Here is a 70531-nt window from a genome sequence, read left to right on the forward strand (position 1 = left end):
GCTCACCTGATGTTCACCAGTAGCACTGATGCATATTTGTCTTATGAGCTGGTATAAAGTACAAGTGGGCAAAAATAGATATTTGAACAATGTAGAGGAGAACACACACACACACACACACACACACACACACACACTCACTCACTCACTCTTTCCCATTCCACTACTCTGTGAGGTGATGAGCCCCCATAACTTCCATTTAAGTCCTCACACCGGATCGGGCTGCTAAGAAGCACAAAATTATCTGTCACCAGGTATTTTCCATACATTTGATTTTAGCATGTGTCGACTTACAATCACAGTCTCATCCCCAATGCTTTTTGTTACATAGCAATCTGGATAAGTGTTATGCAAAAAATATGTAGCACTTTGACCTTATACACATTAGACAGATGATAACATTGTTAACTTGCTCAATTTAATGTCTGGGTTTTGAGCATGATTAAAATGGCACAAAAGTTACTGGTGTGCTACAACAAGCACACTGCATTTGCGACAAAGCTCTAGAAAATATGACTTTGATTTATTTAGCTGCCTGGTTTAGTTTTCAAAATGGCACGAAAGAGTAAAATACCTCTTTTCCAACAATATCATTGTTTTAGGCCAAGAGGAGGACTGAATTAAGCAACACTGCTCTGATTTTTATTATATTGTTTGAGTTGTTACAGATCTAATAAAAACAAAGTGAAGAAAACACTTCAGATTTTCAATATTAGGTTACATGCTAACTTATTTACATCTTATGTAAAACACCGCTTTACAATCTACAGGCTACAGTGCCATAGTAACTGTATATCAGTCAAATAAATGGGGTCTGCCTATAGGGAGAAGTGGGCTGAAGGAGGAAAAAAGAAACTGTCTTAGGGTATGTCTATGCTGCAATGTAAGCCCAGGGTTAGTGGAACTTGAGTCAACCAACCCTGGGTTTGAGAGTTTACATTGATTGCTGAGCCCTGGTTGAGAATTTTTGACGCTGATCCCCAATCCGGGGTGCCAGTGTCCACACTGCATACACAGGTCCAACCAACCATATCCCAGACTTCCTAGTGCCCTGCAGAAATGTGGCTGCCATAGGTGCCAACTCCATTGGTGCTCCAGGGCTGGAGCACCCATGGAAAAAAATTAGTGGGTGCTTAGCACCCACTGGCAGCCAAGCTCCTGCCTCCCCCCAGCACCTCCTGCCCGCCAACGGCCTCGCTGATCAACTCCTCCCCCTCTTGCCCAGCGCCTCCTGAATGCTGCAGAACAGCTCTTGAGCGGTTTGCAGGACGTGCTGGGAGCGAGGGGATGGAGTGAGCTTGGAGAAGGAGGCAGGGAAGAGGCGGGGCAGGGTTTGGAAGAAGGGATAGAGTTGGGGCAGGGGGTAGGAGGTTGAGCACCCCCTGGGCAGAGAGGAAGTCAGCACCTATGGTGGCCACTCTAGATTTTTAAGATGACAAGAAAACTAGACAAAAATTAAAATGAATTTCACTTTCATTTTCTCAATGAGTTTGTTTTGCGCAGGAGAATGCAACTTTGTCATTGCCTGACTTTTGAGCACGTCACTTTTTATCACTCTTAATTTAGGTTTGTTTGTGGAATTTACTAGGTTTTTAAACAAAACAACAACAACAAAATTAAGACAGATTCCATGATATGCAGTTATTTGCTAGAAAACAGAAGATCCCTCTGCCCTGTATAATAAGGGTATGTCTACACTACAAAATTAGGTCAATTTTATAGAAGTCGATTTTTAGAAATCAATTTTATATAGTCGATTGCGTATGTCCACACTAAGCGCATTAAGTCGGCGGAGTGTGTCCTCACTACTGTGGCTAGCATTGACTTACGGAGCGGTGCACTGTGGGTAGCTATCCCACAGTTCCCGCAGTCTCCACCGCCCACTGGAATTCTGGGTTGAGCTCCCAATGCCTGATGGGACAAAAACATTGTTGCAGGTGGTTTTGGGTACATGTTGTCAGTTGCCCCTTCCTCCGTGAAAGCTACAGCAGACAATTGTTTCGCGCCAGACACCAGGGCAATTAGAAGAGCACAGCTAGGCGTGCTGCGCATCAGAGAGGCTTTGAAAACCAGTTTCATGACTAGCCAGGCTTTGGTGTGACAATTGTGTGTTTCTCCTTGATGCAAATCCGCCCTCTTTGTTAATTTTAATTCCCTGTAAGCCAACCACTCTCCCCCCTTCGAAATAAAATATTATTGTTTTGAAACCATGCATTCATTCTTTATTAATTAAAAAGAAAATGAGAGAAGGGACAAGGTAGCCCGAGTGGGGTCGGGGAGGAGGGAAGGACAAGGCCACATTGATTTTTAGTGTGGCTACAATAAGCAAACTGTTTGAATGACAGCCTTCTGTTGCTTGGGCAATCCTTTGGAGTGGAGTGGCTGGATGCCTGGAGCCTCCCTTGCATTCTTGGGCTAGGCAGTTATATAGTAGATGCAGGCAGGGGTCTGTGTTCTTGTTGGCTTTCCTGCAGCTCCACCAGACGCTTCATCATGTCTGTTTGCTCCCCAAACAGACGCTTCATCATGTCCGTTTGCTCCCCCATTAGCCTCAGCATCGCATCCTACCTCCGCTTTTCGCGCTCACTTAATTCTTTCCTGGCCTCTGCCACTGAATGCCTCCATGTATTAAGCTATGCCCTATCAGTGCAGGAGGACTGCATGAGCTCAGAAAACATGTCATCATGAGTGCGTTTTTTCACCTTCAAATCTGCGATAACCTCAGGATGGAGATGATAGGGGGAGCATAGAAACATTCTACACTCTACGATTCTGGGGTCTACGATTCTGCATGGTCACCTGTGCTGCTGAGTTCGCCAAGCTGACCAAACAGGAAATTAAATTCAAAAGTTCCTGGGGCTTTTCCTGTGTTCCTGGCTAGTGCATCAGAGTTCAAAGTGCTGTCCAGAGCGGTCACAATGGAGCACTCTGGGATAGCTCCTGGAGGCCAATACCATCGATTTGCGTCTGCACTATCCCAAATTCGACCCAGCAAAGTCGATTTTAGTGCTACTCCCCTTGCCGGCGAGGAGTACAGAAGTCGATTTTAAGAGCCCTTTAAGTCGACGGAATGGGGTTGGATGTGTGAACGCATTTTTAAATCAACCTAATGCGGCTAAATTCGACCTAACCACGTAGGGTAGACCAGGCCTAACATATGTATACTCAGTCAGGGAAGGGTTCTATTCCTTCGTTATACACCTTCAAATATTCCATAGGAGGAGGTAGTACACTTTCTCAGACCACTGTATGCACTCTACATACTGTGTGTAGTGAAGCAGAGTTTCTTCTCACTCCTGCCTCCCTCCCTATACACCTTCACACATTGATTGAAAGAAGGTAGAACCCGGTGGAGGCCTGCTACCTTCCGCATGCAGCATCATTTAGAAAAAGGCTGTTTTCCTTTGGACCCCTTCACTCTCCCACAGACCCCTCTATATCACAAACACATGTAGAAATCTGGTGAAATACTGAGAGATCACTTATTCATCGGAAGTTTCCATTCCACTGATCTATGCGCACATGTGCTGTGCCAGTGGAACATTGGCACATCTTTAGGTTATTGTAAAACAAATATAGTTGACATGCATGAAGTACATTTTTAACCCTTCATAAACTCAGCTAAATCTCAGAACTGAATCTTCTCAGAGCACTAAAAGGCACATAGGCATATCTCTGAACTTATAGCATCAGTCCCTGACAGTGAGGCACTAGATCTTTTTTAAAAATCCTCTTTTCAATGGCAACAGGAATTATCTCACTCTTTGCTTGCAAAAACTGCAGAACTTTTTGTTCAAATTCACACCTGTTCTGATAGCAAATTTCATCTAGAAAGATAAAAGCATGAAGAGTTAAAACATCTGAAAATGATCCTCTAAAATGAAAATGTTTGGGCAGCTTTAATGATAGGTGTTAGCACACATTCTGCCGATAATTAAATAATACCCAACACTTCATCTTTAAAGCATTTTACAAATGTCAATTAATTCCAGAAGATTCCATTAAGTGTTGTCATCCCTATTTTTAAAATGGGGACACTAAGGAAGAAAGGTTTTCTAAGGTGGGTAGTGGTGAAAGGGGTTAATGACAGAGCCAAAGAGTATCTGGTTCCCCCCGTCCTCACACTGCTAATTCTTTAAGTGACCAATTAGCCTGTTATGCCAACATAAGCACATCTGATATGCCTCAAAGTTTAATGCTGTAGTCGGTTGCAATAAGTATGTCTAAGTTTAAAAAAAAAAAAAAATCCTATCCTCTAATGCCTCATGCACTACCACTGAACTTACTTTTTGGTTGATGACCAAACTTAGGCCTTGTCTACACTACAGGGGAAATTCAATCAAAGCTACGCAATTTGAGTTACATGAATAGCATAACTCAAATCGATGTAGCTTAGATCTACTTACCGCGGGGTCCACACTACGCGATGTCAATGGGAGATGCTCTCCTGTTGACTCCCCCTACACTTCTCGATCAGTTGGAGTATAGGGGTCGACAGGACAGTGATCTGCGGTCGATTTAGCGGGTCTTCACTAGGTCTGCTAAATGGACCACCGATGCATTGATCGCCGCTCATTGATCCCCCAGTAAGTGTAGACAAGCCCTTAGTAAAAGCCTTATTAAGCTATACGCTACAGCGATGGTTCCCAAACTTTTGCATTTTGTCTTTTTTTTGCAATGCACCATTATATATATACTGTATACCTTCTCCTCTACCACCACTGCCACCTCCTCTTCACCCTGCTAAGGGGGCACCAACAACCTTGAGCAGCACGCTCTGCCCCAGCACCACAACCCTAATCCTGGCCCAGAAGGAAGGCCTGGGGTGTGTGTGGATGTTAAAGAGAGAGCTTACCCCACACTCACCCTGCAGAGGCAACTTCTAGCTCTCAGAACTGGGCCTAGCTCCCCGCTCCACGAATTGCCACCTGGACATGACAAAGGGGAGGCCAGGCCAAATGTGAGCAAGGGGCATTACAACCTAGCACACAGGGTCACAGTGCCACTCAGGTTTGGCCTGGCTGCCCCTCCATCACCCCATGCACAGGTCACAACTGCTGGACCAGGAAGCCAGGCCTAGCCCTGCAGGACTGTGGGTTGAGTGTGGGGTGGGCTTGTTCACCAACCCCAACCCCTCTCAGGGGCCTGCCCTCTACACTGGGCTGTCAACCCATCTAGAATCTGGTCAGGACCCTCTGTTTGGGAAACACTGCTCTATAAGGATTTTTTCCTCCCCTCTCCACTATAAGCAGAATCCAGTTAAAAAAGTAATTCCACAACACACTCACAATGCGATTACTATAGAAACCCTCCTTGCTGAGTGGTAATAAATCACCAGCTGTTTAGGATACCAGTTTTGGAAAGGTTTGCACGTGGCGTGACCCTGTACCACTCTGGAACACAGTGTACATTCCAAGTTTGTTCAAGTGCACATTTTATAATTGTGCATGAAGGCAAGTTTAAACTGCTTACATTAATAGCAGAACTGAGCTTAGGGCAGTAAATTCTACAACTATCAGAACAAAATAAGCTTTCCTTCTTTCTCCTTCCCCAGACTCCACCCGGTTCCTCAAAATTGCTGGCCTATTTACAGATGCTTAAGAGAACCTCTGTGTTGTTAGAATGTTTACACCAGGGAGCATTTCAAATGCAGTCCGAGCTACACAATCAAGGCCCACCCCAAAGACAAGAGTTGTACTGTATTATTGAAGAATGTACTGGTTCTACGCTCTACTACCATACAAGGAAGCTCTGCATTCCTGCTGGTAACCTTTTATTACCTCTTAAGTTTCCAGAGCACTGCCAAACTTGTTGAACTTCACGGAATGATTACAAGGCTTTATAAATATAAACCTCAGATTCTGTTTTGTGGTTATGTATGGGAATGCAAAAATGAAGGTAACAACATGTAAAAGAGGACTGGGGCCCTATTTAATAATAGTAATAATCCTTTGTACTTCTACAATTTTGTATATTTCTAGAAAGCTTTACTGGTTTTAGTGAATCAAGCCTCAAATCATTACAATGAGGCGATGTATTTATCATGCCCATTTTACACAGGGCTAAACTGAAGAACAGGGAGTTAGCACAGGAAGTGAAGGGGGGCATGGGATTAGATGTCAGGAGTTCTGGTTTCCAGTCACACTGCTTAGTCTAGTGTTCTCAGCCTTTCCAGATTACTGTACCCCTTTCAGGAGTCTGATCTGTCTTGCATACCCCAAGTTTCACCTCACTTAAAAACTACTTGCTTACAAAATCAGACATAAAAATACAAAAGTGTCACCGCGCACTATTACTGAAAAACTGCTTGCTTTCTAATTTTGGCTGTATGAAATTTTAGTTTGTACTGACTTCGCTAGTGCTTTTTATGTAGCCTGTTGTAAAACTAGGCAAATATCTAGATGAGTTGATGTACCGCCTGGAAGACCTCTGCGTAGCCCCAAGGGTATGTGGACCCCTAGTTGAGAACCACTGGCTTACTCTACTAAAACCATGCTGCCACCTCATTCCTTAGCTCTTAAAAAAAGTACTCTACAGTAATGATCCAAAGGCTTCAGTTTCTAGTAATGCTACTGTAATATTCTGGAAGATTGAGTTGGAATAGGCTAGGATTTTCATTTTGTTTTTAAATAAGGGATTTAAGATATGAATACCAGCATCCAGAACTAAGTTCCCTGTAAGGTGCATGCCTGTGTAGGAGGCCACCGAGGGGCACACACTTAACTCCCCCACCCCTGGGCATGGTGAGGAGACACATCTCTCCCTCCCAGCCCCGGAGCTGCAGTGGTAGGGGGAGAGATGCCTCTCCCCCAGCCCTAGTGCTGCTGTGGGGAGAGAGGGCCGGGGGGAGTCCTCTCTCCCCACAGCAGCCCCGGGACAGCCTGCACCCCAAACCCCTCATCCCCGGCCCCACCACAGAGCCTGCACCCCCAGCTGGAGCCTTTATCCCTCTGGATCCCAACCCTCTGCCCCAGCCCTGAGCCCCCTCCCACACTCTGAACCCCTTGGCCCCACTCCCGCCACACATCACCTCCATATTGGTGCACATAACAAAATTCATTCCACACCTGGATGGGAAAAATTAGAGGGAACATTGGCTAGAAAGTATTCCCCAAACTATTAGCAAACTAAAGCCATGGAACAGCTTTAGGTTTACAAAAGTCTTCTGAAAGCTAAATATAAAATAGAAAGCAAATTTTCTATTTGATCACTTTCCTGGAATGCAGGGAGATGCAGATTTCTTTCTTACACACAGTGTTGCTGGCTTTTTATTTTGGAAGGCTACTTAAATATTTTCTAAAGAACTGATTAACAGTTTATTGATTTCCTAGTTACTTGTCATTATGCCTGATTTTTGTCCCTCTATTATGTTTTTTTAAAACTTGCTTTAAAATTTGTTCAAAACACTTCACTACATGCTTCATTTGGAACTTTAAAGAGGTGTGTTTTTATTTGTCTCTATGTATACACTGGGTGAAATGCTGGCCCCCTGGGAAACAATAGCTAAATCCCCATTGACAGCAGTGGAGCCAGAATTTCCCACAGTCTGACAAGAGATGATGGACCATATGCTTTTTATTTAGTTAGTTGGTTAAAACTGCAGTTTTTCATATCAACATTTTTGAGAAAAACAATTTTTGAAACTTTTTATTTTTAGTTGTCTTTTATTTTGAAGCAGGATTTTTTAAGAGCTTGGTTTTTTGAACAAAATCCTATTATGTGACTGACCAAAAGTTATACAGTATATAGTACAATTTAAAAAAAAAAAAAAAAAAGAGTGGAGAAGGGGTGAATTCAAAACCAATTTTTTAAATTCTGCTACTGCAGCTTTTGATTGGTCAGTTTAATCACAATAGGATTTATTTTAAAAATTAAAAAATAATCTTTCAAAAACTTGCCTATTAAAAATATATTTTCTGCAAAAAATTGATAAAAGTTTTCAGAAACCTTTCCATAAACAGGAAATAATTTCCTCTTGAAAATTAGTGAAACAAAAATTATTTTGAAGTTTTTCATGATTCCCTCCTTCTCCCCATTTTTAACTGCATTTAACCATAACCATCTTTAACGTGTTTGTCTTTATAAACTCCAATGATGTTAAGATAACAAATGTTGGAAAGTTATAGGCAAGATCTCATACATCTGAAGATGACCTAATTACAGTAGAGACTATCTCACAGCAAATAGCAGAGAGATGGAAGTGTGTACCATTATTATTATTATTTGTAGTGTTGTTGGAGTCAGGTTGGTCCCAGGATATGAGAGAGACAAGGTAGGTGAGGTAATATCTTTTATTGGCCCATCTTCTGTTCATGGAAGGTACAAGCTTTCAAGCTACACAGAGCTCTTCCTCCGTCTAGGGAAGGAAGCAAGAGCTTTGTGTAGCTCAAAAACTTGTACCTTTCATCAATAGAAATTAGTCCAGTAAAATATACCTCACCTACCTCATCTCTTTCATTATTATTAGTCTGGGATCAGAGCTCCAGTGTGCTAGATATTTTACACATACCATACTAAAAAGACAAGAACTTGCATGGATTAATTATAGGGGAAATTAACCAATTTTTGGGGGGGAGAGCAGTCAAACAGCCTATGAAATTTTGTGGTTTTAGGTAAGTCTGGCATTGCAGATTACTGGGAGGTACATAGCTAGCTAGAAGATGGATTAATGAAATTTGCATTGCATAAGTATTCACACAATGCTCACCAAAGGCTTGGTTCGGAGACACCCATAACTCCAACTAACATCAATGGGAGTTGTGGGTGCTCTGCACCCATCAGCAACAGATTTTAAATTTCCAGTCTTTTTCCAGCATGTACTGAGCACAGTGTGGGAAAGAGTCTCTGCGGGTGGCCCAAAGTCTAGGATAGGGTCATTGCTGGTAGGGTTATTGTCTTTTGCAGAATGCCTGGAAGTCACCAAATTCAGGCTGTTTCAGACCAAGGTGTGAGCAAGTTTCAGAGTCAAGCAGCCCTTTCAAAAAACACTTTGCCTGTAGACCTTCTCTATAATGAGTGGGATCCAACTTGAGCACCTCTGCCTGTGGGTTGGAGGCTTACTTAAGGAAGAGAGAAAAATGTAATGAGCAAGAGGGAGCCCGTTTCCTTTTGGTAATGTTTATCCAGATGATTAACAACAGAAATCAGGGCTTTGGAATTTCAAGTTTGTGAAGCCTTTTTGATAGCAAAAGATGCTGTTGTGTTATTTGCACCACCATTTAAAAAAAAAAAAAGTTTTCATTACCACTAACTTTTCATATTAGGTTATAAATAAGGGTATCAAAAAGGACATAAACCCAGAGTGAAAAATTAAAATTTAGAGCCAAACTCCTCAGATCACATAATAAACAATAATACCTAGCTCTGATATAGTACAATTCATCCATGATGGGGAATGGGGGTGGGGAAACTGAGGCACAGGATGTTGAAGTGGTTTGCTCAAGATCAGTCTGAGTCCCAGCTTAGTGCTCTATCCCCTAGATAACACTGTCTCCCTTAAATCAGTGCATTTTGTATTTCAATGCAGATATGGCTGAGTGGTCATCATCTTCAGTCAAATATACTGTTACGCAAGTGTGTTTACACATAATAGTGCCATTTAAACGCTGCTAATATAAAGTAGCCCCTGCTCACCTGGCAAGCAGCCCTGGATCCTGGAAGCCCTGGAGTTCTTGACTGAGGCAGTCTGCATGGTGGGCTGCCCTGGAGCAATGGACCCTGGAAGTTTGTATTTGCTGCGCAATTGTAGAACACCATGGAAATTTACAGTGCCATGGTCCATAATAATGTTAAAAGAAAAATTAAACTTTTGTTATTTCATCTAGCACAACTAGTGAGCATGATTTGTATTTTATCCTTACGTTTAATTTTATTTTGAGTGAAAAGTTAGTGTATTCATCAAGCTTCATTAGATGCTCACACACACGGAATACAAGGTAAACCACAACAAAGCCCAGCCTCAAGTCAAAACTGAACAATATCTGGCTTCATTCTTAGTAAATAAGTCCTCCTAATTGGTGGCACATGAACTTTATTCACTGTTACTCTAATTAAGTAGAGGCAGAATCACAAGGCCTAGAGGCATCAGTAGCTTTGCCTGTGCATTAAGGAGACTTGCAGAGGGGAAGTAAGAGAAATTCAAGCCAGTAAGAGAATAAGCAGATGCCAATTCAGTACTTAAGCACTGAAAAAAAAAAATCACTTAACCTAACCAGCTTACAAAGGAAGATGGCAGCACCAGTGCTCCTAAGCAAGGGCAAGAAAACATGAAATCTGAGCACTTTCTCCCATAGTGTACAGCTGGAACACAGTCATGCATATAGTACAAGTTAGTTACAAGAGCTAGCAATTTCTTCGCAGTATAGGGAAGTAAGTTGTCCATTCACGACCCACCATATACACAAAGGGTCCCAACTGTGCAACCCTTGTGCCATCAGTAAGCACCCATTCACATGAGTATTCCTGTTGAAGCCACTGGGGCTACTCATGTAATTACTTATGACTGTGGGGAAAGGATGGCAAAATCAAGGCCAGAGTGATGTGGCATTGTTAACCAGTAAACCGGATGGTTTCATTACTTAAAATAGTTATTTGATAGCATGCGGCTTAACCTAGCCTTGGATGTATTTTATTGGATTGCGATCTCAAACTCACTGCTCTGAGGGCCCCCCACTATCATCACAGTGGAGAACTCTGTATGGAGCCCTCATTGGTGCCACACCAGCATTACGCAGCTGGGGTAGTGTCAGCAGGGACATTCACATACAGGGAACTTGACAGAGCCCAAATCTTCTGTCTTCCAGGACAGATCCTAGGTTGCCTGAAAATGTATTCAAGAAAGGGAGAGGCCCACCCTTTCCCCACCAACCCAGCAGATGGCTCTCTACAGGTGACTCCTGCTACTGCCTTGTATTCTTATATAGGTTTTTGCACCACACATGGCTGTAGTCTGAGCGCCTTCATTACTACATTAAGCACTGTGACTACACACCTGTCATATGTTGTTTGTTCTCTCTCATCCTTTCCCCCTCAAGGGAGAAACATGTGCAATGAAGTCTTATTTTGGCAGCAGTTTATTTGTTTATTTTTAAAATGCATTAGATAGATATACCTGGTGCTATGTGTTTATAACAGAGAAGGTAAGGTCAAAGAACTGCGTCTTGCATTTGGAGCAGAAAGTAGCAAGGTTTGTGATGGCCCTTAGGTTCTGGGGAAGTTCGTTCCAGTCTCAGACCATTCCCGAGAAGGTTCTAGCTCCTGCACAGATGAACTTGGCTTTTATGGTTGAGTTCCATTGTGGTGGAGGGGTGAAGTTGTTGACTGTCGTCTTCGTCCCAGAGCTTTAGACAGTGTTTTTGGTATCCTAGACCCAGGCCCTGGAGTGCCTTGAAGATAAGAACTAAGACCTCGAACTTGATTTGAAAAGTCTATCGGAAGCCAGTGCAAAGTGTGGTGGGCCATGTGTGATGGGCTCATGGTAGCCTGCGTTGCTGAGGGGATGAACTGCAATATTTTCTACTAGTTGGAGTTTCCTAAGTGTTGGAAGTTTCATGCCCAGGCATATCGAATTGCTGTAGTCCAACTGAGAGCCAACGAAGGCACAAACAACAAGGCCAGGTCTTTGTTCCTGGGGATGGGACGGGGGTTGGATCACAGTGCATGAGGGCATAGCTATAGTGAAGTGGAAGGGTCCCATGCAGGAGTGGAGCCTCAGCTCGGCTTAGTTCAGCCCTGAACACCACAAAAGGTATGCCTAGACAGCATAGCTCACGGGGCTCAGGCTGTGGGGCTCTTTCATTGCTGTGTAGACTTCTGAGCTCAAGCTGGAGCCCAAGCTCTAGGACCCTCCCACCCAGAAGGGATCTAAAGCCTGGGCTCCAGGCCGAGCCCAGAAGTCTTCACGGCCATGAAAACAGCCCTGCAGCCTGAGCCCGAGTCAGCTGGCACAGGCCAGCTATAGGTTTTTCTTTGCTGTGTAGACACACCCAAACTGCTAACAGGTAGGTAGATCAACTTATGCTTTGGAAGCACCTGGGACCCAGACGGACATGGGCATCCCAGAAGTATGAAGCAGAGAGAAGAAGTAGGTTCATCAGAGAGCAGCATGCCTTTAGGCTATCTAGAGAAGAGAGCCAGGCTGGCATGCTTGAGAAAGCAATGAGCTCATTACTACAAAACACTGGGTTTCAGCTTGGCAAATTTAATTAATGACTGTCAGTCACTCAATGAGAAGATGAACATGCATTGCCTCAATTTGGCAGTTTTGTCTAATACTCAGACACAGTGCCATCTATAAGCCTCAAGGTGTGAAACTGTATCATTTAATCATCACTACAACCAGCCCCTCTGGGATGTCTGAATGTTGCCATTACCTTGGGAACAGCAAAATCCCATGACAGTTGAAGGACAGAAAGTGAACATCTTGGCCAATTAAAGGATCATTTAGGGAGATCACATGCTATTACTAGAATGGAATTTGGTCAGACATCACGGCAGATCCACCCAACACTTGCAAAAAAGCAGCAGTTACATCTTTAGAAGCAATTGGACCTTGTTTTATTCTCATCCAACAGATGGTGCCTCCACCAGCATGACAGGTCTTTGGTTCAGTACTAATTCAAAGAGTTGTTCATGGGAATCACCCCACCACTTCCTATAGCACATGTGTTTTCCTTGGATGTCTCCCATCTAGCTACTGACACAGCCTGAACCTGCTTAGCTTGCAAGATCACAGTCCATGGTGGTACAAGTTCAGGGACATGCACTTTAGGTATGTCCTCTTGGGCTGTTAGGATGTCTCAAGCCCAAAGAGACGGTTGTACAATTTTCCATAATAAAGGGTCCAGGAAACCTATGTTTGTGTCCTGATAGACCAGTGTTTCTCAAACTTTTGTACTGGTGACCCCTTTCACATAGCAAGTCTCTGAGTGCGATCCCCCTTATAAATTAAAAACACTTTTCTATATTAAAACACCATTATAAATGCTGGAGGCAAAGCAAGGTTTGGGGTGGACGCTGACAGCTCACGACCCACCATGTAATAACCTTGCAAGCCCGAGGGATCCCAACCCCCCCAGTTTGAGAACCCCTATGCTAGACTGCAATACTAAATTGGTTATTGTTCATGTAGTTCCAACTGTGGTATTTTGCAGCACACTCATTGGCTCTCAAAGCACTTTACAAAGGCCTCAATGCTTCTGTGCAGTTCTAGCACATCAGTCTCACTCAGCAGACAAGCTGAGAGAAATCATAGCCCTCAGGGCTCCCAGTCCTGTGCCTTAAGCACAAGACCTTTGATACAAAATTGGAACTAGTGGTATTTGAACAAAGTTGTATAAATTCATATCAAGATCATGATCAGTACATGGTTTGAACAGACCTTTCCCTTCTGTATTCTAAAGTGCATAAAAAGACAACAGGAACAAGTATTATCTTCAGAACAGTGCGAAGCTTAAAATCGTTACCCAAAGACTTTTTTTTTTGTCCTTGACAATTAACTCCCCCTGCTGCAGTAAAGGCATAATACAGCAATTAAAAGAGTGGAATAGAAATTATGCAACTTAAGTTGAGCAAAGCTTTTTTATTTGTGAGCATTAAGGTACATACAGGACGTGTAATTTTTAAAGAGATGAATTTGAAAATTTGCATAGTTCTTTACAAGACCAACATCTCTTTCATTCATGTTTGGCACCTGTATTACACAGATTAAGACATTTCAGCATAGAATCTATTCTTAGAAAGTAAACAAATGTAAATTTTAGCCCCTCCCCATCAGATCTCTCCCCAAAATAATCACAATATTTAATCCATTTTGAGTTCTAGAGTAAGTAAAGTTAATATGAAGCTGTAAAGTTTTTGTTCAAATACAAATACTGAAAGGGTCTTGTGAGAAAACTATCCATTTGTTTCTGCTGCTGCTAAGAATTTACAACATATGCCACTAACTTCTGGATAAAAATTCAGATCACTCAAAATGTAAAGTTATTCACCTTTCATAGAATGCCAGATTCTCAGAATAAAATAGATGTGTTATTCTGTGCCATGCCCCTTGATAAATTGCACAAGTTAGGAAAAGGGCATTCACAAATACTGGAAAAGCCAGTTTACAATTCTTTACAGAGGAGGAGAAAGGATATGCTCAAAAATCAGACTGGCCTACGCTTGTTGAACTAGAAGAATGAATCCTCACTCATATATTCCAGCTTGACAACAGTTTTCTTTAGTTTTCATGTACACCTACTAAAAAGTTAAGTTGTTTTCAGGGAGAGTAAATTAAGAAGATTAAGTGACAGATTGCATTCCGCTTTTATTGAGTTGTTCTATAAATCTGGGTGCATTTTTGTTTTAGACAAAATGTTTGGCTTTAGCAAATTGCTCGATGAAAGCAGGAATGCTTTTAAAACCGTTAAATTAATTTACTGCCCTAACTGAAGTGAGAAACCTGTATGTATCACTCACATAAAGAGCCACACCCAGGAAATATGCTCTGTTAGTTCTAAGCTTGTTTTCTATCCTACATTTTACAAAAGAAGGATAAAGGAAAGTCTTCTTGGTGAAGACAGCTCTTAAGGTATGTAGCTCACATCATATTTTTCTACATATCTGGGATATGAAAAAGTTAGCATTAAGTGCTCTAAAGCAATACCATAAAGAATAGAGAAATATGAAACTTTCACAAAGTATTACTCATAGTTAAAGAAAGTAAGTTACAGAGCAAGTTTCTTGGTTATTCATTCAGAGTCTTTGGGAATATGCCAATTTTAAAATGCCCAGATATTGCATTTTACAGTAAAAATGCAATGACTTTGAAACATGGGGATACTTAGTTTCATGTACATATTCCCCTTCTTAAGACATCATTTTTTTCTTACATTCTACTGAGCAGAAGACCATTCCTTCTATTGGCATGAATTTCTGGCCAATTAGACTCTTGCTACAACAGGAACACAGGAAGCACTCTGTTGTGGCATGCCAGTTGAAGTTGTTGTAGGTTACACGCTGAACTTCTGGATCAATAGCATTATGGCAGCCTTGACAAACCTGATGAGTGAAAACAGCAATCAAATTATAAACACATTCTCTCTCCAATTTGAGGAGAAGATAGAACTCATGGAAGGCAATAGGAATTACTGGCTGGGAATGACAGATGCACAAAGGGGAATAAATACTGTAAGAACTCTTCTAGGCCAAAAGAAAGCTTTAAAGCTAACTTGGCTATCAGATGGTTTCAAGTAGTCAGCGTACATGTTAAAAAATAAGCGAACGAGCAAGCACTAGTGTTTAAAAATTAAAATAAAAAAATAAATTAAAGAACCCATTGCAATAGAGCCTAAACTTAAACATTTATATAGCGATGGTGACTTGAGGGGCCAACCAGGACAAGTCCTCATTATGCTATATGTTGTACACAGCACCATATTAAATGCCACGTCCAGGGTCATTGTCATTATTGGAACAGCTTGCCACTGACAACACAGCATTAACAGACCTGATGAATTGCATAGCCAGCGTAGGGGAAGTTACCTCGCACCATCACTGACCTCTGCAATTACTTGCATTTTTCACCCACTGATTTCCGTAACACAATCCAGTATGGTCAGTAGCTCCTGTTGTGACAGATATGGCAATATCCTGCAGTATTCTGGACAAACCTTACTGAATTAAGTCTAAGTATCTTAGGAGTTCATTGTATTACAAATGCAAATGAGTTTGTATTATTGTGGGATTGTATGTAAGGTCTGTGGGGGGAGACCTGACTAATGTAAACCCTGGAAAGTGTTATGAGCGTTAGAGGACTGTTTAAAACAATGTACCCTCTCCAGTTATACAAGAGCTCAGCCTTTGGCAACCCCACCCTGAGGGGGCCTTTGTCAGCTGATCATCTGTTACACGAGGACAAATCAGAGTCCCAAACTGTATAAAGGAGTGATTTAGTCATGAACATTCTTGGTCAGAGCAAACAGGTGTTATGAACCTGTGACCACAGAACACCCCTCGTATGGGATTTAAGGACTGTTCATCTGCTAGACTCCTTGTTGGAACTGGAGTGAGCTTTGGTAAGCTTATTAGCATGTGTGTAGGTTCTTTCACCTCAAGAATAAATGTGCTTGCTTAGAAAGGGCAGTGCAGTAACTTAACTGTGAACAATTATGCTGTTTATAGCCTCAGAGGAGAAGGCAAAGCAGGGCTGCCTAGTCATTCTGACCTGCTGGGGAACTCACTTCCTACTTCATGATGATCTGCACTATTACTTTATGTGTAATCAGTAATACCTGAAAGGTAATGACGACATCTGAGATAAAAAGCCACTGATGGTGTAGTGATGAAACTGACAGTGTGAAAGTGTGAAAATGGTAGTAGCCATGGTTTATGTTAGCAAAATGACTTAATGTCTCCTAAATCTTAAAACCATCCTGCTATCCTAGTAAGTTACACAAGTCGTCATTATTGTATACAGTGTTGTTGTACTGTGTTGGTCCCAGGATATTAGAGAGACAAGGTGGTGGAGGTCATATATCTTTTACTGGGTCAACTTCTGTTGGTGAGAGAGACAAGCTTCTGAGCTTACAAAGAGCTCTTCTTCAGATCTGGGAAATGTACTCAGAGTGTCAAAGCTAAATATATTTCCCAGACCTGAAGAAGAGCTCTTTGTACGCTTGAAAGCTTTGTCTCTCACCAAGAGAAGCTGGTCCATTAAAAGATATATTACCTCACCCACAAAATCATCATTAGCCCATTTTCAAATCTTTCAGTTTCTAGGAAGTCTTGGTTCAAGTTTACATACTAAATGCTCTGTAAGTTGTCTAGTAGGTTAACATATTGCATTCTTTTAAACTGCTTCTATATATACACAAATTAGAAAATTATTTCAGTATCAAATGAAAGTAGAAGACAACTGATGGACTTTGACCCAAATTGAAACAATTCATACCTTAGATAGCATGGATGAGAATGTGATTGTATACTGTACCATCAGAAGTTATTGTAGTCATTCTCATTTCTTACAAATCAAGATAACATGAAGTATCTTACCACAGCATGGTTCTTCACGTAGCATGGTTTGCAGACAGGCTTGTCATTTACCATGACATAGATTTCCCCAGCCAAGACGCAGTCACAATCAAAGCAGCAAAAGTGTTTCAGGTGCCAGTTTTGACCCTCTGCCTGGGTATATTCATTGCTGAATATCAGCTATGGGGGAAAACCACCACAAATGTATGATTTGAACAGTATTTCTGTCTAGGAAACTTTATACCACTAACAAGGCATGTTGCCAGGTTTCCAAAATTGGTCATTTGATTCCACTATTTCTGAATCCAGATTGTTCCTGCACATTTAAGTGTATATTCCATGCACATTTAAAGTTACATTTGCTTGGCTTTGTTTCAGAGACCCTCTAATGACGCTGTTAATGCAGTAGATTCCAATGGCATTAATCAGTCTGCTCTCTGCATTTTACGTTAAGATATTTGTATAATTTAGCAAGGCACTCCACCTAGCGTCCTTAGCAAGAAAGACTTAAGCAAGACCAAGCTAACTGCATTGTATTCCACATATATGTCATCTCTCATTTAATTGATAATTAAAATGTATCATTCATCCCTTTGTATAGCACTGTTTCGTTAATATTCAATTATTTTCAGAAGAAAAGACTGGTTTGCAGTAAAAAACCAGTATTCTAAATATGAACACAGGATGGGGACTGGGGGCTTTCCCTACCTCATCACATCCAGCACATCGGGGTTTCTCACTGTCACAGTAGTGTCTTCCACAATATAGGTTTCCATTCTTCCAGAAGTAGATCATGTCCACCAGAAGTTCACTACAGGTGCAGCAGACAAAGCAAGCGGGGTGCCACAGTTTGTCGTATCCAGCACGCTCAGCATAAACGGCTGGATCACCTTCTTTCATGTTTAATTTGCAGCGGTAGCAGGACTACAATGAAGCCATCCAAATTAAGTTAGATATAAAATGAGGATATATAAAATATATCTATATAAAAAAAAATCCCACAATTTGTATTTCAGTAAATCCTAACTTCCCAGCCTAAAATTAAGGAGGTGGAGTTACTCCCAAGGTCAAGGTTAGAAAGTTTTATCTCAGGTCAAACAATAGGTTTAATTAAGCAATAATACAAGGAGATTGATGCTATGCTAGCATAGCACCAAAGCTAATTCACTGGAGGGTGGTTTTTGCAATGTGTATATTTATCCACTAGAACTGGACTGAGACCACCAGAAAATTTCACATGGCTCATGGAACAGTATGAAAGTAAATTAGTACATGTTACTACAGGAGTTCTGTAAGCTGTGTCATACAGGAGGTTAGACTAAATGATAACCGTGGTCCCTTCTGGCCTTGGAGTCTATGAATCTGTGAAGAGTCAAGAACAGCACCCAAAAGGTGAGTGACCATTATCGCATTAGCTAATCTAGTATTCTATGGACCAACTCTTTGTGAGAATGAGGAATAACTAGTGAAACCAATAGTTGGATCATATAACATAAGAATAAGGCCATATACTTTTAAGTATTGAGAAGAGATTATAAAATAGTGGCTGTATCTGCCAAACATAGAAGGCACATATTGTTCTTATTTCAAAAATCTGTGTGTTAAGCCTACACTCCTGTGCTGCTGAGCCACTCAGGGCTGTTGTCCAATTATCTATCTTTGGGCAGGGGGAAGGAAGAGAAAAGTATAAACACAATCATACTACAAATAGGTTCCAAGAAGTCTAGGCATATTGTTTTACTAATATTTATATTCTATATTGAAGTGGTTTTGTCCGCCAATTTGACATTAGAGATGGTGTATGCTACACTGTTTATTTATCACTTACGCACTTGCCTGCACTGATTGGTTTTGTTTCACGGTGTGCCTCTTTTCCTCCCTCCAATAGCTATACTGTGAATATGAAACTCTCCACTGCTGCTGCAATCCCTCTATTCTGGTTGGCTCCTTTCATTTTTTCCCCAAAACTGAAGTCAATAAAATGTTCTACTCTGCTTTTCACTCCTTTCAAATAAAATATCTCCAGGAAGTGTACATGAAAGGGAGAGTCCAAATTAAAAAAAAAAGGGGGGCAGGGAAACATCTGAAGGGAAAAGCACTAGAAATAATAAATATTCTTTTGGCTCATATCCTTACTTCAGGCCTGGTTCTGCTCCCATAGGAAAACTTGCCATTGTCTCCAATTAGTTTCAATTTGAGCCATAGTAAGACCTCCATGGACTCCACCTCCCCTACAACCCACTAACCCTAGTGGGACAAAGAGGGGCATTGTTCACACAAGATTTTTTCCTGCACCAGACAGATAAAGTTTGACTCACTGAATCCTGACTATCCAATCTCCCTGCTCTACAAGACTTCTTATTTATAAGAAAACAAAAAAGTTCATTTTAATGAAAATATGTATTTGGGTGTGCCCTAATATAGGTAAAAATTTGGTTTTATCAAGGTATTGGGAGACTCCCAACCATCCCCCTTTAAATTCAGTTTGGAAACACACAAATATATATGGGTCATAATATCACTATTTGACTCCTTCTTACCAGGGCAGATCATGCTACACTGAGGTGCTTTAGCTTACACATTCCTAGGAGATTTAAATGGGAGAAAACTGGCAGCAGGGCATTTTCTGTAAATGCTCCTCCACAGTGGGTTGTGAGTGATGTTTCCCTAAAGCCAATATATTTCCAGAGCAGTTCATCATTAGGGTGTGTTGCAAGGTATCACACTTTGCATAAGAGGGTGCTTCTAAGAAAATATTAGAGAGTTTATTTTGTAACACGAAAGATATTGCTGCTGCAGTATCATGAGAAGAAGGTTCTGACTCATGACGTATCTTGTTGTATTATGGCTTAATTTCACCATGGCCTGTCAATAGGTGATTTGCTACACATGGGCACGTTATTTTAACATGCGGTAGCAGCAACCATTACTGCAATGGCAGTCTGGTTATTTATTTCAAAAAGTAGTTACCAATATCTAGTTTGCTGCAACAGTTGAATAAGGATTGCAGAGATGGTCAGATAGAGTTCCTTAACTGCATCAGTCCACACTTAGTTTAAAAGCTTTGAATACACTAGACAAAATGCTACAGAATCTAGTCTTATGTTAGGAATAACTCTTATGATACACTTAGAGAATGAACTCTAAAGTTACAGATTCCTCCCCCACCAGCCCCATGCCTTCCATGCATTATTCCATGTTTTTTTCTGAGATATTCTGAAGTTACTAAAAACACTTTCATTCAGTTGTAGCAGTCCCTTGTAAATGGTTGAGGTGAATAATATGAATTCCAATAAATTTCACTATCTACTCTTTGAACCCCAATAGCAAGAGTAGGAGGGGCAATAAGTAAAAAGTAAATGGTAAAGTCCTAAATTCTGGTAACAAGTCACCTGTGGTTCAGTCTAACCCTCAGTTACCTGTGTATAAAGAAGTGCAGTTTATCAGAGATATACACAGCAGGAGTTTGCAATCTCTAATCCTAACAAAGCAAGTATGGTTAAAACATACTTGTATAAGAATATAAAAGAACACAAGAGTAGTATTTATTTGCTTCATTTTTGTGGAACTGTCAACTAAGAGATCTTATTCAGATCTTGTTGAGACAATAAAATTTTACTACCAGTACTGGGAATGAATGCCTTCCCTTCAACACTGCATAGAACTGAAGACCATACTAGAGAAAGAAAATGTAGTTCTCAACATGAAAATCTGACTAGTCAAAATATCAATCAGTTATACAGTCTGACTGGTGAGGAAACTTACTTTATTAGGAATATATAATATTTTGGTCTTTTAGTTCTAGGTAAAAGTCAGCAAGTTAAGTTACCTCGGAAAATCTTCCCTTCCCAGCAAGAGGAGAGAGAGAATAGACTACTAAGAACATTCCTTCCCCTTACGAGATTAGTTTATAGCATAAAGAAAGAACACTACTCTCATCCATGATCACCTCTTTATGAACCACACTGTTATATTATTTAGGAGAATAAGGTATAATAGTCTACATAGTTAGGAAGCTTAGAGGTATTTGCGGTATACTTTTATTTAATACTGCCAAGAGTCATGCATTTAAGGATATTTCAAATACCTCCAATGTACAAGCTCAATAGGTTAAAATAGTAGTTTGAATGGTATCTGACAGCAGTCTACCTGTAGCCTTTGCTATTACCTGCTGCTATCTTTATACTTACATACTGGGATCCTTTTTGACCTGATGACTTGTCCTCCATTGCTCCTACAGCTGCTGAGGTGCTTCTGTCACCATTATTTGCATTATTCTTGTCAGTGGCTTTAGCTTCCACCTCACTAGGGAACTTGACATCTCCCACACCAAGTGCCTCATTCTTGTATTTCTTCACAAACTGTTCCATCTGCTTCACCTCATTAGGAGATAACTCATGGCATTTCGAAGGATCCTGATCATGAGCAGGCAGCTGCTTAGCCAACTGTTTCTTCCTGTACTGAGCACCTTCTGAGCCAGCCACAGGCTGTTTCTCCTTTGGAAGCATCTGCATATATTGTCTAGCCTAAACCAGGAACAATTAGATATCAGATGCCACTTCAATTATGGAATCTAGCTTTTTAAACACGTGGCTAAAACCAGCAACAGTCAAATTAATCACTAGCAAAATCTTCTATATAAACATTAAGCTCCCAAATTTTAGTAGCTCAAGATGAATGCAGTAGATTAACTGACTTCTGCCCAACATGAAAGACATGCTTGATTCCAAGTCTATTACTGCATTAAAAAAAATTGTAGTATTTACTCCCGTAAGTAATCTCCAACAATACTTAATATTTATATAGCACTCTGAAAACATTGTCAACATGTATGTAAAATAGTTAAGTATTTTACAGATGGAGAAACTGAACCAAAAATCATTCGGCAGCTTGCTCAGGGCACGGAACTGGTTACAAATAACTGTAGCAAAAGAGGAAGATGTAGTTTCAGGAAAGCAAGTACAAAACTAAAAATACGATCTGTAAATGAATGTTAAGTACTGCAGGGTTTAGCATATGTAATTTTAAGCAAATCACTGAAAAGAGATACTGTGTCCTAGCATAGTTTGAAGCAGGCCATAAAGAGAGAATCTCCAGCTATGGATCAGATTGCACTCCAGTACATAAAGTCAACAATTCAAGTTAAAAAGTAAAATAAAAATCCCCAAAAGGCTATCCAAGTGTCTCATCTGGTTGAGCTGCTAACAAACTGAAGGGAGCTTTTCTTTTAGATGTCAACACTGAGCTTGTTCTTACCATATACAGTAACAAACGTGCAGCATTGAGTGTTTCCCTTTACTTTAAACAATGACATAAATTGTATTTTTTTTTTTTTTTTAAAACAGTACATCCCATTTCTTTCAGTCCTTCTAGCAAGGACAGATTTGGGCATTTGTAAATTCTCTTAAGTGCCATTACTAAAGGCATATGCCTAATGCAACGTTTAATCCTAACTATTAGACAAGAACATGGCCTCTTCCCCACCACTTCCAAAGTAAAAACCTCACAGACAGACAGTGTGCAGTAAACTATAAAATACTGAGATCTGTATGAAGACATAGGTGGGGCAGGCTGAATACCAGCACACTTTTATTTGAGAGGTATAGGGGGAAAGAGGGCGAGAGAATCAGGTTTTGAAGCAACTGGGAATTTTAAGAGCTATAAAACAAGGATCAGAGATACAATCAAATCAAAAACAAGGACTTGATCCTATACAAGATCCATAAATGTTGACCCTTCCTGTGGATTCCCACTGTCTCCCCCTCAACCACCAAAATAGAAAACAAACAAACAAAAAACCACAAACCCACACTCCAGGAAAATGTTATCACTAAGCAGAAAGTAAGTTCTGCATTTCTTACCAGTGTCTGATTCTGAACAGGAGGAGCCCATTCATATGTCACAGTATTGATGGATATATTCTTCTTGGCAGACACCGGATTAGTCAGTATCATTACGTTGCGTTTATACATGGGAATTCCATCAGTTTTCAGCTTTGCAATAAGGGTTGTGTATTTTGTATCTTCAAAGAGCTTCCCCACTTTCCGATCTTCCTCGTTGCTTGTGAGGACATCATGTTCTTCCTGGCCACATTTGCAGTTTCGACATATTTTTCTATAAATTTGGAGGAATATAGGCAGTTAGCACCCTAACTGCAGGCCACGTCTCACGTTAGTTACGTGCATCAAAGTGAACCACTAAAAAAAAAAAAGCACATCTGCTGCTTTCCAAAAATGTACATCTATAATAATTTAGTGTTTTTAAAATAGGAATAGAGCAAAAACTGGGGTGACCCTTCTGAAATTAAAGAGGTTTTCCATCGTTCCTGTAGTAATCTTCTTTGCCCTTAAAAGACCCAATCTTTATAAAGCTCAAATGGTAATTCCTTTTCCAGTTTCCACACTTCCCTTTTATTGAACATGCCCACAGTGGTTTGTTATTATAGAGTTACTAATAAGTGCTTAAAAACAAGGTCAGATATTGCAATATTCGCTCAAGAGGACAAATGCAAATCTATATCTGAAGTAGCTACCACAAAAACAGAACACAAGAATCGCCATATGGGATTAGACCAATGGTCCATCTAGCTCAGCATTCTTTCTTCTGAGAGTGGTCAGTGCCGGATGCTTCAGAAGGAACGAATGAAACGGGGCAATTTATCAAGTGATCCCTCCCATCATCCAGTCGTAGCTTCTGGCAGTCAGAGGTTTAGGTATGCCCACAGCATGGGGTCTTGTCCCTGACCATCTTGGCTAATAGCCATTGATAGACCTATCCTCCATGAACTTATCTAGATCTCTTTTTGTATCCTGTTCAAAGAACTGTGGCCTTTACAACATCCCCTGGCTGTGTGTTGTGTGAAGTACTTCATTATATTTGTTTTAAACCTGCTGTCTATTAATTTCATTGGATGATCCCTGGTTCTTATGTTATGTGAAAGGGTACATAACACTTCCTTATTCACATTCCCCATACCATTATGATTTTATAGACCAGTTCCCTCAGCTACATGCAGATAGTTCTAGTGCTTAAAGTCTGCCAACTGAGGGGACACTCCCATTCCCCTGCCATGAAGTGATGTCCGCAGAAGACAATAAAACAGGTTTATTTTGGATGAAGACTGCCTAGCCTGAGTCCCTGGTGAAGGAGGAATTGGCATCTGAGAGTCTGCCAGATATCAACCTCTTCCCAGGTTCTAGCAAGGGAGAGAAAATGTGCCCTGACCAAGGGCCAGCAACTTGAAGAAATGACACAGTGGCTATTTTGTTCCAGATCACATGTGGAGGGGTGTGGGGGGGGAGAGGATAGCAATTGTTATTTTCCAATAATAAAGCACAATGAAGGGACTGAAAATCTGATGCTTTTGGTGGAAAAAGGTTGGGTTAGATCTCAGTTCTAAATTTTAAAGAAGCCGTATTGAGGGTGCAGGAACAAACCATCCTAATGTGCAGAAAGAATAGTAAATATGGCAGGCGACCAGCTTGCCTTAACAGAGATGCTTACAAGAAGTGGAAACTTGGACAGGTGACTAGGGAGGCATATAAAAATATTGCTCGAGCATGGAGGGGTGTAACCAGGAAGGCCGAAGCACAATTAGAGTTGCCGCTAGCAAGGGATGTGAAGGATAACAAGAAAGGTTTCTACAGGTATGTTAGCCACAAGAAGGTCAGGGAAAAAGTGTGGGCCCCCTTATTGAATGGAGGAGGCAACCTAGTGACAGATGATGTGGAAAAAGCTGAAGTACTCAATGATTTTTTTGCCTCGGTCTTCACAGACAAGGTCAGTTCCCAGACTGCTGCACTGGGCAGCACAGTATGGGGAGGAGGTGAGCAGCCCTCAGTGGTGAAAGAACAGATTAAGGACTATTTAGAAAAGATGGACATGTACAAGTCCATAGGGATGGATGCAATGCATCCGAGGGTGCTGAGGGAGCTGGCTGATGTGATTGCAGAGCATGGTGGATAAAAACCAATGATTTTTTTTTTTTATTTAAATCGGATTTTTTGACAAGTTTTTCCTCAAAAAGCATTTTATCTAAAGATAGCTATAATGTATAATGTATCTTAATTAAAACTCAAAGATATCTCATATGGAATAGAGATTATAAATTCTAATTCTATAGTATGAGACAACATATTCAAGTAATGTTTAAGAAAAGTTTTGTAAATGAGTTCCAATAATTCATGGATTAGGGACCCAATCTTATGAGGTTCCAGGGGCTTCTATATAAATTATTTAGGTTAATCTTTCTATCTACCGAATGGGATTCAGTGCTCAGTCTAAAAGATACCATCAGAGATGCTTAGTTTTGCAGTTCTCAAATGGTGGATTTGTGTCTCCAGAGATAACATGCTCCTTTACAGCAAAAATGTTTTAAATTAGTAAATAAATAAACAAACAAACTAGAGGTGAGAAATAACAGACCTCAACCATATGGTCCCTCTGCATATTTGTGCACACAGAGTCAATCCTTTACCTCTCTCTAAAAGTGCAAAGTTTCAAAAAGCATCTCTGTTAAGTCACTGCATCCAGAGCTGCTTGCAGAGAAGCCCAGGAGACCAACTTCCCCTCCTCTACCAGTGCGGAGAAATCCACCTGAGAATCGTGAGGCAGGAGCTCCATGAATTAGCCGTTGCCAAGCAGGTGTTATGTCTGTAGCGGCTTACAATGGCCTGCTGGTTGGCTATGTGGAGCTGCAGGCCTCCGGTCGAATAGACCTTTCGGCCAAATAGGTCCAGCTTCTTGGTGTCCCTGTTTTTAGGGGTGGAGCCTTGGAGCCCCTGGCGCTCTCTCTATTTGGCCTTATCGACCACCAAAGAGTCCAGGGGAGGGTGGGTATAAAGGTGTTCGTGCCCCTTAGATAAAAATCGATCCCTGATCGCTCTGCTGTCGACTCCAGAAATCCACTGCGGCAAGAGGCGGAAGCGGAGTCGACGGCGGAGCAGCAGCGGTCGACTCGCCGCTGTCCTCACAGCCAGGTAAGTCGACCTAAAATACGCAACTTCAGCTACGCTATTCACGTAGCTGAAGTTGCGTATCTTAGGTCGACCCCCCTCCCGCCCCCGTAGCGTAGACCTAGCCTAAGTGGCAGTTCTGCAGAAAAGGACCTGGGGATTACAGTGGATGAGAAGCCGCATAGGAGTCAACAGTGTGCCCTTGTTGCCAAGAAGGCTAACAGCATATTGGGCTGCATTAGTAGGAGCATTGCCAGCAGATCGAGGGAAGGAATTATTCCCCTCTATTTGGCACTGGTGAGGCCACACCTGGAGTATTGCATCCAGTTTTGGGTCCCCCACTACAGAAAGGATGTGGACAAATTAGAGAGTCCAGCGGAGGGCAATAAAAATGGGGGGTGGGGCACATGACTTATGAAGAAAGGTTGAGGAAACTGGGCTTGTTTAGTCTGCAGAAGAGTGAGGGGGGATTTGATAGCAGCCTTCAACTACCTGAAGGGGGGTTCCAAAGAGGATGGAGCTAGGCTGTTCTCAGTGGTGGCAGATGACAGAACAAGGTGCAATGGTCTCAAGTTGCAGCGGGCGAGGCCTAGGTTGGATATTAGGAAAAACTATTTCAGTAGGAGGGTGGTGAAGCACTGGAATGGGTTACCTAGAGAGGTGGTGCTTGACAAAACCCTGGCTGGGATGATTTAGTTGGGGTTGGTCCTGCTTTGAGCAGGGGGTTGGACTAGATGACCTCCTGAGGTCTCTTTGAACCCTATGATTCTAATCCTTGAGCTGGCAGCAGCACTTACAGTGTGTATGTTTGGGAGTGGAGGTGTGAGGAATGGAAATCAGCTTCTTATACTTCCCACCAGATCTACATGTTGCGGAAAGTGGTTTCCCCTCCCTTCTACTCTCAGGGGATGGAGGATCGGTTTATTAGATCAAAACAAATCAAAAGTTCATGAAGAACAGGTTCAGTGCCTCTGCCAGCACCTTCCCCATCCCTGGATGTGTGTGTTAGGATGAGGTGGAGGGAAAGGGGGGATTGAAGAAGTTGAGAAAGCCAACCTTTTAATACCACTCTGGGCCACATCCTGGTCTTTACCACATCCACTTTGTGCTGGCTCCTGGCACAAAGCAAACCTGAAGCTGGCAGATTCAGCTGCCCAAGAAGAGTTCCATAGCATGCCCTCCCCTTCCCCTCACTAGCACAGGTTTGGTTTAACAGCCCTAAATCTCAGGGTCCTGGCCCTCAGTATAAAGGGAATACAGGTACTCCACATCCCTTCCTCCTGTAGGCATAGATCTTGCCGGGCATGAGTAAACTTGAGTGCAAGGTTAGACTGTAAACAAGGGTGTGACAGGCTGTGTGCTAGAGATAGTGTTTTCAGGCTAGTTGAGATAAATGGGAACACCTTGAACTGATAAGCTTGAAATGTAGATAAGGCGAGGACATAAGCAATTATCACACAATCTGCCCAGTGTCCAAACCAGTTAGAATCAAGAATAGATGTTCTGAGCTAGGAAAAATATATATAAACGGTGCAGTGACACAGGTGATTTGGTATTATGGTATCACCTTGTATGCAAACCCCAGGTCTGGGCCCGGCCAATGTGGGCATAGAGCTGTTACATGCCTAATTAAAGTAACCTGAGTGACTAACAGAGTTTTTCGATCCCAGAAAACAAGATGAAATGTTCTCCTAGAACTGGATGAGATGTTCTGGGTAAGCCGAGTGGAAAAGGTCTCGAAGGAAATCCTGAAGTTCCCCTTCTACTGGTATAGACCCTTGGAGCCGGTGCAATTTAAAACATCCTTAGGTAGGGTGACCAGCTGTCCTGATTTTGGGGTCTTTTTCTTACATAGACTCCTATTACCCCTCACCCCATCCCGATTTTTCACATTTGCTGTCTGGTCACCCTATCCTCAGGGCAGCTGCAAGATGTGCCTCGGGATCTGCTTTTTGGCCCCAGAATGAGGGAAGATATGAAATGTGGCTTAAACCACCATATTTCCCACCCTGGGCTGTACCAGGTGTGGAAGGGTTAGATGACCTTGAGGAAACTACTGGTCCCAAATAGCTTTTTTGTGAACTTGGCAGGCTATTAGCATCTTTTGGTATTCACACAGCACTGTGAATTCTCAGACTGCATTTCAAAAGGCAAGTCAGAACATCCCCTGCTGCTTGTAATAGGTTATGTTACATGACTCCAGTCTTACTCTCCCCATCTAGTGGGAAAGTATGTAATCATACTTAAAGGGCTAGTCTACATTGGCAAGCCTCAGCAGCGCCTTAACGTGGCTTGTGTGGTCGTGGCAGAGCGCTGGGAGAGAGGGACCCTTAAAACATAAATAGGCAAACCTGCAGACCCCCCAACCAGAGGCAACACGTGGGGGTGGGGCACGTGGGACAACATACCCCCCTTCTCCCGATTTCTGCCTTCCATTTGGCCCTGCTCCCTGAAGTGCTGATATAGCAGGACAGAGCAGTGGTGTATCTCCTTGGCTAGTTGCTGCCTGCTTGTGGAGCCAATGGCTGTGAGGCAACCCCTTCTGATAGCAGGGGGAGATCTTTCTTCTGCAGTAATTTTGAAATTTTTGGTTGCACCCCTCCCCAACCCACACAGGCCGGGTGACCTGCTGGGGTGAGTTGGAGGTGGAGATGGCGCTTCCTCCCCAAGTCCCGCCACCCGAGGCTGGAGCCAGAGTCTTGGCAGACCTCCTGAAACCTGCTCATGCCCCCCCCCATCCCTGGTTGAGAAGCAGTGCTGAAGAAGATTAATATAAGAGAATGCCGGTTAATGTATAAAGTTTTTTCCCCCTTGCAGGGAGGTTTTGCCAAGTTTATAGAAGTCTGCATTTCAACACAATTTCCTTGCCTTCTAGGAGTGGCAAAACCCTGCAGGAATGAATCTATCATCAATTCACACTGTATTTTAATTTGAACAGTAGATTCCATGCTGCCTTACTTTAACAGTTTTTAAGTCTTTATTTTACCTATGGTTTTTAATAGTTATCTCTTAAAAAGAAAAACCCTGATGGTGATAGTGGTTCAGAAATGCCAAAACAAAAACAAAACAAAAACCCAAAACAATTAGCCTGATAACGCTAAACTGCTCAGAGAAAAATAAGTGTTGTGGACAATTTTGAAGTCTTAAAACTATACAGTATTAATACCCCACTGAGAAGAAGTGGGTGCATCCCCGCCACAAAGAGTATTGTTGTAGGCTATTTGCAGACACCACTACATTGACTTACACTTAGTTATTATAACCTTGAAGCCTAGACAGTTTTTTTTTTTTTTTTTTTTTTTAAAAAGCTTAGACTTTCAAATAGTTCTGTAGCAATTCGAAAATAACCTATAGTTACATGGCTTTACAATCATACCATACACGAGGCCCTATTTATGACATAGATCCGTTCACCTCGGTCTTCCAAGCCATCCTGTGCTCTGGATAGAAAGAGGCTTATAGTTTCCAAACCTGGTCTGTTCCACACAAGGGAAATGGCCTGCCACCAGCTAGCCATACAACTCTCAATCTTTTTCTCCAGAAAGCCTATGGGGTCTTTCACACAAGCATAAGGAGAATCCCCAGCAGCTCTTTGAAGCGTGTTATATTGTTTTCATGCCTGACACTACAGCAGGGCTTTCCAAACTATGGTCATACCATCAGCAGTTGGGGTGGCTGCAATCCCTAGTATGTGGATGACACTCACAATGTGAGTATCTTTTGCTTTTCACAACGTGACCTCTTATGTATGGTGCGCGCAAGATCATGATGCATGGAGGATACCATTTTGCTCTACAAAATGGCATCCTCCACACAGCCTGACCTTGCAAACAACACACATACAAGGTCACGCTGTGCAGAAGATGCCATTTTGTAGAGCAATATGGCATCCTCCATGTGGCATGACCTCACAATATGGGCATCCAAGGTCATGCTGTGTGGAGGATGCCATTTTGCTCTTCAAAAATGGTGTCCTCCATGCTGTTTGGGGTCCTGGGAGGAATTCATTAAAATGGGGTCACACAGCAAAAAGTTTGGGAACCCTTGCTCAAGAAACCAAGGGAAGCCAATTAAAACTGAAACACTGGAGAGCAGATTCAATTCCATCCAGTAGAGGGTAGTACTACACTGGTATCATGCTGAATGTATTCAGACAGTAGAGCAGACAGATGTTAAAAACGTCCAAGCAGAATAAAACAGAGTGGTTGGGTTTAGAGATCTCGTTTAAGCCTCCCAACTTTAACAGCAACTCAGACTGCAATCCTCACCACTCCTGTTGCCCACATTTTCTTGTCTCAGTGAAAAGATAACTAGTAAATTCAAGGTTAACATAAATGAAAAGCTGATCGGGTTAAGATTTTGTCCATTTGTGGTTACATCCTATTTAAAATATGAGCATTTTTATTTCAAACTAGTATGATCAACTGAATGGATTTTCAGGTGTGTTTCCTCCTCCTGACTGATGAGCTGCTGCAACACATACTCAGAGGTCTGCATTTCCTTTATCAGCAAAACTTGGACTTTTTTTTCCCTTCAGTACCCATTTATACAGCATGATTCACTTTACAGACTACTTGCTTCACTTTTAAGGCCATTCAAGAGAGGAAGGATGGGTCAGTAGTTAAAGGCAATACACTGAAATAGTTATACTGGTAAAAGCCCTAGTTTGGATCCAGAATCCAGCATACTGAGTTTACTCTCTGCTGCAGCAGAAGGTCTAAATAGAGAGTGAATGTGTCATAGACCTTGTCTACCCTAGAGACCCACCCAGCGTGATATAGTTATATAGTACAAAAGCTATGCTAGTATAAGCACTTATTTCAGTTCAAGAAGTAGACTAAACTATATTGATGCAAAACCAGTATTCTGCATCCAAACTAGTGCTTTTACCAGTATAACTATTTCAGTTAAGAAAAATCCACATTCCTAACCGACAATGTTATACCAGTAAAATTTAAATGTAGTCAGGCTTTAGTAGAACCCAGACTCTGGTGGGTGGGTGCGGGTGGTGGAAATGATAATATGGGAGAAGTGGAAGTTTTTTTGCTGAGCAGGAGAAATACAGAATACTAATGCTATAAAAAAACCTCAAAGCCACTATCTGTTTATTGCACAGAAAATAGAGGCCATAGCCAATCTTGGATTCAGGAACAGCATACCATCAAAGTTCAAGCAATATTTCAAATAAATTACTTGAACATGGCAAAAGTTAAGTTAGCAATTGTATAATACTCCACAAACATTAACTCAATTTCAACGTTAATTAAAATCATTTTAACTACAGCTGATCTCAGACAAATGCTTATGTATTTTGTTGGAAGCAGGGGCACAACACATTTAGTTATCAAAACAAAGTGTTTTTTCCCCCCATTTCTCTCAGTGTATAAAATAGAGGAATGGAGTTCCTATTTATGGCCTTGATTCAGCAGGATTCTTAAGCATGCACCTAACTTTTAAACACAAAAATAATCCCATAGTCCCCATTGAAGACCACTCACATGCCTGAAGCTAGGCACTAGAGCAGAGTGAATTCTTTCAGCCAAAATTCCTTTCTTCCCCAGTTCAAAAATTCAGGTCAAGCAAAACAGTATGAGGTTGTGCTGAATTTACCAAAAATTGTTCCAATTGCCTCCTGAAACATTTTATTTAGACTTTTTTTTTAAAAAGTTTGGATTTTTCCATTCAAAAAAGCTTTCATTTCAAAATTTACTTCAAACTTTTTATAAAGCTAAAAAAACCTAATTTGGTTTTAAAGAATAGTCAGCAAGAAAAAAAAAAAAAAAAATAAAAAGCTTTATTTGCACAGCTCTACAAGGCACAGCTCAAGTACTTGCCAAATTATGGCCCTCATCCTGTAAACACTTGAGCATATGCTTTAACAATAAAGTATTTGAGCAGTCTGATTGAAGACAACAGCATTACTGTACTTATACCCCAGAAGTTAAGTATATGCATCAGTGTTTGTAGGATCAAGCCTTATATTTTAGCCAAGTCATACTTGTACTCACCTCCAGAAGTGTAGTTCAAATCCTTCACATTTATCCTTGCATTTTAAGCATGGGGCACCAAATCCTTGTTCATGACCTAAGCCCATCTGTTTAAAAGTAAAGTGAAAGCTTTTATGAGACTTAACATTATTTTTAAAGAGATTATATTTTGCATCTCAGTTTCCATTATTTTTCCCTTACATTTTATGATCAAGACCTTAAGTGTCAAAGAAAAGAAGTTTGAATAATCAAATGACAACTTATGGAGGATGACATTTTAGTCATTGAACCAAGAACAGAGCCATAAAAGCTATTCCATCTAGTTTTAAAGGTAAATACAGAAAACATTTAAATTGTACACATGTTCAAATGAAGGATATAAACTACAGTCAAGAACTCCCTCAAGACATTTATATGCATTAACTTCAGTCAGAGGTCAGGAATAAAAGAATACAACATCACGAGGATAATGCCAGATATTGCTTAGATGTTATTAGCCACTGAATAGCTAAACGTATCCCGTCCTCAATAGTGTTGTAATCAGTGTAGCATATTCTGTTCTCAATCATTACCATTGGCCCACCTCTCTCTGACACAACAGAATATATCTAGAGAAGGGCAATGAGAGTAAACAGTAGGGGAATGCTTTCATATATGGAGAGAATAAAAGTGGCTCATATTTAATTTGGAATGCTGAAGAGCAGGAGAGAGTATAATAAGTGGTATGATAAAAGCCAACAATTGAGTGATATTTGCCAGTCGCATAATACAGCAACGTAGCAGTAAAATTAGAAGGTCGAATAATTTTTCAGCTATCAAAAAAAGTTAAAAGGTATATCAGGGTAATTCATGGAATCACCAACATAGAGTACTGCTAAGGAGTTAAAGATTCCAAAAAAGGACTAGACACTTGAAAGAACAGAATTTTTATTTACACTTGCTAGAATGACAATGACCATCAATCCTTATCGTCATACAGTGCAAAAAATACTCCTTCTCCACCCACTAGAATGCATGTGTACACACACCATTCTTCAGATTGCAAGCAGTATATTTGATGTGGGAAGAAAGGAAGCAGTGGTGTCAAATACCACTATATCAGAATAGACTAAATTATTGGTTAGATGTAATATGGTAATTCTTATGCCTCTAAAACAATGAAGCAAAGCAAATATTTTTTATAGTTTAGTCCAGGGTTTCTCAAACTTCATTGCACCGCAACCCCCTTCTGACAACAAAAATAACTACATGAACCCAGGAGTGGGGGGGACCGAAGCTTGAGCCCAGTTGCCCTAGGTGACTGGGCCAAAGCCCAACCCTCAATGTCCTGGGTGGGGGAGAGCCAAAACCGAAGCCCAAGGGCTTGAGTCCCAGGAAGAGGGCTTGTAACCTGAGCCCTGCCACCCAGGGCTGAAGCCCTTGAGCTTTGGCTTCAGCCCTGGGCGGTGGGGTTCTGGCTCTGGCTTTGGTCCCAGGTAGTAGGGCTTGGGCTTTGGCCCCAGGCCCCAGCAAGTCTGAGCCAGCCCTGGCGACCCCATTAAAATAGGGTCACGACCCACAGTTTGAGAACCGCTGGTTTAGTCGATGGTTCAAATTAATTATTCAGCAGCTTATGTTGCAGTTTGCCATCTTAGATAGAGCTCTAGTTATTCTTACTGCAGTATTTGTGATATGAGTAACATACCTGGAATTGAGAAATCTGCACTTACGTCAGACTGATGAACAAGCCTTCCAAGAGGGAGCTAAATAAACTAATGTCACAGGAAATGCCATTTCTGGCAGTTGAAAGATTAATCAAATGTCTATTAGTGTCACCTTATTACCCTTGAACTCTTCTGATCTGTGGTCTTTGGGCTTTTCCCATGAATCCATAGTATGGGAGAGGACATATTTTGTCCTCTACCATTAGCTACTGCCCCATAACTTAACATTCCTATGCAAAACTCCGGAGCGATTTTCCCTACTTCTTTCCCCAAAAAACTAGCATTTCAAAGGTGCATCCTTTAGATCATGGCTGCACCTTCATCACCCTGAAGGTTCAAGGTGATGGATCCTAGTTTGCACGGTCAGTTACCCCTCGCTGGATGTGCTAACCTGAACCCAGCTCAGCAAATGTTTAGAAGATAATAGATTTATAGACAGGACTTCTCTCAACTGTATTCTACTCTATTAAATAGGAATGTGACAAATTAACATCAAGCTCACTTGGCTAAAACAGGTCCCTGCAGGGGGCCTTCCAACTGGGGTTCAGGGATAAGACACGCTGATGGGAAACTCACTAATCATTTAATTGGCAAATCCTAGCCCTTGTCTGATGGGGAGGTAGGGTGACTCTAGGTTAAGTTTAAATGGATTTCGAAAGCCAACCTGAGGGCAGAGAGAGGTTTGGAAATACGTGGCTTTGGACCACTGAAGTTCTCCAAAAGTAAGAGGATTTAAAAACCACTTAAAATAAACTCTGAACAATTTCATGAATATTTGATAATCTCCCTCCCAATTCTTCTCAGTCCTAACTCAGACTGCCTGCAGAGAATGCAAACTAATGCTAAGCAAGATCACTTTCCCTGTATGCTACAATAGGCAAAAATTATTCTTGCTTTAAAACAGAATGCCAATAAACTTTATTTACCTTCATATTAGAAGCTTTTAGAGGATATCTAGTATCAGTTACTTGCATGTCATTTTTGTTTACACAGTACACTGAAAGAAAGCCTGAATATTGCAGGCATGAACAATAGATGCATCTGAAAAATATGTGAGAAAGATTTCCTTATTGAAGATTGCCCGGTCTCGGAGGAAAAGAATTTAGGATTTAAAAAAAGGTCACTTACATCATCCCTGTTTCCTGCATAGCTCAATGACCCGATAAATGGACGAGCCATTCTTTATAGAGCCATGATTATCTCCATTTTATCTTGACCAGCTAATCAGGATTATCGGTGATTAATAACTTATTCTAGTGCTAGTCTAACATGTCCAACCAAACAGCAAAACAGAACCCAACAAGCATGGTTACACAAAATACCACATCGACTATCAGCCATCATAGATGAAAGACACAAAATCAGTGGTGGGCAACCTGTGGCCCACAGGCATGATGTAGGCCATCAGGGTAATCCGCTGGTGGTTGACAGACAGTTTGTTTACATTTGCACAGCCGCCCGCAGCTCCCAGTGGCCGCAATTCCCAGTTCCCGGCCAATGGGAGCTGCGGGAAGCAGTAGCCAGCACGTCCCTGTGTCCCGCGCCGCTTCCCGCAGCTCCTATTGGCTGGGAACTGTGAACCGCAGCCACTGGGAGCTGCGGGTGGCCGTGCAAATGGAAACAAACTGTCAACCACCAGCGGATTACCGTGATGGCCTACATCATGCCTGTGGGCCACAGGTTGCCCACCACTGATCAAGAGAGTCATTTAACTTAAGCACCCAAAGTCCACCTCATTGCTGGGTGCCTACAATATTTCACAAACCTCTGCTGCATTATGCATTTGTTTTATGCAAAATAAGATTATGTTTGACAAAACCTACCAAAGTATAGAATCAGAAGTTCGGTTGATAAAGAAAACTGTGGATTTAATATACCTAGACTTTTGTAAGGCATTTGATTTAGTACTGCATGACATTCTGAATAAAAAATTAGCACTATGCATTATTAATAAAGCACATATTAAATGGATAACGAAGTGGCTAATGGATCTCAAAAAGTAGACATTAATTGGGAACCATCCAATCAGGGTGTTTCTAGTAGGGTAACACAATCACTGGGGATACAATCTGCAGATGACACAGATTGGTGGAATGGTAAATAATTATTAGAACAGGGTAGTCATACAAAGCAATCTGGATCGCTTGGTGAGATGGGCCCACTGAAACAGAATATGCTTTTTAAAAACACAGTTATATGAAAGTTAAACATCTAGGAACAAGTAATGAAGGTCAGACCTACAAAATAGGGGACTGCATTCTGGAAAGCAGTGACTCTGAAAAGGATTTAGGGGTTATAGTGAACAAGCCATACAATAGGAATTCCCAGTGCATGGCTGTGGCAAAAAAGGCTAATAAGATCTTTGGATATATGACCTGTGGAGTAGCAAGGTAATTTTATGGATAAAAATATGGAAAGAGTTAAATAGGGACAGCCTAGGGTCCTCATGAACTAGTTACTTTAGAGAGCTTGAGTTGTTTGATACTTAACCCCATCTCCATTTCCATCCCCTGGCCAAAAAAAAAAAAAAAAAAAAAAAAATTCTGAAGTTTCTGTAAAGCGGTTAAGCCTGTAAATTCATATAGATTCACAGGTTCCAAGGCCAGAAGGGACTATTATGATCATCAACTCTTACCTCCTGTATAACACCAGCCATAGAATTTCCTCAAAATAATTCCTAGTGCAGATCCTTTAGAAAAACATCCAATCTTGATTTAAAAATGGTCAGCGAGTAGAAAGTTGTTCCAATGGTTAATCACTCTCAATGTTAAAAATGTGTGCCTTATTTCCACTCTGAATTGGTCTAGCTACAACTTCCATTCATGTTCAGAAATGCACTAGTCTCTACCCCACTATATGGTCATACTCATTGCCTTTGTTGACAGTAGAACTACTCATTCCACCTCCCAAAATAGTTATTTAGCATCCATAAACAAAATTGTTGCAGAGTTTTGTCCTTCACGTGTACTCTGCACTTGCCAGCATGTGTCAAGTAATATAGTCAAAGAATATTTAGTAGATGTGTCTTTTGCTTCAGCAGTAAGGACTGACTATATACATAGAACTGTAGTCAATATTCATTAGCTGACTACAACAGACCACATTTGGTGCATTCGAACAGTCCCCAAATTGGCAGGGAAGATAATCAAATGCATTGCATTTTTTCCATTCCTCTTCTCAAAATGTCAAGTATCAGGGGGTAGCCGTGTTAGTCTGTATCTACAAAAACAACAAGGAGTCTGGTGGCACCTTAAAGACTAACAGATTTATTTGGGCATAAGCTTTCGTGAGTAAAAACCTCACTTCTTCGGATGCATAGAGTGAAAGCTACAGATGCAGGCATTATATACAGACACATGGAGAGCAGGGAGTTACTTCACAAGTGGAGAACCAGTGTTGACAGGGACAATTCAATCAGGGTGGATGTAGTCCACTCCCAATAATAGATGAGGAGGTGTCAATTCCAGGAGAGGAAAAGCTGCTTCTGTAGTGAGCCAGCCACTCCCAGTCCCTATTCAAGCCCAGATTAATGGTGTTGAATTTGCAAATGAATTTTAGTTCTGCTGTTTCTCTTTGAAGTCTGTTTCTGAAGTTTTTTTGTTCAATGATAGTGACTTTTAAATCTGTAATAGAATGACCAGGGAGATTGAAGTGTTCACTTACTGGCTTATGTATGTTACCATTCCTGATGTCCGATTTGTGTCCATTTATTCTTTTGCGGAGGGACTGTCCCGTTTGGCCAATGTACATGGCAGAGGGGCATTGCTGGCACATGATGGCATATATGACATTAGAGGATGTGCAGGTGAATGAGCCCCTGATGGTGTGGCTGATGTGGTTGGGTCCTCTGATGCTGTTGCCAGAGTAGATATGGGGACAGCATCAGAGGACCCAACCACATCAGCCACACCATCAGGGGCTCATTCACCTGCACATCCTCTAATGTCATATATGCCATCATGTGCCAGCAATGCCCCTCTGCCATGTACATTGGCCAAACGGGACAGTCCCTCCGCAAAAGAATAAATGGACACAAATCGGACATCAGGAATGGTAACATACATAAGCCAGTAAGCGAACACTTCAATCTCCCTGGTCATTCTATTACAGATTTAAAAGTCACTATCATTGAACAAAAAAACTTCAGAAACAGACTTCAAAGAGAAACAGCAGAACTAAAATTCATTTGCAAATTCAACACCATTAATCTGGGCTTGAATAGGGACTGGGAGTGGCTGGCTCACTACAGAAGCAGCTTTTCCTCTCCTGGAATTGACACCTCCTCATCTATTATTGGGAGTGGACTACATCCACCCTGATTGAATTGTCCCTGTCAACACTGGTTCTCCACTTGTGAAGTAACTCCCTGCTCTCCATGTGTCTGTATATAATGCCTGCATCTGTAACTTTCACTCTATGCATCCGAAGAAGTGAGGTTTTTACTCACAAAAGCTTATGCCCAAATAAATCTGTTAGTCTTTAAGGTGCCACCAGACTCCTTGTTGTCTTCTCAAAATGGCATGCTTCTGAACCTTCTGAATAGCACTTTATGTTGGACCTGTGGTGCTGTTACTCTGTGCCAGACTAGCCTGTCAGTGTATCCAAAAATATAACAAAGTGCACTGAATATGCACATAAGTAGGGAATGAGAGTTTGAAAAGAGGATGGAATCAATTTCTCCATAAATGGAATTATGGAAGAAACTGTATGGATAGGTCAAATGAAATGCTGCCAGAGGAAGGTTTCTTCACGTCAACAGCTGTTGAAGAAAATGTTTAAGAAAGCTATCCAAAAAAATCTGGTATTTCAAACAAGATTGATGATTTAGGGACAGGTTGGGTATGGAAGATAGTATAAATGTAGTGAACATCTGCTTCATGCTCCTTTCATGACTCATGGGCACAGTGTTTTAAATGGTTACAGCTAAGCAAGTGCTACCAAAAGTAGAGAAGTAGATAAGGAAGTGTTGAGAAAGTAGATAAAGTAGATAAGGAAGTGTTGTTTACTACATCTCATAACACAAGAACTACGGGTCACCAAATGAAATTAATAAGCAGCAGGTTTAAAACAAACAAAAGGAAGTATTTCTTCACACAACGCAATGGTCTTAAAAGACTACTCTACTCCATTCCAAGCTGAACCAGCTGTCACAGTTGACCATCTATATATTTCAGAACTTTTAGCAAAAGCTTGCTGCTACTCTATAACCCCAGTGGCTGTATGTAAGCTTTTAATAGTTTGTTCATATGCGTGATATATTATAGCAGCCCTGAATGTCTACTATTAACCTGGATTATCAGGGATTTATAACTAGACCACAAATATTTGACTGAGGCTGAAATTTGGCATAAAAGACTTCAGAGTTCCCCACCGCCTTTTTATCAGATATGATTTTAAATCAGGCTGACAGCATTTTAAAGAGATTTTAGCACTTGCAAAAGGGCCACTACACTGGAAATCGAGGTCTTTTGTTTTAAAAAACCAAGTTAAGAGTATGGACAGTGGACGCTTCCCCACATTGTTTCCCCAGTGCCTCACTGTTTAAGTAGGTAGTCCCACCATAACAGGCAAAAGAGCAGTTTGGATGAAAGGATGAAGGATGAAGTGCAGAACATCCTGACATTTCCGGATTCAGATACATTGTAACACGCCTGCCTTGGTGATATGCTAAGACCTGAAATAGATTGTTACCATCAAGCATCACTTTCAGTTGCCATTGCTGTTTGTGATTATTCCTACCCACCACAATATGGATGACCAATGTAGCATAGTGCTAGAAACAAAGAAGTCATTTGTAACCACTCTACTAGTTTTGTTTTTGTTTTTTATGTTTATGAAATACAAGCCCCAAGAGTTATCACGTCTAAAGTTGGGTACAAAAGAGACAGAAGTCCCCTTAGAAGAAAACAGATCATCCAGTGGTATCTCATCTGAGGAGGTGTAGTTAAGATACCTGAAATTTAACTAAAAATTTCTATTACAAATAAAAATTTGAGATGAGAGTCCACCAGAATGCTAGCACAAGCTATTAGGAAGTGTCTTTAAAGATGAACATAGTCAGAGTCACACCCTCTTCCCAACATAGTACCCACACCTAGGGGTTAGCGCTCAGAATTCTGAGCTGTCTTTTGCTTTCCTTTATGCTTAACTAAAGAGAAAGAGCTAGGTGAAAGAGGTAAAGGACAGAAGAGACATAACTTAAAATGTCATTTCTAGAGAATTTCTACTGCAAGGCTTCCTTTCTCACTCTTGAGTGCCTCTCTTCCTTTAAAAGCCTTCTCTTACACTGGAGCCAGTGAGGCCTATTTGATTTGGCTGCCATCATGAATCACAGAAACTAAACTAAACTAGCTCCATGAAAATTTCAACCTCCAGAAACAAAGGGTACCTAAATACTTCCATTGTTTACAGATCTCTTCAGAATTTAACAAGTTGTACAAGACGTTCTCCAAAGTTCTCAACCCAATGAAAACAGAGGTTTTTTCTCAACTCTTAAAGCATCCACACAAGGAGAAGTGTCACGTTAGGGTACGCAATACTTCATGTTGGAAGAATCTGCAATATGCTGTATTCTTGGATATATTATTTTGCTTTCTCTCGAGAGAAGAATCATCCACATTATTCAAGTCTTCAAAGCAAACACGAGGGAATGTCCTTTAAGTTCATTCTTTTATACAGGCGTCCTTGGGAGCTTTGTAGAAAACTACAAGTTCTTCTGCTTCAAGCATCAACTTTTCATCCATATGGATGTGGAAGAATCAAGAGAAAAAGAAAAAAAAATACTTTCCACAGTGCCCCATCACACTTTAGAAAAAGTCACACAAAACAAACAAATCACTGACAGACCCTAATTTAGTTTAGGGAATGTCTAAAATAAGTGTAAAGACATGGACAAAGAGGACAAAATCCACACAAGAGATTCAGCTGCTGGGAGTACCATATTGATGCTATTTTGATCGGGTGATTATGTTTACCCTCATTGTTGGATTGGCTTTTACAGTAGATAAACTTAATGAAATGGAATTTGAAATAAAATCAAGGAACAGATAAGAGTTGTGTTAGATTTCACATTCCATTTCTTAGGATTGCAAGTTATAACTACAATTTATGAGCAACCCACCAATAGAAAGAGTTACTGTCTTGATGTAGAGCTTTCCTAAGTAGGTGTAGGCTTCTGAGACAATGCCTATGAAATTTAGTGGCAACTATATGTTGTGACAGATTCAGACAGGAAGAATATAAGAGTGCTGGAAGACAGGTATATCAGTCTTCAGAATGAGCAGGCCCTTCTTCCCTGGATAGCTAAAAAAAGGCTACTCCAGGCCAATTAAGACACCTGATGCCAATTAACCAGTTAAGGCCATTAGGCTAATGGAGACAGCTGGAACAAATCAAGGTCCCACTTATACTGGTTAAAAGCTCTCCTTCCAGTGCTCTTCAGGAGGCTGAGATGAAAGGAGAGGAAGCATTGCTGAATCCTGAGGTAAGGGTGATACTAGGAAAAGGGGACCATGGGGGAAGTGGCCTAGGGAATCAAAGCAGTGTCAGTGGTGAAGGGAAAGCCAACAGCTGCTACCATTAGGGTCCCTGGGCTAGAACCTAGAGTAGAGGGTGGGCCTGGGTTCCCTCCCCACTCTCCAGAGATCACCTGAAGAAGGGAAGCAGGACTCTGTCCAGGCAGGAGGCTGAATTGTGGTTACTGAGCTCTATGGAGCAACAGAGACTGTGGGGTATTCCCTTCCCATCTCCCATACTGGCTGGTGATGAAAGGAACTCCAAAGGCTGAGACTCTTGCTGCCACACTGAGAAAGAGAGGTCACATTGGGGCCTTTTTGAGTTTGAGGCCACTGAAACTGCCCAGAAGCATGGGACCCACCAATACAGGCTTGTGACTTCCTCACAATGTGTAATGAGGAGCATCATGTTACACCCTTGCCCCCAGTACATGCCACAGTTTTATTATTGTAATCTGCCTTAAAATAGGATGGTTTTACAGAGGTATGAAAAAAAATAAAACATACCATAAATTTGCCTAGGATTTACATTAGGTCCAGTTCTGCTCAATATCTTCAACACTACACTGATAAGGCCTCAGCTGGAGTATTATGTCCAGTTCTTAGCACCACATTTCAGGAAAGATGTGGAAAAACTAGAAAGTCCAGAAGGGAGCAACAAAATTGATCAAAGGTCTAGAAAACATGACCTATGAGGAAAGATTGAAAAAACTGGGTTGTTTCTTCTGGAGAAAAAACTGAGAGGTGGACATAACAGTTTTCAAGTACATAAAAGGTATTTTGCAAGGAAGCGGGAGAAAAAATGTTCTCCTTAACCTCTGAGGATAGGACAATAAGCAAGGGGTTTAAACTGCAGCAAGGGAGATTTAGGTCAGATATTAGGAAAAACTCTGTCAGGATGGTTATATGTTGGAACATATTACCTAGAGAAGTTGTGGAACCTCCATCATTGGAGGTTTTTAAGTACAGGTTAGACAAACACCTGTCAGATGGTCTAGTTATGTAGTTCTGCCTTGAGTGCATGGCACTTGACTAGATCTACTGAGGTCCCTTCCAGTCCTATACTTTTATGATTAGGAGCATTTGTGGGGAAAAAAATCCATTTAACAATATTAAGAGATGCCAGAAAAATGTCTGTATCTAAGGAGAACATTAGTGAGGATGGTCATAGCAGCACAGCCAACAGTATAAATCATGGCGCTGGCTGCAGCGGAAAAAAGATTAGTATACAAGTGAAAATTCACTTGTTACAATGTTCTCTAGCTAAAAATTGTATGCAAGAGTCAGAATGTAAACATTAAGGCATTGGTACACTGCCTGGTGATAAAGCCTAAGGCTATTAAGGAGACTTCTTAAAATTGTCAAAGAATGCTAGTCGTGTTTATTCAACTTGTACAAGTATTTGCTGGCTGCATACACATCCAGCTGTCAGAGATATGGGAATTACAACCATGATCATAACACAATACAAAACCATTGTCCACCTTTCAATTCGATCCTAGCGATTTTTCTCTGAGTACTCCTCTTTGAGAGGGTGGGGAGGGGGCACATGAAAAAACTAACTAGCCACATACACAAAAAGCATCACTGTCAGTTTATTTTAGTCTAGTCCCACTTTAGTAAATTTGGTAGCTTGCATCTTGTACAACAATCATTTATGCAATCAATTGAAATTGGACAATTGTGTCAGGAGACACTTTTTAAATATAATCCTAAAGGAGGGGTGCTTGATGTAACAGTGTATTTAGTAAAGAAGGAAAAATATTGATTTTCTTTCAAGTTCCCCTCATGCTGTTTTTTTTTTTTTTTTACAGTTACTGAAACGGAACATTATGAATCTGACAGAGCTGTTCTTTATGACAAAGGAGGATGTTAACCATTATTCTTTTAACAAATCTCCGCACCAAACATTGTTAGTGATCTTGTTTGGGCCTCGTTACTTTTGCTTGTAAGGAAAGAACTGTTCATTATCTTTTTCAAACACAATAGTCTTTTAGCATCTTAGCCTAAGCATAGGACAACTTTTTCACTTCAGAAGCGATTTGCTGATAGGTAGAACACACTTCAGTCAGTCAGGATGCACCATGTGAGCATTTCTTCATTTTTCTTTTCTTCAAATGAAGAAAATAAATTGCTCTAAGATCAACTAACAAAAAATGGAATTAGTCATCCCCTTCCACCTCCTCTCAGTTTGTTTGTTTTGTTTTTTTTTTTTTTCCTTGCAGGCAAAACTGTTAATTTGTACTGAAACGTTAAATGGATTTTCCTTTAAATTTTTAACCCTATATTGACAGTGACTGGGCTGAGCTTTCTGTTGTAACTGGTTTCCATGGCAGTAGTAACCAAACAGAAGTGTGTCAAACAGGAAGTTTATTTCAAGAGCAATTACTGAACCATGCCCTGCAAAACACAAAGTAAACTGCTCCCATATGTACTTTAAGTGTCAAGTTAGTGTGGAGCTTTTTCTCAAATACCTTTACTAAAGATTTCCAAAGTTGCTTCTCCATTTGCATTCAGTTTTACAACATACTAGAGTATTTTGGCATTCTATTTATGGGGAGGAAGCAGACATTCCACATTTTTAAGAGCAGTGCTTTGATCTTTTTCTATCAAACTATGTAGACATTTTTACAAAGCAAGTACTATAACATGGAAGATGTACAGAATAATAGTACTCATTGACCGCTTTTCCTTTCCTCTGGAAAGCCATGCTTACAGCATTATCACATTGTTTGTAATGCAGGATGGACTATGACCTACTGACTCATTTTATGAAGTTCACCAATGTAACAGACAGGGCAAAGCCAATTCAGACTTAGGCTAGGGCTACACTATGAGGTGCCACTAAAAGGCGTGCAGTGTAGCTGCTATTTCTCAGCAGGAGAGAGCCCCCGCCCGACAAAACTTCCACCTTTTCCTTCCCCCTTGAGTGCAGCAGCTTTGTTGGCAGACAAAGTGCCTGTGTAGACAAAGCCTTAGACAAAGGTCTTAACAGGGAGTTTAATGAAGTGTAACTGTTCAGTTTTCTTATGTCCCCATAGTTAAGTTAATTAAAGTTGTAGAACAAGACTAAACAAACTACGATTTCTAGCAAATACAATGTATGCTAACGTGTCCTCAAATATTCAGCATACTGTACTTTTTAGGTTATTTCTATTGTATAATCTTCCATCCCCTCTTTAGATACAAGGCATTGTCATTATCCCTAGTTTAATAAGACATTTTTTTAAATCATTATTGAATTAAAGTAATCTTGTGGGGAGTAGAGTGGAAAGATGAAATTTTATATATTTAGAAAGTGAAATTAAAATAAGAAATTAAAGAGAACCAAGTTTACTTATTCCAACTACTGTTGTACTGTTAATATTGTCAGTGTTGCAATTTCAGGGCAGTTTTGGGGGAGACTCAAATCTCATGAGTACACAGGTAGTTAGCTCAGGAACTCCTCTTAGCTGGGCAGCAGTGGCTCCCTCCCCCAACACAGTGCAGGGAGGAGGAGTTAATGGAGGTAACAGCCCAAAGGAAGTCCCTTCCCCTGTAGCCTGGATGGCAGCTGCTGGAGAAGACAAGGCACTGGGGAGCAGGGGAGAGCAGAGACCTGCATTTTTGTATGCTCACATTCAACCTGTGGTTTACAGGTTGAAAATTTAGCTTGCAATTGTCACAAAACACACAATGGGAGTAGTTCAGAAAATAGGATACAGACTTAAAAAACCCCCTACACCATGTTTATTCTGTTTGTAAATTTCATGATTTTTAGGGCAAATCTCTTGAATTCTGGGGTGCTGATTCAGTCTGAGCTCATGGGTTGGTAATATCACAATCACACACACTAAGAAGATTAAGTTAGTGATTGCCAAATGAGTTAGACAGCTGAAGGATTTTACAGTGTTCAGGGGGAGCTAAAATGAGTACTATAGAGCAGGCAGATTCATTACTAAGTTAAGAAGAAAAAGCCAGAGCCTGATCCTGAACTGCTTGTGCCCCTTGATTCCCTACTGTCTCCACTGCAGTTCTCCTCAAAGGATTTTAAAATAACTGAACTACAGAACAGTTTTAAAAGAGAAGGGCGTGGAGCGAGAGCACAGCTTCCTGCTACTTTGTATCCTCCTTCTCAGCTCTTGGTTTGGAGGGGAAGTAGTCTCTGGGCTTGTGTATATTGGGCTATATCTATACAGCACACTTAACTCAAGTAAGCACTCCTGAATTTTAGTCTAGCCTGGGTGTGATCTTCCCCACTTCAAAGATCTACCCATGTCAAGGCTGCTTCCCCACTCTGAACTTTAGGGTACAGATGTGGGGGCCTGCATGAAAACTTCTAAGCTTAACTACCAGCTTAGATCTGCTCTGCTGCCACCACTCCTGATGCTAATTCCCTTCCCTGGGTAGCCTTGAGAGACTCTTCACCAATTCCCTGGTGAATACAGATCCAAACCCCTTGGATCTTAAAACAAGGAGAAATTAGTCATCCTCCCCCTCCTCCCTTCCACCAACTCCTGGTGGATCAAGATCCATCTCCTTGGATCTAAAAACAAGGAAAATAATCAGATTCTTAAAAAGAAGGCTTTTAATTAAAGAAAAAGGTAAAAAATAATCTCTGTAAAATCAGGATGGAAAATAAGTTTGATTACCCTGTAAAGTTAAAGAGCTCAGAGGACCCCCCTCTAGCCTTAGGTTCAAAGTTACAGCAAACAGAGGTAAACACCCTAGTAAAAGGTACATTTACAATTTGAGAAAACAAAGGTAAACTAACACACCTTGCCTGGCTGTTTACTTACAAGTCTGAAATATGAGAGACTTTATCAGAAAGATGTGGAGAGCCTGGATTGATGTCTGGTCCCTCTTAGTCACAAGAGCGAACAACCCCCAAAACAAAGAGCACAAACAAAAGCCTTCCCCCACCCTCCCAAGATTTGAAAGTATCTTGTCCCCTTATTGGCCCTTTGGGTCAGGTGTCAGCCAGGTTACCTGAGCTTCTTAACCCTTTACAGGTAAAAGGATTCTGGAGTCTCTGGCCAGGAGGGATTTTATAGTACTGTACACAGAGCTATTACCCTTCCCTTTATAGTTATGACAACCCACATTAATGCATCCTCACCACTTGTGCACTTGCCTGAGTGTTTGGGGAACATCCCATGGTTCTTTGTTCTGAGATGCACTAGGAACTTTCCCAGTTAATTGTAAGAACACTTGCCTATCCTGGGGGGTGAGGAGATGGGAAGAGAAACTGGGAAGGGCATAGGATTCAATGATTTATTTTATTTTTTTGCCTGTATCCTCTCTGGAAAGTGAGCAGGTACCAGCTTAACTTAAAGTGGAGCCCAGGCTCTAACCCATGGCCCCCACTCAGACAGCCAGCTTGGACTTAAAGCACCTCCAAACCTGGATAGATGGTACAGGGGTTAAGGCTAAAACCTGGGTAAGAGCCCTGGTTAATTGTCCAGCATAGATATAATCTTAAAAAAGCTGTGCCAGCGTACCTATTGTTAAAAGGATCCAGTTACAGCAAAGCAAATCCCTAAAATAGTGTTTGAACCATTTAAAAAAATAAAACCTACACTTGAACCAATTTGGCAATTCAGTAAGCATTTGCTTTATTTTAGTCCAAATTAAAGGCAATGAAAGATTTCATAAAAATGGCCATACTGAGTCAGACCAATGGTCCATCTAGCCCAGTATCTTGTCTGCCAACAGTGGCCAATGCCAGGTGCTTCACAGGAATGAACAGAACAGGTAATCAAGTGATCCGTCCCCTATTATCCATTTCCAGCCTCCAGCACACAGAGGCTATGGACACTTCAGAGCATGGTTTTGCATCCCTGTCCTTCCTGTCTAATAGCTATTGACAGACAGGAAAGAATGTGTGTGGGAGTAGGGAGGAAGAATTATAGGCTCTGATTTTGTTCTTTAGAGCTTGAAAGGAGACCTAGAAGTACCATCTTAGAAGCTTCATCACTTGATGTTTACTCTGCTACTAAATACAAGATACTCGATATAGTATAGAAAAACCAATACTGAATTGTCAAGGGATGTCTCTTTTCCATTTCTAGTGTCTATCAACATTGTATCTCTTGAAGTTTTCATGCCACACTCCGCTCAGTCCATTGTCCCTTGTGTTTTTTTAGAACTGAACTATTTCAGGACAATGAATTACTGTTGTGCACCAACTACACAGTAGATTTAGGGCACCAGATACAAAAACATCCATTTCTAACTTCTGACTAGACACCAGGCCAAGTTTCTCCCTACGAAAATGAGAATACATTCTTCAGTTTGGACATAGTGATTACTCAATTATCTTGTCAACTCTGGGGTGGCAAACCTGACAGACATTATTGATGATTTTGATTAATTGTTTTAGACAAAGACAGTTGGATAAAAGTGTTAGGAAAATAAAGTGAAAAGGGGCTTGGAGAGAAATAGGAGAAAAGAAAACAGGGCTCAATAAAGAGTAGAGAAAGCATTAGTAAGAAAGACAGCAGGGATTCATTTGTTGTGTAATGTGGAAATTCAGGGCTGTGGCCCTTTTGTAAATTCATGGCAGTATAAAACAATTTTAATCAAAACACTATTTCCACCCCCCATTAGGGAAAGAAAAGCAGTTGTACAATGAGGGCTGGTGATTTACTTCTAAACACAGGATCACACCATGAAGCTTTCAGTTCATCCTGTTGCTGATCTGTCAGAGGACGAATTTCTTTTCTTTTGAGAAATGTAAATGTATACTTTTGTTTAAAAAAAAAAATGGAGAAGTGATAAGCCAAATGATGGAGAGTTTCTTAATGTTTGGGAGGAGTCTTCCATATCCCTGACTTCATAAGGTTAACTTATGAAAATGCAGCATGCTGCTCTTCTTACTGTGTCAGCTTCAAAGTTTGTAGGTCTCGGATATCTGCAGAAAAGTGTTTGGTGAAAGACTAGCTTTGGAGTCTGAGAGAGAGAAGTGAAAGTTGGGTTAAAAACAAGACAGAACAAACAGAAAAGCCCTGTGTGTAATATTATCTTTCACTATTTCCATTACCTATTGTATGATTTAAAGCAGGTGTTCACCATGACCATTTTGCTCAAACCAATACCAAACTATTAAGCAAAAGTAGGTGTCATCAGGTTCTATCAGTTATCATAACTGATATGCTAAACTATGAAAACACAGGTCTGAAATTTTAGATTTACTCTTCCCCCAGCTCTTCATTGTGTACAAAGATGAAATATTTCAGAAAGAGTGGGGAGCCTGAGGTTGTCAAACATCTAAATATTTTACAGGGGCTTAGAGTGCATTTCATAACTGCATTCAAAACAATTGAGTTTTTTTTACTAATTAAGGTTCCAATTATGAGACTGTGTGCAGGCACATCTCTGCCATTCTGTACAGCCCCATTAAAATCAATGGATCTCTGTGTGGCTGCACCCATCTACCGTCAAATGCAAAATCAGGGCCTAAGTGATTTTATAGAATCTGCATACAACATTAATCAATTTTTCCATAGAGATTACATCACCACACACTCACTCAGTGTGAGGTTAAGAGTTAGGCATATTGGCTATACTTGAGGAGTCAGAAATGAGGAGTTAACCTACAGTCCCATGACACCCTTGTCATTTTTGGTAAGTTTCTTTCTAGTAGACCGACATTTCTTATATCTTAGGCCTTGGCTACACTTGGCAATTCAGCCAAGTGAAGCGCAAGTGTAGTTGCTCTCTCGCAGCACTGTAAGTACTCCACCTCTCCGAGGGTAGCAAGCATGCAGCACTGCGAGCGCCGATTACACTGGTGCTTTACAGCGCTGCGCTTGGGGGGGGGAGGGGGGGGGGAGACACAGCATCTTCACACCCTTGAGAGCAGCAAGTTGCAGCGCTGTACAGCACCAGTGTAGCCAAGGCCTTATAAACAACATTTCCACTTTTTTCTAAACAAAAGAACATTTTGGATGTCTGCAGGTTTGGATAAGAGTAATAAAATCATTTATAAATCTCTGTACCTAGCCAAATACAGTACTGCAAAAATGTAAAACATTCACACTTTAACACAACCTTTGTTCCTCAAGACAAGTTTTGACTTAACTATTTAAGACTCTTCCAGGTTTAAGTTTATCACACACGCATTTGTCACTAGATCTGGAGTTCTCAAACTTCATTGCATGGTGACACCCTTTTGACGACAAATTACTACATGACCCCAGGAGGAGGGGCCAAAGCCTGAGCTGCACCACCGTGAGCTGGGGGGCCAAAGGCTTCAGCCCCGGGCAGGTGGCCTGTAACCTGAGCCCCACCACCCAGGGTTGAAGCCCTCCGGCTTTGGCTTCAACCCCAGGCAGTGGGGTTCAGGCTTCAGCTTTGGGCCCCAGAAAGTCTAAGCCAGCCCTGGTCATGACCCCATTTTAATGGGGTTGCCCACTCTAGGGTCCCAACCTACAGTTTGAGAACTGCTGAACTAGATAAAATGAAATGGCAAGGTTCCTTTTTAAATATCAGTTAAGTTGAAACCACACTAGGGAAAAAAACAAAACAATGACAACTCCTCAAATCTATTTAAGGCATCCTTGTTACAGAATTCCACATACAATATTCCATCTGCCTTTCCAAAACTCATTACTGAAGAAATTTGCATTAAACTAGAACTTTGACTCTCCATCTGCTTCTCTTACTTATCTCCAAATCAAATAATTGTGATGTCCCAACAAAAAGTTTGATATCACATAGCAAAGAGCCTGTTTTCCATGTCAATAAAACAAGGTCATCAATAGACAAGACATACAGAAAATGAAATCCATAACTGACTCAAAAGGGAATATTCTTCCCAAAATGAGTCAATTGGTCTTTAGAGGATCCTTAAACTATACTGACTGAATTAGCTAAAGATTTCATTGAAGATGCCCTTTATAAGCCGTATATACATGAACACAGGTTAGCATGTCAGGTATTATTATTTCAGGATTCAATTGTTCTAATATGGCACTAATTTTTTTTTTGTTTTTTCCTATCAGGTAAAAAAAAATATGGGCTGCAGGATCATAGGCCTGGAGTCTGGAGAGCAATGTTCTGTATTTAAACAATTGCCACTGCAGGTGGAGAGAAACCTTCTTTGGCTTAGGGGCTGGGGAAGGACAGTGGGTGATGGTAGTAAGTAGGTTAGTAAACTAGTCATTCAGTGCCTCTTATTTTATGCAAGTTTAATCTGGTCACATTAAACAACCCTTCCTATAATCTTCTACTTTAAGAAACAGAAACAAATTACCAACTTCCTCCCAGCCACCACTTTCACACATACCCACCACCACTACCCTCATTTACAGGTCTTTGAAGGCAAACAGCAAAGCTAGCAAACCTGAGCGAGAACAAGGGAGGGGCCATGCATCATGCTCTGGGGTTGGAGATCTTCACCTCATATTCTAATGGGATCCAACTCAAAGAGCCCCGATTAACTGGCACAACTCTCATTCCCTTGAGAAGACAGCGGCAGCTTGAGGGAAAAGTCAACATAATTCAAGCAGATCCTGCCCAACATAAGATTTTTGGGGGTGGGGGTCCCACTCCATAGCTAACGGGGGGAGTATGACTGAAACAGGAGATGCATTCTCCTGTGTAGTGAGCCTATCTATCCCCTCCCGATCAGACACCGCAGACAGGACAGCGGCTGCGATGGATCTGAAGGCTGGGGGGGGGGGGGGGGGGGGGGCGAGGAGAGCAGACAGGGCTGCTGCTATATAGGAAAAGAACAACGAGGTGCAGCAGCGGGGATCTGGAGCCTTGTCCGCCCCAGGAGCGCCCGGGGCAGGTAACCCAGGAGCCCGCGCAGCGCAGCACAGCAAACCCCGCCCTACCTTTTTCACTTTGCTCTCCAAGTCCATTGTCTCTCTCCGCTGGGAACAAGGCTACTCGAGCGGAGGTTCAGCGGGAGACGCTCACCAGCGGCACGCGGATGTGGTTAGGGCTGCGCTAGCCTCACCCCTGCTTGCACCCAGCAAGAGAAGCTCTTACACTCAAACTTCCGCTGCCCTGCGGCCGCGGCTGCCGCGGAGGGAGTGGCAAGGGAACAAAGGAGCTCCCCAGCCAATCCCGCTGTAGCGGCTCCCTGGTCTGCGAGCCAATCAGAGTCTCACACCGGGCTCCAGCTCGCTTGCCGGCTGAGCAGCAGCCCGGGGCTTGCAAAAGGCCCGACTTAGGGGGTGTGGCGCCTCCCCGGTTCAGCGCTGCGCAGCCGCAGCGGCAGAACGAGCGTGCTCCGAGCCTGGTGCCGGTCTGGGAGGAGTTGCGAAGTTGGATGGGGGCAGAGGGCTCTGAGTTCGGCTTTTGAATCATTCACAGACTGAGTCAGCTGATAAGGTCATGGAGAAGGTATTTGCTGGCGCAACTCTCCAGCTTTGGGCAAATCCGCCTGGAAGTTTGGCTCCTCCCAAAGAAGGGGAAATGGCCTGAAATCTAGTGATGTATTTTGGCAGGAGACAGGATCAGTGCCCGCCTCTCTAAAACTGCCCTCACATGTTCGATAACTTCCCAGGCTCTGTTTTTTCTGGGGTTTGCCTTGTCCTTTGATACATGTATTTCCTCTGCCTTCAGCGCTACTGCCTTTGGGCAACTTGCCCCACTCTAAGGAATTTCACCGATAAATCACTGCGGTCCGAGGATGACAAAGCAGCTCAACTGAATGTCAAGATGAGACAAGCTATGTTTAAAGAAAATGTCAGAGGGTTAGATTTTTGGCTCTGTCTATGCTACAGTTTGGGCCATCTGGCTAATTGCAGGCTGCTTGGCTGGGGCATCACTTTTTGCTCTTTTGTGGTTTGTTTATTGTATTTGTTATAATTTGTATTCTAGTAGTGCCTAGAGGCAATTAGAAAATTGGGGAGTTAGGCACTGAGGGATTTAGAGCAAGATTTTTCAAGATATGTAGGTACATAAAACTCCATTGGCATTTGGCAGCCACACACCCGGGCACTTCTAAAAATTCCATTAACAACAGGATTTACGAAAGTACTTAGGGGTGGAATCCGCAAAGGGATTTAGGCATTGCAACACTTGTCTAATTTGTAGGCACCTACAAAATCACAAAAACACCCTTGTGATCCACAAAGAAGAGTTAGACACCTAGACTCTCTGTAGAATGGGGAGAGAAAATGTGATCTACAAAAGAGCATGCCTGACCAGACTAATGGAGATGCTGATGTGTTCAGCCTTGCCCCTTTCTCAGAAATAGGCACCTAAATCCTGGCTGCAGGGAGGTGCCTAGCTCTATTAGTGATCCATATTCAGGACCAGTCTCCGTGCATAGGTGCCTACATAGTTTCTTGTGGGAAAGAGTTATGTACCTGCCTTGCACCACACAAAGGTAGAGGTGGAGCCTATCTTATAGCTTTTATCCCAGTGGCTAGAGCATTCATCTGGGAGGTGGAAAACCCAGGTTCAATTCCTCCAACCCTGCCAGAGAAGAGGATTTGAACAGGGGTGTCCCACCTCTCAGGAGGCTTCTCTAACCACTGAGCTCTTGGTTAGGCTGATAAGGGCTCCCTCAGTCTCTCCTGGTGAAGAGAGAAATACAATGTGATTGGCACAGGGGAGACTCAACACATGGTCTCCTAATACCTGTGACTACTGGAGTACAGAGTCATTCCCACTCTTTCTCTCTGTGGTCCATTGACCATTTAAGGATTTATCCACAGTGGAACAGCTTCAACGGGATCTATTGAAAGAGCCCTGCATCAGACTATCCCAGAGCTCAGTTGTTAGAGCACTCTCCTGAGAGTGGAAAGAAGCACTCTATATCCATTCACTGAGGTGATCTATTGTTGAGTGGGAGTGTTTTTTGTGAAAGATTAGATCCTGGTTCCTGTGAAGCCAGCCAGCACTGCAACAGATGGAACTTTGGGGGGAAATCCTATTTCCTTAGATAGGAAAGGAAACTGTTAATAAGTGTAGGGCCTAGTTTACAAAACAAAGTCATAAAATGTGATGTAACCATTTGTTTCCATCACTGTCGCTTGTTTCTAGTGGAGTCTCTATTCTTTCTTAAATAAACTTGGGCACTAAGTGAGTTTTGGTGCCTACAGGGTTTGGTGGGAGTTTTGTGGGTTGTAGTGGGTGACCTAGGTGCCTACATAGCTTTATGGATTCCACCCTAGCTGCCTAAATCCCAGACTTAGGCACCTAACTTTTAGGTGCCTAGAAAATCAGCCAGATTCACAAAGCCTGAGTCTGGCACCTGGGCAGTAGTTTACACAATCCCATGGGAGCCTGTGGGGGATTCCAGCGAGAGGGGTGTGTCCTAAATTACACATCTCTCAAAGAGTTCAGTGCCTAAGTATGAACTGCAGGGAGGTGACTCCTTGTTTGGATTGTCAGCTGCTAGCCCTCTCCTGGAGGTAGGTACCTCTATGGATAATTAATGAAAGAAGAAAAAGCAAGTATGAATGCCTCTGTAGCCTGGTGATTTGAGCACTCGCTTAAGTGGTGGGAGATCTAGGTTTGAGTTCCCCTGCTACAGTGACTTTTTAAAGCTTCAACAGGAGAGATTGAGGGAGCCCTCCCCATCAGAATAGCCCAATGGCGAGGGCACTCACCTGAGAGGTGACAGATCCCTGTTCAAACTCCTTTTCCCCCTCAAGCAGAAGGGATTTGAACTGGGGGGTTCCCACATTCTGGATGAGTTCCCTAGTCACTGGGCTAAAAGTTCTGAGGGAAATTCTCCTCCTCCAGCTGTTTTGTGTAAGCTTGTCCACAGGGGCTCAATTCAGTAGGTGAGCTCTGAGCACACTTATTGGATTGGGCCCTTAGAATCTTTCCATTTAATAAAATGGGTTTTGGATAAGGCCCTTGGCATGGAAGCAGCTGTTCTGTTTATTTAGGTCTGAAGCAATATAGTCCACCTTTCCTGATTGTTTAAAGTAAAACATTTGTGTGTCATAGCTACTCTCTGAACTCTTGAAATTTGTAAAGAAAGTGGATGTAAACTAGGAAGGTGTCAATTGTTCCTATTTACAAAGAGGGCAGAGGGAATCAGAGTGACTTGTCAAGAAATTAATATTTCAACTTATAAGAGGCAATATTGCAAATCAGCCTAAGGGCTTCATCTTGCACTCTTTAAAGTTAGTTTAAATGTAGTTGCTCTGCATATTTTAAACATTGTACCCAACTTTTCCGAACACTAGCTAGGCCAATCACTACTGGAGTAGAACCCATGAGAAGAAACGGTGCATTATGTTATACTGCCAAATTCTACTTTGTTATATCCGAGCAAATGAAGTTAATGGATCGAACCAATGGATTTATCTCCAGATTTACACCAGTACAACTGAAAACAGAACTTAGAGTCATTGTGTCTTGTGCTTCTTTGTGTATCAGTGATTTTTGTGTAGTTGCTACCAACAAAAGTGGTGTGATTCAAAATATTACTATTCTTCTTAGCAGTTGGTATGCATCTTTGAAAATTTAGATTGTGGTCCCAAACTAAGTTAGGTACAGACATAAACATTTAAAGAGTCACACCTTTGCTTTTCATCCTAAAGTGTTCAAATGAGTAAGTCCCATATACATTTTCTCCTTTCATATTTTCCTGTAATCTTGGGGGAGGGGGGGTGGGACATGACTAGATATATACAGTTAAACTGCCCTATGTGACATTTACCAATAATTTGGCAGATTATTTTTTATTTCACTGATTTAAGCAGCTCATATTCTCTCACACACAAACTGTTCTTAAATTGTCAGATGCTAAATGTTCTGTTTTCTCCCAGAGAGGCCAGACATGTCTGTCTTCTAATGTGTTCTTAAATTTTACAACTGCCATTGTTTGCTGAGACTTTATTACAGGGAAAGGAAGATTAATATGGGATCCTTTGGATCTTGGCCACATCACAGCAGCTGTTGAAGGCTCAGTCTTGCTCCCATTGAAGTAATGACAAAATTCCAATTGACTTCTATTCTGGAACTTTAGTAGCAGGCAGCATGGCACAATGCTAATTATGCCAGCTGCTCCTAGGAAGGGATCTATAGACTAGATGCAACCTAGGTCTATGGTGGCTCTTTAGGTCATGTCATGATGAGAGAAAAGGCAATGTGGAAGGCACCAGCTGGCAGTTGTCATGCTGACATAACCAGCATTTGTTGTATCATGTTCCACAGTAATGAGGCTGGTGGTGGTGTGGTTTTTTGAGGAGGGCTAGATACCAAAGTAATGAGTGCATTATAAGTAACAATCCAGATGCATTAGGTAGATTAGACAGATGCATTTATAAATACAACCCTAAATCTGATGTAGGATGATGTCATAATGGTTATTCATAATGTTTAAAATTCTCTTCTTGTGAAGCTGATATTTAATAAACAGTTTTTATTTAAACATTTAAAGTGGCTGTGTCACTTTAACTTGCAGCTGAATTCCTCTGGTTGTGCTGTTTACTCAAAGCTTTATATGTTATAGAAAATGACAGTGTTGTGCTTTTAAAATTTTTTCTTAAGTATAATCTGAAGTGTAGCATAAATACAGATGTCTGTTTTGCCTCAACGTGGATTAATACACTAATTTAGTTTTCAGAAAACAATTCCACCCTGAAAATGGATGACATTTGTCTTTTTGTATCTATTTAAATATAACTACTGGTTTAATGGCTTGAGGAGAGATCAATTATTGGGAAAATGGAGCCGCTGCTTTAGTCCACTTATTAGTGCTCTAGCTTTTATTCCTAATAGCAAAATCAGTAGTTATATACATTCTGAAGTGCAGTGCTCCTACCAGAACACGACTGACTATGTTAAAACAATCTATAATTTAAACAAATAAAGTTAGCCAAAATATGTCAGAAAAGTACCAAATAAGGCCAGAGATACTCCTTGGCTCTGTGAAAAGCTGATTGCACAATAATAGTTTCCATAATGTTTCATTTGTTTGACCGTGCATAGAAGTGACATTTGCTGCACATAAAGATGTGAGAGAATAACCAAGAGACAGCTAGGTTAATTTTACCTGTGCTTTTTGTTGTGTTGTTGCTTACCTTGTTTCTATGTATTTACTTTATATATGTATATCTTGTCTTTATTCAGAACACTTACCTAGTTTTCTGCATCTTTTACCCTAAAAAGCACACAGACAATAAAATAAAAAGAAACTAGCATTTCAGAAATGCACTGATTTTTAATCAAGTAGGTAACATAGGATTTTTCTTTGTTATAATCTGGACCAAAGGTCACTGAAGGAATATTCAATAGCAAAAAACAGTAATATGAAATCACCAGAGATTACATTTGGACTCCCTCCCTTGCAAGGTGACTCCAGCACTCATCATAGCACCCTTATTTTTTCACTAGTAGTAATTTAGAGATTAACGGACTTTTTTTTTTTTTTTTTTTTTTTTTTCCCATAAGGGGATAGTGTAACGCCCAGCTAGTCAGAAAAATAGTTATTCTTATGCCATAAAGTATTATTTAGTAACCTCTATCTGGACTGCCAGAAGGTCTCTTAACACTATTTAAGAAGAGTTGTCACCTCACATGAGATCATGCTTTATGGCTACAATTGCTAAAACAAACAGTAATTGACTTACATATTCTGTCTATTCGGTATTACAGGCTATTGTGAGCTTTGCCAGCCACACCCTAGCAGACCCAGCCAGGTCTTAGGAAACAGCCTCTATGCATCAGCCCTCCTAAATACTGATTCCTTTTTTAGCCCTAGGAACAACTCCAGGCTTGGCTGCACAATTAGAGCATTTTCTTGAAGTGGATTAATAATGCTGTCAGGGTCATGCATCGCCAAGCGAGTACTTGAAATACTGAATAGCTCAAAGTCTCTCCATCTATTTATTTCATTCCCAGAAAAACTAACACGAGACTGGAAAAAGAGGTTCCCAACTGAGAAGTGGCCCCCTGCTCTGCCCAATAAATCAGAGAGAAGCTGTAAAATCATAGAGCAGTCTTAGAAGAAGCTTTGATCAGAATGATGAGTAGTTCCCTCCAAACATCTGCAAATAAAATGAAAGTAGTTATCTAGGGTAAACTCTAAAATGTTTCCCTCCTTTCATATCCTTCAACCTATTATTCAGTACTTTAACCTTTATTGTCACACTCAAATCTTTCTTCAGACTCAATGACAGAATAGTAAGGCATAGTTACCCTAATGTAGCTATAGGTATCCTCTTTTAAGTACAAATTTAGGCCCCAGTCCTGCAGATTGCTCTGGGTGGATAGAATCCTGTGGGCACTGGGATCCATCCATGCCATATTAAAATTTCAATTCAAATTTAAAACTGGAATTATATCAGTAGTTGCTTTTTAGCTTATGTGTAATTCATCACATCCCTCATATGCTGAAGTGCTTCTAAAGGCGACGTGGACAGCCCCTTGTTCTTAAGCCTTTTGCTAGAGAGACCTGTAGGTCTATGATGAATTAAAAAAACAGAGTTAGTATCAGGGTTGCTAGGCATCCAGTTTTTGACCGGAATGCCTGGTCGAAAAGGGACCCTGGCAGTTCCGGTCAGCACTGCTGACTGGGCCATTAAAAGTCTGGTCAGCAGCGCAGTGAGGAGCCGGGACTAAGGCAGGCTCCCTGACTGTCCTAGCTCCACACGGCTCCTGGAAATGGCCGCCAAGTTCTTGTGGCTCCTAGACACATGGGTGACCAGGGAGGTGTTCCGCACGTTGCCCCTGCCCCAGATCCCAGTTCTGCAGCTCCAGTGGCCAGGAACCACAACTAATGGGAGCTGCAGGGGAGGTGCCTGCAAGGATCTGGCATCTGCTTTCTGCAAGCCATGATAAGTGCTGCTGGGACCATGCGCACACACCCCAACCCCCTGTGCCAGCCTGGAGCCCCCTCCTTTACCCCAAACCCCTCATCCCTGGCCCCAACGCAGAGCCCGCACCCCCAGTCGGAGCCCGCACCCCCCTCCCGCACTCCAACCCTGTGTCTTAACCCAGTGAAGTGAGTGAGGGTGGGGGAGTGTGAGGGAGGGAGGGCTCAGAGAAGGGGCAAGACGGGTGTTTGGTTTTGCGAGATTAGAAGGTTGGCAACCCTACTCAGTATCTTTCTTCTAACACACAGAAACCTCTCACAAGCAGCCATGAGCCTAACCACATCATGTTTTACACTCACTTCTTGTGCCTTTTCTTTAGTTAGGCCTTGATCCTGCAAAGACTTATGTATGTGCTTCACTTTACACACTTGAGTAGTCCCATTGAGTTAAAAGGGAGTATTGACTAGCATTAAGTTAAGCACAGCAGGTAGGCTCCAGGAAAGGACTTAGGCATTTGCGATGCTGAAGATCACAACACCTAATTTTTAGATGCCTAGAAAATCACAGGAACATCACTGCAGTACACAAAGCCAAGTTAGATAACAGGTCTCCCTATACAATGAATGTGATCCACAAAAGTCAGCACGCTAGGCGGGGAGCCACTTAAGCTACCAATGGGTAATGCCAACAAGGGGGGTGTTTGCTAAGCCTTGGCTCAGAGAAAGGCACATAAATTTGGGCTACAGGGAGGTACCTATTTCTTCTTAGTGATCCAGGAACCTGTTGACTGAAGTGAGGTTCTTACCCACGAAAGCTTATGCTCCCAATACTTCTGTTAGTCTTAAAGGTACCACAGGACCCTCTGTTGCTTTTTACAGATTCAGACTAACACGGCTACCCCTCTGATACTTGTTACCTGGAGGTACCTATGCCACTTCTTGTGGGGATGAGTTAGGCGCCTGCTTTGCTTCACACACAAAACAGCTGGAGGAAAAGGGAAAAATGAGGAGCCTCTGTGACGTTGTGCAATCTATATGGTTTTATAAAAACTTGATAATAAGTCAATATAATGTAACTGAGCTGGTTTTAGAGAAAATACGGTAATAAGTGAATGTAACGTAACTGGGATATGCTTCATGCAAAAGGTCTCTTGTAAGGTATCATTACAAAGCTTATAATCTACTGAGTATGATCATCTGATTTGTATAAATGTACCACTCTTGTATCTAAAACTAGAAATATAAAATGTAACTCTGAGGGCCTATTGTAATTGTGTAAAGTGTGGACCATTAATGATGGTTTGGAATCTTGATGACTCCCATTGTCTGCAGATGGCTGTATTTACCTGTGAGTCTTCCTGTATATGTGTGTGCTGGCAAGTGAGTAATGAAGTCTTGCAGTGACATGTGATCATGTCACCTGAACTGGAATCCATCTTTAACCTGGTGCTTTTCCAGTGAGGGGGGGTGGAAACCCAGAGAGACAAAGAGTTCCCGCCTTATGCAAAAGATATATAAAGGGGGGAAGAGAAGAGAGAGGGGGAGAAGCCATCATGAAGAATCCCCTAGCTACCACCTGAGCTGCAACAAGAGCTGTACCAGGGGAAAGAATTGTGCCCAGGCCTGGAAGATGTCCAGTCTGAGAAAAACTTACTGAAGCATCTCTGAGGGTGAGATTATCTGTATTTCGTTTGATTAGGCATAGATTTGCGCATTTTATTTTATTTTGCTTGGTGACTTACTTTGTTCTGTCTGTTACTACTTTGAACCACTTAAATCCTACTGTCTGTATTTAATAAAATCACTTTTTATTTAGTAATTTACTCAGAGTATGTATTAATACCTGGGGGAGCAAACAACTGTGCATATCTCTCTATCAGTGTTATAGAGGGCGAACAATTTATGAGTTTGCCCTGCATAAGCTTTATGCAGGGTAAAACGGATTTATCTGGGTTTAGACCCCATTGGGAGTTGGGCATCTGAGTGCTAAAGATAAGCACGCTACTGCGAGCTGTTTTCAGGTAAACTTGCAGCTTTGGGACAAGTGATTCAGACCCTGGGTCTGTGTCTGGAGCCAGACGGGAGTGTCTGGCTCAGCAAGACAGGGTGCTGGAGTCCTGAGCTGGCAGGGAAAACAGAAGCAGGGGTAGTCTTTGCACATTGGGTGGCAGCTCCCAAGGGGGTTTCTGTGATCCAACCCGTCACAGCCTCCAAAACAGAAAATCCCATAGCTCAGTGGTTAGAGCAGCTTCCTAAGAGGTGAGAGACTCCTATTCAAATAGTTTCTCCCCCTCTGGCAGAGGGGGGTGAATTGAACCTGGGTCTCCCACATCCCCAGAAAGTGTTCTAACCACTAGGCTAAAAGGTATATGGTGAGCAACTCCTCCTCCAGCCAGACTTTACATGGGACCTGGTTGGATAGGTGTGCTTAGAGGCGATCTACTGAATCTGTCCCCACATATGAGCTAGGCAGCCAAATGCCCATCTTCCCTTGGTTTGTGATTTGCTCTGGGGTTTAGTTAGGAGATGAGCATCTGGATGCCTAGAGGGAGGCAGCAGTGTGCATGCTCAGAGGCGGATACTTAAGTGTGGAGGGAACCTTTACCCTTAAAACTTAGGTGCCTAAACTCACTTGGTGCCTATGGGGTATGGCAGGAATTTTGTGGATAACAGCTGAGCCAAAACTGGGATTTAGGTGCCTAAATCTGGGGTGTAGGTGCCTACGTACCTCTATTAATACTGACTGTAATACATTAGTAAGATAAGAATAAAAAAGTCAAAATAAGGGTTTTCACAACATGTGCTTATACTTTGCTTTGTACTTCCCACATATCTTCTGTCCTCCTTGTCCATGTGCTGCTCTATTAACGGCATCTAAATTCCCTTGTCTCTCTCGAAAGGAATCACTAAGATCTGAGCTCACCTATCCCATCCACCTTTTGATTGCTTCATAACCATCACATTTTAAATATAATTTTGTAGCATCAGTTCTTTATCGCCAAAACAGCTGATAAAGACACAAAAAGCAATGAGGAAAGGAAACATTTAGTTGAAGCAGTGTTCCCAAGGACAGGCCAACCTCATTGTTTCTTCCCTCCTCTCCTTCTCCTCACCCTTAATCATATAAATGAAAATGGCAGTTAAAAGTTGCTAAACACTTTTCATTATAAGACCTTGTTTTCAAGTTGCTTTTAACTTTGCCATACGGAATCCCTTTGGGATGAAACTTTCCATGCCAGGTATCTGCCTCATATCTGCCTAATTTTTTTTATTTGTTGTTTTCAGCAAAAATATCTCAGCTGTTTCTCAGAATGAGAATAGGGGGAAATACTTTGTTTTCCTCCTAAGTCTCCTCTGAGCATGAGCTTGTTACAGCTGAATTCTACTAAGATTCTGTCCTGAGCCTACTCCAGCCCAGGGGATGAGCAGGACTTTCCCTGCAATTGCTGTTACCAGCTGCTGTATCTCCCATGATCAATGCACCCCTCCTGGCAACCAAAAAGCATGCAAGGAGAAGGAAGGCACATGCATCTTGACTGGAATGCAGAGGTCAAAAAGCCATTCCTGGAGAGCTGGTGAGGGCAAAACCTGGGTCGTGGTGGTAAAGACCAAGATGGAGGATTGAGATGAAGAACTGGTGAGCTGAGGAGTCGAGGCCTGGTAAGGAGTGCTCTTAAACCCCCCTGCTAATGGAATTTCAGGTCTTTTTCTTTTCTTTCCCCACTTCAGTCTGCTTTTTTTTTTAAAGACCTACATACAAACTACTACATTAAAAGAACATTCAGGTTGCAAAGCCAAGCACTCAAAAGTTAGGAAATGCCAGAAATAAGGCTGCTGATGTGATCTTAATTTGGCCCCTTTGTGCATAAGTTTTACTGTAAAGTGATTCCATGATCACATACTATTCTTTCCACAGGGTCATGGCCTCATTCAGTATACAGAATGAATGGTGCTTGGATAATGAATCCAGGTTGTGTGTTGGATCCCTGGAATGAGGCAGTGGATTGCAGGGTAAAAAAGGATGGTCTTGTGGCTTAGACAGATGAATGCCACTCTCGTGAACTGTAAACTATCTTTGCCTCTGCCATAGAGGTTTTTATGTGATATGAGGTGCGTCACTTACACCAAACTCTTCATAGGTGGCCACTAAAGTGTTCCTCATTTTCTGTGTTCCCAAATTGAAAGAGTAGCATGTTCCAACCCTCCAATGATGAATGCAGAACCAAGGGCAAATGTGATGTATTCTGATATGCCTTTGTAGTCCCATTTCTTGAACAATCATGTAGCAGAAATAGTTGTGATTGAGCTGGGAAATCAGTTAATTAACCATTAGAACAATTTACCCAGGGTTGTGGTGGATTCTCCATTACCGACCATTTTAAAGGGAAGATTGGATTTTTTTTTTCCTCTAAAATATGCTCTAGGAATTATTTGGGAAATTTCTATGGCCTGTGTTATACAGTAGGTCAGACTAGATGATCACAGTGTCCCTTCTGACCTTGTAATCTATGTATCTATGAATGATTTGTCATTTATTTATTTATTTAAATTGATACATTCTCTAGGTGTAAAACCTATGTTTAGCCAAAAATTAAAGAAGACAACATAAATGTCAGATCTAGTTCTATAATATAAAACTCTAATCCACTAAAAATGGTTTTTCAGTCAGCTACCCTATTTGGATATATTTCCTATCCAATTTTGCCTAGCTGTACCGATGAAAAAATTGACTAATCAGTACTAAAGACAAAGATATGATTGCTCTCTTTAAATATATCAGAGGAATAAATACCAGGGAAGGAGAGGAATTATTCCAGCTCAGTACTAATGTGGACACGAGAACAAATGGATATAAACTGGCCGTGGGGAAGTTTAGGCTTGAAATTAGACGAAGGTTTCTGACCGTCAGAGGGGTGAAATATTGGAACAGCCTTCTGAGGGAAACGGTGGGGGCGAAGGACCTGTCTGGTTTTAAGATTAAGCTAGATAAGTTTATGGAGGGAATGGTTTCATGGGATAACGTGATTTTAGTCAAAGGAACAGCGTGCCATGGCAGGTAAATAGTATAATGGCTAATGAGGGTCAGGCTGGAGAATCTTGCCTACGTGCTTGGGGTTTTACTGATCGCCATATTTGGGGTCGGGAAGGAATTTTCCTCCAGGGTAGATTGGCAGAGGCCCTGGAGGTTTTTCGCCTTCCTCCGCAGCATGGGGCAGGGATCGCTAGCAGGAGGATTCTCTGCTAATTGAAGTCTCTAAGCCACAGGATTTGGGGACTTCAACAGCAGAGTCAAGGGAAAGGGTAGGGACGGCTTTGTGGCCTGCATCATGCGGGAGGTCAGACCAGATGATCATAATGGTCCCTTCTGACCTTAAAGTCTATGAGTCTATATGTGGACAAGATCCCATAAATGGGTTAATTCTCTTAAAAATTCATCAATCATTCTTTCATCTAGGACAAGCAGGATTTTTTTTTTGTCTTGATAGGTGAGCGGCATACACCACCAATTTGGTTAACTTAATGTACCCTTTCTGTGCATATGCACATTAAACATTATTTGAAAGCTGCTTATGACTATTTAAAGAGGAGATATGATGTGGTGCTGTTTCCATAGAAATGGAGATAAATAATGACGTAATCAACATGATAAAATGACCACTTTGGAATATTTGCATTAGTTTCAGGTAGTTTAATTACTTTTTGTATTATTTCAAGACACAAAATTAAATTTCTTCATGACCTCAAAGCAACACCACAACAATCTAAAGGGTAAAACAAAATCTAGTAATTTGTGCAAGTATCATTGAAATTTAATAGCACTGTTGACACTTCTAGTTCACATCATTATCCTAATTTGTTCATTGTTATCTCAGAGTGCGGGGTTACCATAATCTTCATGGCCTTGGCACGTTTACAGTTCTGTGCAGGGAAGATTGTTCTGACTACAGACACAGTTGATTGTGCAGCAACCCCTATTGGTACATGCACAGATAAGGTCTTTGTAGCAGCTCTGAAACCATTAGGCCCTTGAAGAATACAGGAAGTGGTTAATCATCCATATTTTTTTCCACCCATGTTTCAATGGTGACCCAGTAACTGATTTATCTATGCGTGAAGACCTCTAAATCTTTGTTTGCCAAGATGCTTTTCTGACATGGTCTTCAAAACTGTCCTAACATGGTGGGAGTTTGGCCAGTGACTTGTCCTTTGATGGCTAGATTGAGACACAAGCAATACAGGTCTCCATGGGTCTCCTTTTTTCTCACTCTGATCATACAGCACTGCTACCAACTTCCTTGCTGCAGAAATCATAGCTTGTCCATCACTCTCCCAATTTGGCAAGATATCTGAAGTGGTAAGCTCCCTTTGTTTTGACATTAAACAGATTTCTTTTCCCACTACCAAATAGGGATGAAAGTCACATCTTTAATGCGCATACAGCAGGAAGCATGTTGCAGAAGTCAGAAGTGAGTGTATCACAAATTACTTGCTTGTCAGTTGTGCTGTTAACAGTGCCTGTTTCAATATGTTATCTATGTATTCTGTTCTTGGAAGCAGTGAACAGTAAGGGCGAAAGCATCTGTATTAGGTGACCTAATTACTGATTCCTTTGACAGTAAGTGACCCAAAAGCCATATTGGCACATACAGCATGCTGAAGCATCCTTCTGTCCACTTCCTCTTGAGTACTGTACAGGTCTTGGGCTTCTCCAGCTCCTGTACTGGTGATGGACTTCACTATTGGAAAACCATCCTACAATGAGGAGTGCTTGTGTTGGGTGTGCTACTACACTCTCAAGGGCATTTTGAACCATATATTCACAGAGGAATTTTACAAGTGACTGCTTGTTGGATGCCATGTAGGAAACTCTTTCCATGGAGGCTCAGGGTAACCACCAATCACCTGGTATGTCTTGCATACAACTTTAGATCATGTCCAGTGTTATCTTTTGTAGTTTTCATAGAGTTACTGTTGTCAGATCTGTGAAAGACTAAGATTACAGAATTAGCTTTGTCAAATCCTTCTAGGACCTGCCTCAAATATGTAGCAGCCAATTCATTGAATCTGTGGAATTTGTCTTCAGCCATCATTTGTGTGAAAGCTATGGCATCTCTGATGCACACGGTGGTTTCTTTGTTGCATGGATTCTTTCAGCTTGAACTTCCAGCTGATGCCCTAATTCAACTTTGTCCTCATTGTTCCATCAGCATGGAAGAGGGACATAGGCACAGGTTCTATTGGGTAACAAAGAACAGTTGCCATTGAAATATCATCTTGCTATGGACACACCTCTATGGAAAAACAATTTATAAACTGTTATTGTCTGTCCCTTGCCAGACTTAAATTTGGTCTTCTTGCCCATGTCAGCAAATGTTTTGATGCCAGATAGGGCTAAAGAAGCTATCAAGACATATGTCTCATCAGAATCAAAGTGCATCTCTCACAAATCTCTCCATTGTTCTTCATCAATATCTGCCTTTTTCAGTAGGGATTCTTGTATGTCTGTTAGATATACTCCATGTATGTGCATAAGTCACCTCTGGATGTGATTCACAATCAAATGGGTTTGTTATATTGTTGATGACATGGTTGGCAAGAGCTATAACATCGTGTTCATCCCTCTTCAGTGCAGGGGGTTTGTGGATTTTGGTCTTCTTGTTAGTTCATTTCTTTTTCTCTCATAGCTCTTGCATATTTATAATATGAAGCTGAGTATTGTCCTCTCTAACACTAATACTGATCTATGCATAAGTGTCACTGAAAGCTAGTTTCTAGATTATTCCAAAGGCTAGTACTGCATGTCTAGGCAATTTCAACTTAAATCTTTTACCAGGCAGAGTAGATGCTACATTTTATGTACAAAAGTTTACACACAGAGAAGCATTACATTAGGACTTCATGTACATTCATGTCCACCCAGTAAGAAGTACAAACTATGGGCATGCAATCTACTGCTACTGGTGCACAGCCTGATCTGGTCAGCAAATTTCACTTGAAAATATAGACAACTATTATAATCACTTGTGAGATACTTTGACTACTAGGATTATGTCCTGTGAAAACATATCATGTTAGTATATTGCACAATGTTAATATTCGCCACTTTTGCCACATGCTAAACAGCTTAATCATAAGACTGGAAGAGACCTCAAAAGTCATCTAGTCCAGTCCCCTGCACTTGTGGCAGGACTAAATGTTATCTAAACCATCCCTGACAGGTGTTTGTCTAACCTGCTCTTAAATCTCCAGTGATGGAGATTCCACAACCTCCTTAGGCAATTTATTCCAGCGTTGAACTACCTTGGCAGTTAGGAAGTTTTTCCTAATGTCCAACCCAAAACACCCTTACTGCAATTTAAGTCCATTGCTTCTTGTCCTATCCTCAGAGCAGGGGCACATGTACTCTTGGGGGGTGGGGGGAGGGATGCAGAGCTCTTCCATGGGGTACATCAACTCCTCTAGATATTTGCCTAGTTTTACAAAAGACTACATAAAAGACTACATAAAAAGCACTAGAGAAGTAAGTACAAATTAAAATTTCATACAGACAATGACTTGTTTATACTGCTCTATATACTATACACTGAAATGTAAGTAAAATATTTATATTTCAATTTATGTATTTTATAATGGTTAATGAGAAAGTAAGCAATTTTTCAGTAATAGTGTGCTGTGACACTTTTTGTATTTTTATGTCTGATTTTTGTAAGCAAGTAGTTTTAAAGTGAAGTAAAACTTGGAGGGGAGAGGGTACACAAGACAAATGAGACTCCTGAAGGGGTACAATAGTCTGAAAAGGTTGAACATCATTGCCTCAGGTTATTCTCCCTCTTCCTTGTAACAACCTTTTATGTACTTAAACTGTTACCATGTCGCCTCTCAGTCTTCTCTTCTCTAGACTAAACAAACCCAGATTTTTCAATCTTCCCTCATAGGTCATGTTTTCTAGACCTTTAATCATTTTTGCTGCTCTTCTCTGGACTTTCTCCAATTTGTCCACATCTTTCCTGAAATGTGGTGCCCAGAACTGGACACAATATTCCAGTTGAGGCCTAATCAGTGCAGAGTAAAGTGGAAGAATTACTTCTCATGTCTTGCTTACAATACACCTACTAATACATTCAAGGATTATGTTTTCTTTTGCAACACTGTTACACTGTTCACTCATATTTGGCTTGTGATCCACTATGCCCCCCAGATCTTTCTGCAGTACTCTTTCCTAGGCAGTCATTCCCGTTTTGTAGGAGCACAATTGATTGTTCCTTCCCAAGTGGAGTACTTCGCATTTGTCCTTATTGAATTTCATCCTGTTTACTTCACACTATTTCTCCAGTTTGTCCGATCACTTTGAATTTTAATCCTATACTCTAAAGCACTTGCAGTCCCTCCCAGCTTGGTATCATCCGCAAACTTTATAAGTGTCCTATCTATGCCATTATCTAAATCATTGATGAAGATATTGAACAGACCCAGAACTGATCCCTGTGGGACCTCACTTGATATGCCCTTCCAGCATGACTGAAGTATTGATAACTACTGCCTGGGAATAGTTTTCCAAATAGATATGCACCCACCTTATAGTAGTTCTATCTAGGTTGAATTTCCCTAGTTTGTTTATGAGAGGGTCATGCAAGACCGTATCAGAAGCTTTACTAAAGTCAAGATGTACCACATCTACTGCTTTCCACCCCCATCCACAAGGCTTGTTACCCCGTCAAAGAAAACTACTGTTAGGTTGGTTTGACACAATTTGACAAATCCATGCTGGCTGAAAAAATATTTGCCCATACAAAACCAATACAAATCTTTTAATACATTGTTGTTTGCTAGTTTTGACCAATAAACATCAAATTAAGATGTTGAAATTAACTATGACTATTGTTTTTATTGTTTATGTTGTAGTGTTTTGTGGGCTATGCAAAACTATTACACTTTTTCATTTTGGGTACCATTGTTTCACCTTGTCTACAGGGTTACAGTACCACCTGAGGTCTCATGTTTAGATGAGATCTTCACATCCATAAATTAAACTTTCAAATTATATATGATGTGGGGGTGTGTAGGGTGGGTACATTAAACTCCAACAAATAGCTTTTTCTGGAGAATTATGACATGCCTATCAAGTGATTTATGTTAGAAAGCAATGGTCAGTTGAGAACTTGAAATTACATGGAAGCAGGAATGCAGATTACCTAGGGCATAGGAGCCATCTCTTTCAGTATTGAAATTGTCACTCATCTCTCACCTAGTTTGGGTAACAAGCCATGCTGTTTTGAAACTATCTTATCCTACTTCTCTTTAAAGAGAGATGACATGAGTTACATGTTTTCTTTGAAGTGAGACAACGGTCAAGTATGTTGGTCTAAATGATCTGCTAGTGAATCTAAAATGAAAATTTACAATTTAAAATAATACAGTGAATGTCTCCTGAACACTTGTGGTATGGGAATAAGGGTAAAAAATTGATACACAATGTTCCTGATTCACTACTGCATTACTCCAGTTTTATAGTTGTATAAAGCCATTCTGGTTAATGGAGAGGCAGGATTGTCCAGTGGTTGGGAAACTAGTCTTAAGCCTGGTCTACATGACGATTTTAGGTCAAATTTAGCAGCGTTACCTCACGCTTTTTAGCCTGGACCCATCCACATGACGAAGCCCTTTTTTCGACTTAAAGGGCTCTTTAAATCAATTTCTTTACTCCACCTCTGACAAGGGGATTAGCGCTGAAATCGGCCTTGCCGGGTCAATTTTTGGAGTAGTGTGGACGGAATTCGATGGTATTGGCCTCCAGGAGCTGTCTCAGAGTACTCCATTGTGACCGCTCTGGACAGCGCTCTCAACTCAGCTGCCCTGGCCAGGTAGACAGGAAAAGGCCTGTGAACTTTTGCATCTCATTTCCTGTTTGGCCAGCATAGCAAGGAGAGTGCGGATCTCGTCAGCAGAGGTGACCATGATGGAGTCCCAGGATCACAAAAGAGCTCCAGCATGGACCAAACAGGAGGTACGGGATTTCATCGCCATATGGGGAGACAAATCCGTGCTAGCTGAAAGTCTCCAAGGGCATGAAGGACAGAGGCTATCACAGGGACGCAAAGCAGTGCCGCGTGAAAATTAAGGAGCTAAGGCAGGGGTCGGCAACCTATGGCATGCGTGTCAAACATGGCACGTGAGCCGATTCTGAGTGGCATGCTGCTGCCCACTGAGAGGAGGGGCAGAGGGGCTGGAAAGCACCACGCTGGGGAAAGAAGGGGAGGAGGTAAGCTTGGCTGCCACAGGACCAAGCTTCTGCCTCCTGCCCCTGCAGGGGAGAGCAGTGGGGGAGGGGGTCCCGGCCCCCCACCCCACTGCTCTCCCCTGTGGGAGCAGGAGGCAGAAGCTTGGTCCTGCGGCAGCCAAGCTCCCCGCTTCCCCGTTTCTTCCCACAACATGATGCATTCCAGTCCCTCCTCCTCCCCCTCTCCCTGCCAGCGATGGCCCTTGCCAGGGGGAGCAGAGCAGAGCCGAGTGGCAGCGTGCTCCCTGCTCCGTAGAGGAGGCAGAGAGAGGTAGGGATGGGCCTGGGGAAAGGGGGTGGATCAGGGCATATCTCTTCCAGCCCCCTGCCATGAGCGGCTCAGGGCAGGGGGCTGGGAACACACACCCTCCCCCCCCCCCCACGAGCCGAGCACCTCTGCCCTGCGCGCGTGCGCACACACCCCCAGTCTTGTGCCCTGCACCTCCACACCCTCCCAGCCCTCTGCCCTGACCTTGAGTCGCCCCCAACACCCAGCCCTCTGCCCTGCACCTCCACACACACCCCCAGTTGCCCTCTGCCCTGACCTCGAGTTGCCCTGCTCAGCCCGCTGCAGGCCTAGGTGAACAGAACCCCAGGCTGGAAGTGGGCTGAGCAGGCTGGCAGCGTAAGATCAGCATTTTAATTTTTAAAGGAAGCTTCTTAAACATTTTGGAAACCTTGTTTACTTTACATACAACAATAGTTTAGTTATATAATATAAACTTAGAGAGAGAGACCTTCTAAAAAACATTAACATGTATTACTGGCACACGAAACCTTAAATTAAAGTGAATAAATGAAGACTCGGCACACCACTTCTGAAAGGTTGCCTACCCCTGAGCTAAGGCAAGCCTACCAGAGAGGCAAACGGCCGCTCCGGATCAGAGCCCTGAACATGCTGCTTCTATGATGAGTTGCATGCCATGCTAGGGGGTGCAGCTACCACTACCCCAACCCTGTGCTTTGATTTGGTCAATGGAGAAGCACACAACACAGAAGCGTGTTTTGGGGATGAGGAAGATGGCGCACAGCAAGGAAGCAGAGAAACTGGTTTCCCCAACAGCCAGGATATGTTTTTTACCATGGACCTGGAGCCAGTAGCCCCCAAACCCACCCAAGGTGTGCTCCCGGACCCTGAAAGGGGAGAAGGGACCTCTGGTGAGTGTACCTTTGTAAATATTAAACATGGTTTAAAAGTAAGTGTGTTTTAATGATTAATTTGCCCTGGCATTTACAGCCAGTACAGCTACTGGAAAAGTCTGACGTGTCTGGGGATGGAGCAGAAATCCTCCAGGGACATCTCCATAAAGCTCTCCTGGATGTACTCCCAAAGCCTTTGCAAAAGGTTTCTGGGGAGGGTGGCCTTAT

The 70531-nt window shown here is 41.7% G+C and overlaps 1 protein-coding gene across 1 annotated transcript; it reads right to left on the bottom strand.

Annotated features, from left to right (window-relative positions):
* Positions 1-13564: 13564 nt before the first annotated feature.
* TES (testin LIM domain protein) lies at positions 13565-51333 on the bottom strand. The gene is made up of 7 exons (XM_054023746.1): positions 50990-51333; positions 31973-32058; positions 22872-23124; positions 21201-21536; positions 17719-17934; positions 17032-17190; positions 13565-15039 (listed from the first exon to the last, which is right to left on the bottom strand). Exons 1-7 carry the CDS (start codon positions 51014-51016, stop codon positions 14848-14850), a joined length of 1269 nt encoding a protein of 422 aa, XP_053879721.1. The 5' UTR covers positions 51017-51333; the 3' UTR covers positions 13565-14847.
* Positions 51334-70531: the final 19198 nt, after the last annotated feature.

Source organism: Malaclemys terrapin, chromosome 1 (genome assembly GCF_027887155.1).
Source record: "Malaclemys terrapin pileata isolate rMalTer1 chromosome 1, rMalTer1.hap1, whole genome shotgun sequence".
In the NCBI taxonomy this organism is placed as follows: Eukaryota; Metazoa; Chordata; order Testudines; family Emydidae; genus Malaclemys; species Malaclemys terrapin.

Excerpts from the sequence above, each read along its gene's own strand:
- TES (XM_054023746.1), bottom strand. The coding sequence starts at position 51,016 with ATGGACTTGGAGAGCAAAGTGAAAAAG. Across the intron at positions 17,935-21,200 it reads GTCAAAAAGGATCCCAGTAT|TCCTGCTACCGCTGCAAATT; the intron begins GTAAGTATAAAG and ends GCTTCATTGTAG. Across the intron at positions 17,191-17,718 it reads GATGTGCTGGATGTGATGAG|CTGATATTCAGCAATGAATA; the intron begins GTAGGGAAAGCC and ends TTTCCCCCATAG.